The sequence below is a fragment of the Mytilus californianus genome, unplaced genomic scaffold (genome assembly GCF_021869535.1).
Source record: "Mytilus californianus isolate M0D057914Y unplaced genomic scaffold, xbMytCali1.0.p SCAF_8, whole genome shotgun sequence".
Classification (NCBI taxonomy): Eukaryota; Metazoa; Mollusca; class Bivalvia; order Mytilida; family Mytilidae; genus Mytilus; species Mytilus californianus.
Window position 1 is genome coordinate 36,774,997 of NW_026262734.1, and position 66,570 is coordinate 36,841,566.

At 32.9% G+C, this 66,570-nt stretch overlaps 1 protein-coding gene and 2 long non-coding RNA genes across 3 annotated transcripts; 1 reads left to right on the plus strand and 2 right to left on the minus strand.

Moving 5' to 3' along the window:
- Positions 1-18,990: 18,990 nt before the first annotated feature.
- Positions 18,991-23,279, minus strand: LOC127710838 (uncharacterized). The gene is made up of 3 exons (XR_007986353.1): positions 23,213-23,279; positions 22,816-22,974; positions 18,991-22,533 (listed from the first exon to the last, which is right to left on the minus strand). It is a non-coding gene; the product is annotated as an uncharacterized LOC127710838 (long non-coding RNA).
- On the plus strand, positions 21,074-36,302 carry LOC127710837 (uncharacterized). The gene is made up of 7 exons (XR_007986352.1): positions 21,074-21,185; positions 22,748-25,094; positions 25,720-26,062; positions 30,601-30,695; positions 32,814-32,974; positions 34,913-35,033; positions 35,984-36,302. It is a non-coding gene; the product is annotated as an uncharacterized LOC127710837 (long non-coding RNA).
- LOC127710836 (uncharacterized) lies at positions 26,053-29,482 on the minus strand. The gene is made up of 2 exons (XM_052216796.1): positions 26,836-29,482; positions 26,053-26,440 (listed from the first exon to the last, which is right to left on the minus strand). Exon 1 carries the CDS (start codon positions 29,312-29,314, stop codon positions 27,785-27,787), a length of 1,530 nt encoding a protein of 509 aa, XP_052072756.1. The 5' UTR covers positions 29,315-29,482; the 3' UTR covers positions 26,053-26,440; positions 26,836-27,784.
- Positions 36,303-66,570: the final 30,268 nt, after the last annotated feature.

Below are 66,570 nucleotides of genomic sequence, written 5' to 3' on the forward strand. Positions count from 1 at the left end.
GACCATATTCAGAATGTCTTGAATTTGTCCAGTAAATTTCATACAAATTTAATATAAATGAGAATTTGTCAAGAAAAATTAAGACACAAGTCATACTTTTGGAGAATGTCAAGTAATTGATCATGCAAATTAAGACAAAAATTGGTCTTTTCAGACTTTTGGACTTTTGTAGTGATTGTTATGGGAATATTATCTATAGAGCTAGAAATGGCCTTCAATCATTTCATTTTTTTCTTTTTAATATTTATCTCTTTGTGAAAGGTTTCCACTTGTTTAAAAGTCATTGCATGTTGTGTCTTGCGGAGATTTAATATGTGTGTGTTCAATTAAGAATTGAATGCTTCTTTTTTGTAAATATATTGAAAGTAGAAGCGATAAATTAAGTATATTGTGTGTGAAGCACGAATGCGCTTGATACTAATATGTGCACATGATTAACGTTTTTACAACCTTATAGAATTACAAAATTCAATACTAATAATAACTCATGAAAGATACCAGGTTTATAATTGACTCTTTAGATGCGTTTTGTCTACCTAATACCCATCAGTGGCATTCGAATCAAATTACATTTATATTCTACAACCATTAGCTTACTATTTATTTCCAGTCTTTCTTTTGTTTTCCTGATCATTGCAGTGACGTCTTGGAAGCAAGTGCAGTCATAAAACCAATTTTATTTGCTAATTATTTGAAAATTAAGCTAAATAAAATAATTTAAGACAGCAGAGAAGATAATTCTGTTTTAATTGTTTATTACTAAGACTTAAATAAAGAGTGATCTATTTATACTGTAAATTTATGATGTCTCTAGTCTGGTCAAAGGGTCAGAATGTCCTACTTAATCAAACAATAAATTGTTGAAATTAGATAACAAGTTTTCACGTGCAGAGAAATTTCACCTATGACCAGTGCATGATTGGATTACATCTTTCTTATTGTTAAATGATCTTGCGGGGTCAGCACGGGTTCACGTTTAAGTGCGTTGTGGTCACTTCCTTTTATCATCAGCATTTGATGTGTTAACTTGTGATTCTTATCAAACAATTTGTTAAAAATTCCCACCCACATACCTCCCTTAATGTTATCTTTTGAAGTAGATATGTATATATGTTTATTTGTGGGGCAGATTTTTCTCCCCACCTTAGCTATTCTTTGTCATTTATTCAATTGATATGATATTAGTTGATGTAATTTCGTATTAATTATGTATTATTATTTCATATCAAATATGAACTTTTATGTCAAATGTTTTATTTGCAAAATGTATTTTTTGCATTTCATGATTTTGAATAAATGACCTTTTTTCGTCAGTTTAGTTTTTATATCATATAGCAAATCAAGCTCAGACACTGGTCTGTGTATACGTAGTATGTTTATGGTATCTAGCAGTCTGTCTTAAATAACAAATAATTATTATACTTTTTGCAAGCCTCGCGATTGTTGTCAGCAAATGTAAAGTATAGATTCTTATGAAACATTCATGCAGTTAAATTATTTACAGTTGGCATAACTGTTAGAAAGTTGTTTACCCTTTTGTCTTTGTTATAAGTCTGTAGATTCTATGTATATATTTCTTCGACGCTTTAAAATAATATACTTAAATATCTTAAGGCAGATATTTTGAAGACAACTTTAATGTTTATATCCACAAAATTGTCGAACATATAAATTATATGAGTTTTCAAACAGTATCAACATCACATTTAAACTAATTTAGTATATTTATGTTTTATATTGATATTAAAAAATAAGACATGTTTTTCAAAGTTCGTGAAAGACATTAGGTAAACGCCTTAAGACTGATTTTAGTATTATTATATAGGCTATATTTTGATATTAAAACAAACATGCTAATACAAACTAAAGATATGAGGAAAAACACAACAATAGAATAGAAGACAATTGTAAAGTTATGAGATATCAATACACATGTACATGTATGGTAAAAGTTACAACAAAATATGACTTATTGTGTAAAGATAGCATGTTATTGTTATTTTTTTTATTCAATGATTTGATGGAGAATTAATTGTTATATTAATTGTTGTTATAAATTTAACGATTTTCTTTGGCTCTGGCAGATTAAAAGAAATCATTCGACTTGAATTTCAGAAAATGCAGGTTGATACTGTGTATCTTGCCAATTTTTTTTTTCCCTTTCTTTTGTAAAAAATAGGCATATCATAATATGAAGAAATTCATCTTCTACGTCGCTTTTAAAAAAGGCCACATTTTTTATTATACTTGTCCCTCGTCGAAAAGCAATCCAGTTCACATCCCGCCATCAAAGATAAGAGGTGCTAAATTAATTGAAATGATCGGGGGCAAGTTATCACCAAGTCAACAGCAGTTTAATAAAGTGACCGAATTATATTCGCTGTAATCTTAGTTTGGTTTCCGAATACTTGTAACAATGATAGAAATTTAGAAGTAAGAATCAAATGTTTGACACTATGGGTGAAATATTTTGATTTAACAAGAAATTCAATTTTATTAATTTGCCTGTAGAGACCAAAAACAGTGAGATTATGCAAGAGTGTGTAAGGTATGATAGCAAATGTTTTATGTATGTTCAGGACGAGAACATATTGATTTGAGTTCATATCAGTAGGCTTTATGCGTTCAAAACATATATTTACGTAGCCCTCATACACATTTATAAGGTTTGCATCAAACAATTGCAGCTGTATAAAATTATATATATTATAAAGAGCTACATTTACATTTTTATTAGCAATCCATTGTGTAATTTGTTATTCTTTTTATATAACGCCTACATACTAAACAATTTGAAAAATAACCTGAGCAAATATAAATTATTGGTTCTTTACATGAAACTCATTGTTTCAAATTAATCTGTAGATGAAGTTGTATAAATACGATAAAAGTTCTTTTGGAAAATCATACCTTGTTGTAAAAAGCAATAAAACGAATCTTACTGTTAAACAATAAAACTGGCTCTTTTGAATAATATTGTTATTCGGATATAGATGTTTCTAAAATGCAGTATTTGTTTAAACTAAGAACCTTATATATTTTTCTGATTTTATCTGCAAAGCAAGATACAAGTAATGCTAAATTTTATACGACTGGACATTTTGATACAAAACTAGACGAGGAACAAAATACATACACATCTACCATTAGAAACAATGATTGCGAAGATGTAACAACACCTAGAACGTTGAAAGATGATAAGAGGGAACTTGCCAATAATTCTAGTCATATCGAAATAGAAAGGACTATAACTAAACAATCCAATACCTCTGATTTTAAAGGTGTAGATATAAGTAGTGAAATTAACACTGAAACTAGTTTGAGTGAAAACAAAATTATTCTCAAAACTGTTTCTCCTGTAAGTACTTCATCACAAGTCAGACAGTTCCGTCAGATATCTAATACTGTATTAACAAATAACACGAGTACGTCTCCTATAACATCACTAGATCATCAGATATCTAATACTGTGATAAAAGATGACATTATTACGTCTACTGTAATATCAACGGATCGTCAGATATCAATAACTGTGATAACTGGTGACATGATAACGTCTACTCAAACATCATTGGATCGTCAGATATCTGATACTGTTCTAACAGATGACATCAAAACGTCTACTCACACATCATCAGATGGTCATATATCTGATACTGTACTAACGGAGGACACGAATACGTCTACTCACATGTCAACAAATCGCCATACATTTAATACTATGTCTGCAGAAACATCATCAATTAGTCAGATATATAATACTGTGCTAACAGATGAAAAGAGAACGTCTACTCAAAGATTATCTGATTGTCAGATATTCAATACTGTTCTAGCAGATGGCACGAGTACGTCTTCTCTAATATCACCAGATCGTCAGATATCTAATACTGTTCTAACAGATGACATGCGTACGTCTACTTACACATCAACACATCATCATGTTGGCAGATATATGATACTGTTCTAACAGATGACTTGAGTACGTCTTCTCTAATATCACCAAATCGTCAGATATCTAATACTGCTCTAACAGATGACATGAGTACGTCTTCTCTAATATCACCAGATCGTCAGATATCTGATACTGTTCTAACAGATGACATGAGTACGTCTACTAACACATCACCATATTGGCAGATATTTAATACAGTTCTAACAGATGACTTGAGTACGTCTTCTCTAATATCAACAGATCGTCAGATAGCAAATACTGTTCTTACAGATGACATGAGTATGTCTACTAACACATTACCATATTGGCAGATATATAATACTGTTCTCGCGGATGACTTGAGTACGGAATTTCTGAAATCATCACATCTTCCAACTAAGGAATCTTATTTCGATATAACTCAAACAGATAGAATAGAAAATCTGAATCCAGCTCCGACAGAAATGATATATACTACAAAGTTGGATCTACGTTCAAAGGATGCGTGTTACTCATATGGTACATTTAATTACGTTTCAACAAGGAAGTTTAAATACTGCGACTGTGATGATCAATGTCACTTGAATAACAATTGTTGTGTAGATGCATTACACCTGCAAATAAAGTCAAACCACTCAATTGAATGTCATTTTATAACAAACACTCGAAGTTTTCTTGGCGCGTTGATGATTATTAGTTGTGCATTAACAAACATTACGGAAGCCTATGTCCGTTGTTTGAACGATGATATCGCAACAGGATGTCCTATGGTGTTTGGGAACAAGTCAATGGTGTGTAGGAATACATTTTGTGCTCTGTGTTATGGTATCGGTACGTTCAGATACTTTACCCTCAAAATAAGTTCAAAACTGCTGCTTTCAACAAACGAATTGATCAACAATACACAGGACAAAAGACTTTCTTTACTATTAGAGTCGGGCATTTATGAATTCGTACCTGCCACCAAAGATATGATACTGCTTATAAGATATTCCCGAATTTGAATCTACAAAAAATGGTATTGATAATTGTAAAAGTTACCCTTTTAATCCTCTTTTTTTCAATTTCTATGTACAAAATCTACAGAAATCAGTTTTGTGCTCCTATGGAAAGCGGCGGTAACAATGCTTGCATGGGTCCACAGTTGGATGATGCTCTTGGCGTCGATATTGACGATTTTCATTCAATGTATCCATTATCAGTGACATTTCAATATCATACAATTAATGAACAGGATGAATTACCATGTAAGAAATTGGTTAGTTTAAACAATAATATTTCTCCACGTCCCTTTTTTCATACAACATTTTAAGAAAAAAAAATGAGATAAGGAACCAAGAGGGCATTCGAAACCATAATTTAAAAAGAGACCATGGCAAATTTAAAAACGAAAAAAGCAAACAGTCAACCAATCACCACACAGAAAAATATACAAAAGAGCAATATGAATTCCAACAAAACCCGGAACCCAGAAGATAAACCATGGCGTTTTTTAAGGATCAGTATTTCCTGCTTTACCAGTGAAACCTGTCATGATACTCCTAAATATAATTAAAGGCATCGTGAAATACCGAAATTGATAACAAGTAATTTTATAGCCTTTAATCATCACTTATTTCTTCAATTAGTCATCGGTACATTTACATTTCATATGTTTACTGAAGGGAAAGCTTTTGAAATTAAAACAGGGCTTTCTTGAGTAAAGATAAGACCCTGTAGAAACAACATGAAAATTGAAAAACAAAACAAAAAGCGAGAAAATACACGGAAATCTTAAGCAAAAGAAAAACGAATTAAACCAAAAGCAGAGACTTTCCTAACGGGAAAGCAGTACCATCTCTTCAAGTGACATCCGTCAACCGACAGTCCGTTTTGTTGAATGTTGCTTCACGGACATGGAAAGTTCACAGTAGGAAAATTGAAATGAAGCAGACTTAACTGTTAGTATTCTTTATGTTAAGTTTATGTGTTTAGAGTAATCACCCAACTCTTAATAATTTAGTGAGACGACATGACCTTACAGCTGTAAGAATAATGCTAGATTCTTTTCGTTCTTCTTGAAAAGTATCCTTATAAAAAAAGAGTAAAAAAGTCAGCAAGAGTAAAATAACAGTTTTTTTCAAATAATACGGACTGTTTACAAAACAAATAAGTTGTCAACAAGATAATCATGAATATTGATGATGTCAGTTTCAACGACCTTTTTGTTTGATTAAGATTTGTTTATCAATTTTGTATTTCATAGTAATGTCATATTTATGATAATTTTACAAGAACAGGATTACCATCAAAACAAAAACTTCGCCATTATGGTTTTGAGATGTATGTGAAGTTAGCAGCCGGTTCGTTATTCGATATTCGATATTCAATATCCAACCGGCTGCTAGCAGTCGGTTGGAGTATGTATAATGAATTACCACCGGACAGTTAAGAAAAAACAGTCAATTACTAGTATTCACCAAAATATTTGGTCGCGTTGATAAATCGTTTAATCGTTACAAGGATACAAATTATACGTTCGCTTATAAGATATTGAAGATTAGCTTACTCTCCTAAACAAATATATCATTTTTGATACATAATAAAAATGTTCAATTTGTAAAAGAAACTGTTTTAATTTTTCAATTTCAGTAATACTTGAATAATGAAAATTAAAATTCCCTTTTCCGTTAAGTTTCTCTGAAAAGTCTTTTTTATTCCTTTTGTATCCTTTATGGTCATAGTTCCTCAAGTATTGATACTTCTTGGCTTTCACATTTTTAGATTTTTGCATTCCTTGTGAAGGTAAATCCAGAAAAGCGCTTTGGGGTCACCATATTTATTTCTTTTGATCAAGGTTCGAAGTTATTAGTTTCATTCGATATTCCAACCATCTTAAAATTATAACTTAAATAAAGGCAACAGTAGTATACCACTGTTCGAAACTCATAAATCGATAGAGATAAAAACAAATCCGGGTTTCAAACTAAAACTGAGGGAAACGCATCAAATATAAGAGGAGAACAACGACACAACAAAAACACAACATTAAAATGTAACACACACAGAAACGAACTATAATATAAAAATGGCCATTTTCCTGACTTGGTACAGGACATTTTAAGAAAAAAATAGTGGGTTGAACCTGATTTTGTGGCATGCCAAACCTCCCGCTTTTATGGCAACGTCAAACACAACACCAAAACGACAACATCACATGAAAGGACCACAATACAAATAAATGGGAGAACATATAGGACAAAGAAACACACGAATAATAGCTAACAAAAGGTACTAGGCTTAAAATTCAATACGCCAGACGTGCGTCTCGTCCACACAAGACCAACTAGTGACGCTCAGATGAAAAAAGTTTGAAAGCCAAAACAAGTACAAAGCTGAAGATCATCGAGGACCAAAACTTCCAAAAACTTGCGCCTAACACGGCCAGGTTTTTCTGCCTGGGACAAGAACATCCTTATTATTTAGAATAATTTATAATTTTGCAAACAGTAAATTTTATAAAATGACTATATAATAGATATACATGATAAAACCGAAGTGGGGACTAACTACAGAATAAAAACGGATACATTACATAAAACAACTTAATCAAACACATAAAAATACACAGCCGAGTTAGCCAAAGCCTCAACGCAAAAAGTGACGTCACATTTGAAATTCTAAAAAAAAACACACAAAGTGACGTCACATTTGAATTTGTAAAAATATTTCCCAAAAATAAGATAGGATTAGGATTGATTCAAGATTAGATTTATAATACTGACATTACATTTATTAATAACAATGAAAATTACAATACTTATTAATATCAAATTGTGGTAGTAATTAGATAATTAATTGTATTATCTAGCTATGTCGGTGTTTCTTCTGAATCAAACTGTAAACCAAATATATCGTATAAATTTAACACATATCGGTTCTGTTTGGTTTCCATATGATGTGGCTAAGTTTGTTTTATTGGCTAAAATCAGATATGAAATTGGTAACATAACCCGGACTGGAGAAAATGTTGAATATGGAAGATTTTGGATAAGTTAACAGTACTAGTATTCAAGACCCGATCAACAGTTACTGCTAGTAGATAATTATCATATAGATAATATAAAATTAGCATTTTTAACTTTTTAACTTTAGACTGTTATTGAAAAATTTAATATTAATACATGTATTATAAATTATCTATGTATTAATTTTATGTATCACAATGCTTGGTGTTTTTTCAGATAAAATTAAAATAATAAAAAAAAACAGTTACTGCTTCATGGTGACATAATTCATGATACTGTGAAGCACTCCGTACATTTTTTGGAAGGTTGTACAGTTTAATTATTAGTGCTTCGGTACTGACATGAATCATAACATAACTATTTTTCCACTTATCCGTTGATAAAAAGTAAGGTTCCAAATGTTCCAAATGCTTCAACTATAATTCAATTTAGGCGGATTTGACTTTTCAATTCATGTCCCTTTTGGTCATATAGCTTCTCAAATCTTTATACATTCTTGGCTTTCACAAATGTAATTATTAAAGGAAGTAGATTCACTCCATATTGCTAATCACGTTTGTTCTATTTCAGTCTACCTATGTTTATCTAAAGACATTCTTTCTTCTAACTCACATTTTAATTGGTTTTCATGACATTCCCACTTTTATTCATCTTAGTGTGTGTAATCTTGTATTTTCAGTTACTTTTTCTTTCTTGTTTACGAATTCATTCATAAGGTACCAATTGTAAGATGGCAATTTTTTACGTGGAATATTTATCTATTGTTACAATAAATGTTACTTAGAATATGCTCTTCGTCCACATTTAAAAATAACTGAAATATGTGCACCATAAATATTCGTAAAAACTGTCTTTCAATGATCATGCCATTTTCATATGTATATGTTCAAAAAATGAATATATATTGCAAGATAATGCACTACAAAAAACAATTATTTGATTTGAAAATTCTGCATCATCTTAAAAAAGAGACAGAATATACCAATGGGATAATCAAAACTCATAAGTCAGGGAGAGATCGACAAAATGAAGGCAAAAACGAAAAACACATCAAAAGGGCAAATACCAGTCTTCAAAACACTGCATAAAAACATAAGACTGAGCAACACAAACCCAATCAAAAACAGTGGTGAACTCAGGTGTTCTGGAAGGGAAAGCATATCCTGCTCCACATACCGGTATGTGACTAGGTACTACAACCACTTCTGATACTAAATTTTGTATTTAATATTTATTGTTTGAAACAGAATCGGTATTTACAAATTTTATGACAATAAGAAACATAGTAAAATACTAGTTGAATACTAGAGGCATACACACACTCGCTTATCTCCATATGTTAGCTTGTATTAAGTAGTCAATCTGTGTAACCAGGACTTGTGAAAGTTTCAAATACAAATGTATTATTTAGAACATAAGGTATAGAAGGGAATAACACAGATATTGAAAAAAAATATAATTATAACAAATCATAGTACAGAACACAGATAATAAAAGCAACATAAAACCCTGTAAAAACATAACCGAGACCAGGTGCTATCAAAAGGTAAACAATCCCTACTACATCTAGTTTTAAAAATGTGTCCGATGACCCCGCCTGTCAACCAAGATGACCGATATGGCTAAAAATAGAACATAGGGGTAAAATGCAATTGTTCTCCATTATTTTGAAAACTGTTATAAAAAGAGAAAATCTGACAGGGGGCAGAAATGTTCAGAATGTTTGGCTCTACCAATTGTCTGTTTAAGTCAAAACTGTCGGGGACTTCTTATAGGAGATATTGCCCTTAAATGACAATTTTTTCTCATTTGTGCCTATGATCTTGCAAACTTTAATAGATACAGAGAAATTTTAACTGTTTAAATGATCCACATGGTTGAAATCGTCATTTGACTCCTAAATAGAGTTATTGCCCTTTGATGAGAATTTTTACCAAGTTTTTACGTTTTTGTCTTATATCTTAAAAATTATAATAGATAGATAGAAACTTAAATTAGAAAAAAATGATCAGTAAGACAAGACTTACATTTAAGACAATACGGCAGTTTTTTTAACCAGTTGATTCTTCATATGACAGACAATAAATTGAAAGAATTGCAATATTGTAAAACATTGCATGCTGAAATTCAATGTACGAAAAAAAAACATAGTTAATTTTGAATGCATCATCTAAGTTTATAACCCAAACAGCAAGACGATTATTAAAAATAGAAAATGCACGACCAAACATATGACTTGCACAAGCAAACTACATTAAATGACGAAAAATGTTTGTTCAGAAACCAATAATAGCTCAGATCATCACCTTGCAAATACAACAAAAATAGTATTATACGGACGTCAATATATGACATTCACACTACAACTTATCGTTTTTATAACATGAAAAACATTTTTGATTTTAGATGGGCATGACATGCGACACTACAGCTATGGAAACTTACAAAGGATACACGATTAGAGTTAATTTAACATTGGGTTCTACTGCTTTAGTAGATGATCAGCTATTTCATCAAATAAGTCTGTCTTTAGTATCATAATGGTCACTTCATATACAACATGAAATAGATGTTATTTCGTTGATAACATAAAAGCCACGTTACAGAAACATCACTTTCCAAGGGTTTAACGTTCTCTATCTTGTGACCTTAAAGATTGAATCTAAACAGTCTTATTTATTGGATAAACCGGTGATGTATGAACAAGAAATAAACAAATTACAATGGTCAATAAGAATTACGGACATGATTACAGAGATCGCAATCAATATTTTTCGGTATGATCAATCTTTGCAGGATGTGATGGAATTTTATATTTATAAACTGCATAACGTGGAATTATTGGTGAATGATCTACTGACTTACAATACATCAATTAGCCTTGGAGAGAATTTGTGCAACAACATTCGAGTTGATGGTATATTAAACAATACTGATCTTTTGATTAGCCATGTTAGATGTGCTAATTACTCAAATAGTCCTCTAGCCTTTGTTAGTCTTGTATTATTTTTAATTTTAGTTTCTTGTGTACAATTTGGAGTTTAGTATGGCGTTCATTATCACTGAACTAGTATATATATTTGTTTAGGGGCCAGCTGAAGGACGCCTCCGGGTGTGGGAATTTCTCGCTGCATTGAAGACCTGTTGGTGACCTTCTGCTGTTGTCTGTTCTATGGTCGGGTTGTTGTCTCTTTGACACATTCCCTATTTCCATTCTCAATTTTACTTATCATTTTAGCAACATTCGCACTATTGTAACATACGGCTGTACATCAATTTCAATACTAGCTCTCTGCATTCTAATTATTTTCAACAAACGAACAAGGTAAGCAACTTCCATTACTGGTTCAAACATGGAAAATATTTCCGTGAGTTTATTACCAGTGAATGTATTATTTATTGCTGGTATAGGGGCTAATGATTATAAAATAATATGCTATATCATAGGGGTACTAATGCATTATGTATGGCTTGCTGTCTTTTCTTTCATGTCTATAGCTATAGGTAAGTATTGAGATAATTAGTAAGTAACACGGGATGTAAGTGACAACAAAGAAAAAAAAGAAGACCCCTTACATTTCTCGGTTTATGTCTACCACTTTCTTTTGTCTTTTCCGGTGTGTTATTAGATCAGTTACAGGTCACACATGTCGCGCCGAAGTATGGTGGAAATGTTTGCTTTCCTACATCATATTTGTCAAATATGATTTTATTCTCAGGTCCTATTCGTTTGTCAATTTTCATAAATTTTGTACAACTCGTTGTTATAATCATATTTGTTTCGAGGCAAAAGCAAAAGGCAAGCACTATACGAAAAACTCAGTCTTTCAAACAAGTACATGTGTACATACGTCTTGGAATTATAACCGGTTTTTTATGGATCACGGGAATACTTGGAGGACTTCTTCAATCAGAGGTTCCTACTGATATATTTGTTACTGTTTGTAGTTTACAAGGCCTATTCATTGCGCTAGCTAATCTGACCACAAGGAATGTGTGTAACAATATAAGGACGAGAACCCAGCTTGCATATGAATTATCTTCTATATTCTCAATTATAAAATATTTTCCCACGTTATATAGATACATAGATTTTTTAGTTGATGGTTGTAGCTTTTACATGTAAGATATCACAGACATTTTCATAATAAAAATCTTTATGCACAATTGATGTTCCTAAATACTTAAGGCAAGGGTAGTTTCAAATCGATGTTGAAATCTCGTAAATTAATCAAAACAAGACAAATCAAGGAAAAAATACAAAAACTGAGGGATCTTTTGTTTTTATCTCTATCGATTTATGAGTTTCGAACAGCGGTATACTACTAATGCCTTTATTTATTGAACTCCAAAAGGACGAAACCAGCTGCGTATCTGTGTCACTGTTTGTGGTTTACAATACCTATTGATTGTGTGCATTGTTCATAACAAGAAATGCATGTAAAGATATAAAGGTAAGTTCTGAGCGTGTCTAAGAATTATATTTTTGATTTTACATGAGTAAATGATGTCCTCCGTTATTTTGTTAGATATTCTCAGATATGACCAGTAAATAAAACAGATGGTTGCATAACTTTTATGATATATAGCGCAGGCAATTTCAAGATAAAGTTCAGAATGACATGAACAAATGAGGTTCTTGAATATCACAGAATCTGTACAAAAAAAGTTATACGTATAAAAAATGTAAAGTCCTTTTGTAAACGACTATACGATATGGGTTTTTCTCATTGTTGAAGGCCGTACGGTTGCCTATAATTGCTTACATCCACTACATTTGAACTTTGTGGATAGTAGTCCCGTTGGCAATCATACCACATCTCCTTTTTTGTATTAAGAAAAGCGATGACAACACAAGTTATTAAAACAAACAATATAAAATGAGGCATATATAAGATGCAGATCACATGTTTGCAATTGTAATTCCAAATATTCTGATCAAAGCAAAGACGTTTGTCTTTTTCTTATAGCGTATACAGTATACTTAACGTAACGAGAAGAACCGGGCTTGCCTAAGAATTACATTCTAAATAATGTATTCTAAATCATTAAGTATTGTTATACTTTACATGGTTTCATGCATGCAGATTTCAAGTTGATATCCAAAATTATTTAATCGAGAAAAGATTATATTCCCGAGCGTCGCTAAAAGAGAGACAAATAACTATTTTTTTATAATAACTTTTGGCGAAGCCATTATTGTATTCTTCAATTGAACTAAACATAAGGCTATATTATTTTTGCTGCATATTTTCTTACAAAGTCTGTATGTGTAGAGGAAAACAAATCACTTTATAAATCTCCGGCGTTCAACGCGCTTTTTTTTGGAAAGCCAAGGCTGTATAAATACAAGTAATCATGTATGTAGAAACCGCAGGAGCTATATGACCAAACGGCAACTAAAAGCATTGATAAATTTATCTAAGGTGGAGTGATGTTAGTTTCTAAATAGTTTTCTAATTTATCAACGGGAGATTTTTAAAATATTATATTAAAATCATTTCAGTACCGAAGCACTGATAAATCATCTGATGACATACAGTCCACTAGCGGGGAATGCTTTATATATCTATAATATGAATTAAACCGAATCCTGTTGCCGTATCTATTTTAGACATGAACTATCATGTACTCGTATTTCTGCGACGTTCAAAACCGCACCAAAATCGGATAATATATCATTAAAATGAACTTTTTGAGGAAATTTGTTTTATTTTTATGTCATTGCGTTAATCGAACATTTATGAATACCAGCCAGTCAATATGGCGGCTACCTCCTTAGTTACAACATAACAACTGTGGAGTTGACAGAAATTAGACGCAAATGAAAATAAAATGTTAAAAAAAAATTGTAAATTTTTGGGTAAATATTTAAAAGGATTAAACTCATTTTTCTAGAGGATATTGATGTGTAAACTGGGCCGCTGACTCTCAAACTTCACATAAAAGTCCTGCGCACTTTTATTTAGTTTGTGAGTTAATTGGTCCATTTTACACACAAATAACCCTTAGAAAAAAATGTGTTGACAGTAATCCTATAATAAATAGTTTAATGTCATATGTTTATGCTTTTTCCAATTAAGTTCGTTCGATCAATAATTGATCAGTTGTTTCATGTGTCTATAGGCGTCGCAATTTTTTATACCGTTTGCTTCCAATTGAAAATAACACTTAATGAATTTCGTTTATCCGAATTACAAACCTTGTGTGTTATTCCACAACTCCTTGGGATCGGCTTACCAGAACTCGACTAATAAATAATTCTTACACGGGTTCTTTCACGGGAAATTAAAACTGTAAACCAGTTATTTTACTTTTTAATCTACGTAATCATTCAGTGTTTTCCGTACCAATTATTGATATAGACATTGTTATTCATATCTATACTCATTTTATAGAGACAAAGACATCGCATGTCTTGCGTTAAAGACTAAAACATATGCTATTTTTTTCATGGCATTTTTTATCAAACAATATTTGTCATAACAAAAGTGATTTACATTATATCTATACTACTAAAATAACGAGGTCCAATATGTTAGCCGGCATGACGTAAACACGACCAATCAAATAATTCAACTGTATATAAAACTGATATAGGACAATGGAGGTGATTAAAAATTACACAAGGCCTTTTGAATTCACTAGAAAAATAGGATTTTATTTTTACCCTGTAAAACACACCTGTACCGAGGTGTAATTAAACCTTATTAAGGTGCTTCTTTTTTGCCATGTTTGCTCCTTGTTTGTTAAGGAGTACAATTATGACTGTGGTGTAATATTGACGTTGTTGAAATCGAATACCATTTTGTTTAAGTTTGTCCTGCAAACACATTCACAATTTTACCGAACCACTGCATTTCCTGGTCAATGATTTATAAACTAGACCAACTGTTAAAACTGCATATAAAACTCTTACTACAAAACTAAAACAATGTAATTAGTTGAAGACAGCATTGAAAACAAGACACGACATCGTAAATGTAGTTACGCATTGCTTAAAATTTGTGTGAATAATTCTTTAGTGATTGGCATATCTACAAATACTTAAATGGGTTTGGTCCGTTAGAATTTTTCTCTGGTTTGATACTTTGATAAACGATGTTGTCGACACTTCTTTCGTAGCGTATGTAAACACTGTGATCTATAATTCATGTGCTATACACATGTGATCCTGGGGTTCCAAGAAAATTGAAACAGTGAGAGAGAAAAAAAACACAACAGAACTGTTATTCCTTGGTTTGCTTTTAAACCAAAATGGGAAATTTGAAATAACAAAAAAGAAATTAGCAGAACAATGACAGAAAGCACTTTATGCTCTATATAGAAAGATTAGGAATATATCTATTCCAGTAGATATACAGATTAAGCTATTTGATTCTTTGATTGATCCTATACTTTTATACGGGAGCGAAATTTGGGGATATGAAAAATTAGACATATTGGAAACGGTGCACTTGCAATTTTTAAAGAAGGTGCTCTCTGTCCAAAGATCAACGCCAAACTTCATGGTGTACGGCGAAACAGGTAGATATCCACTAGACATACATGTAAAACTAAGTATACTTAATTTTTGGATAAAACTACTTTCGAATGATTCTAAACTGTCTAGTATTATGTATAAGTTACTGTATGAAATGAATTGTTCAGGAAATATGCAATCAAAATGGTAAATACATATGAAATTCATACTGAATGATGTTGGCTTATCGTTTGTATGGGATAGCCAAGAAATTGTTAGTAAAAATAATATAAGTATTATGTAAAACAAATCTTACAAGACTAATTTGTACAAAAATGGCACAGTATGGCTGAAAGTGCTTCGAGAGGGGAACTTTATTTATCATTTAAAAGGGATTTCTGTCTTGAAGGCTACTTGATGAAACTAAATAAACAACGCAGAGTACACTTGAGTAAACTGCGATGTTCAAATCTGAAATTCCCTATAGAAGCCGGTAGATGGTTAAATATTCCTCGTGAGGACAGAATATGCACATTATGTGACATGGGGGTGATTGGAAATGAATTTCATTATCTGCTAGTATGTTGTAACCCTAATATTGAAAGAATTAGAAAAATACATATACCACGATATTATTTTTTGAACCCAACAGAGGACAAGCTATTTGGTTTGCTATACTATTGTAATATAAAAGTGCTCAATAATGTCGCATTGTTTTTGCAAAAAATCATGAAGTATTTTTGATAAAAGAAACTGTTTAGTACTTACCTAATTTAAGTTGTGTGTTATAATCCAATTAATCATATGATATATATATATATATATGTCACGATATGTGTATTTGTTTGGGTCGTTTAAATCACGTGTCAAACAAACGTATGTGACGGTGTGTTTGATGGCTTATATTAAATTGACCTGTATATATGTTTATTTCAATTTTGTTCTGTTATTATACCACTTCTGTCAAGCTGTATATTATGTATATCTGCCTCTTGTAACAGTGTAAACTGTCAGAGTGTACAATAAAATCTTGAAAATCCTAGTGTATAATGCATTATAGAGCTTAGACAAATGCATAAAATTATAATAAAATAAAATTATACGATTTTGAAAATGAATAAAGTGGCCTGGTATGAACTGAAAATAAATGACTTTGCACAAGACAGGGTTAAAATGAATACTCTGCAACATGAAATGCAGGAAAGTTGAGGATACAAATGCAAAACAACTTTTATTTCACGCATGAAAGTTGGCACACACATGCACTGTGTCTTATTGCTTTATTCAGAGTAAAAAATCACTAAAATACTTTTCGCTTTCGTTATATGATATATTTAATATATAAACTATATTATAAGTACTATTTCAACCACCAACAAAGAGTGTAATAATTTAAATTTTCATTTTAAAGATTCCCGCACATTACGGTATATGGGGTACCCTGTAAAAACACGAAATTTAGAAAATCGTGACCACGGGAACTTACGACGACAATCATAATTGTAAAATATAATGATTTTCCTATAATTTACCCAAAAAATATCAGTGTGTTATTCCGTTAACTTAAACTCGTTAACTAGAGGACTTGTTGGACACTGGGCACCATACTAATTACATCTATACTACTTAAATAACGAGGTCCAATATGTTAGCCGGTATGACGTAAACACGACGAATTACATAATTCAACTTTATATATAACTGATATAGGGCATTGGTTTTGATTGAAAATTACACCATTCCAGGCCCTTTTGTTTTCCACAATTAATTACCGGGTCACTTGAGACCCGGTCTAATTAGTCATACGCTTCACGTCACAATGGGGTAAATCTGTTAATTGATTCTCATTGGTAAATATTTGTTTATTCCGTATGAAGTAAAGGCTTTCTTAAAGTCCGATTGGGTAATATTGGGGTACATCTATTATATGTGAGTGTATCCGTAAGATAGGCCAGAAAGAAATCATGATAGTAGGTTATGAAAATGACAGTGAAGTATTCATTCAAGTAGATAGTGAAGTGTTGGATCGATATTTTAATGCCGCAAGGTCAAACGCAAAAGTGATTCAAACTAATTGAGTTTTGATCTGTCTTTATTATTCAATTGTGATCAATTGTGTTTCCATCAAATATAAAAAATATTATTTTAACTTTCGTATTCATAATTAACTTGGTGATTTGTATTAGATCAGTTCCTGAGTTACAAAGCATCAATAACATTACAGTTCTCACTCATGCATATCGTTATACAGGATAATAATATTACACGCTTATATATAAATAGCCGAAGCATTAGCGATTCTGTTATGTATAAAATGCACACGTAATGATTTAACTAAGTTACGCTATATCAACAAACATACTGTCGTGAGTGTGCAGAGTCACTAACAAATGTTACGTTCATAAAAACATATATAAAAAGGATCTCGTATGCTTCTGTATGTAGTTAACAAAAATTAAAACAAAAACTGAAGATAAGTATCTATTAACTGACATAATTCAAAAGTATAAAAAAAAATATGTGAAAACAGGTACCTTCAAATGACTTATTTTCAATTAATTTTAATGTTCATTTATCCGGGTATGGCGGAGAAGTGGGTTGATGTAAACATGTGTCGAATTCCTTATCACGCCAACGTCCATCACGGTACAGCTGTCTTCAAAGGCTATTCTAATTTTGGCGCAGGAAGGCATCGTGTAGTCCGAATAATCAAGACGTCTTGAATGACTATTCTAATTTTTGCGCAGGAAGGCATCACAGCAAAACAAATGAAATAACCTTTCAAGACGTTTTAATTATTCAGACAAGGTTCAGTGAAATTGTGATGACAAAACGTTCTACTTCTAAGGTCAACTTCCGAAAGGGAAATAATGAGACTTCATACGTTTAATACAGGTAACTTTTTTGGAAGGGGTATTTTATACACATAAGCGTCGGTAAAGTTTCGTTTTGAAAGCAAGTATACATGTATGTAAAAATATTTAAAGCGTTGCCAGATTTATTTGTGTAAATAAAAGGAGATGTAGGGTATCATGAATAAGACAGCAACCAAATTAACGCAAAAACCCAAACAAGGTCAACACTAGGGTTTCTTCAATGGATACATATGTCTTTACAATATTTCAAGCAGTAGTAGTAGAATAGGGATAAGAAAACAGTAGAGCAGGTAGAGCAGCTTATGTAAATATTGTGCTAGTGATGGTGGAATGTTTGTGTCCACGTGTCATACTTTTGACCAAGGTAGAGCAACATTGGTTGGTAACCAGGTTATGTTTGTCGTCCATTTTGTTTCCACGTTGCAAGGTAGAGCAACATTGGTCGGTAACCAGGGGTATGTTTGTCGTCCATTTTTGTTTCCACGTTGCTGACTTTTTCAAGGTAGAGCAACATTGGTTGGTAACCAGGGTACGTTTGAGATGACGTCCATGTTGTCCACGTTGTAGAATTTTGTGTTGTTTTTTGCTTGTCTAAATTGTTATTTGCTTGGAGTTAGTCAATATGTGAGAGAGATGGTTGTTGGCAAGGGGTGGCATTCATTTTCTTTCCACAACACACAAACTACAGAAACTTGAGAGGAGATAAAACAAAGATTGAAGAAAATAAATTATTTTTATTATCAAAAACTTATATACATTATGTATACATCACATTTTGTGTAGATCACCATTATTGCAAAAACTGATTGAGTATTTTTAGCATAAAAAATAAATATTACAATATATGTATAGTATATAAAAACTTGTATTAAAACCGATATTTGAGCATACAACCCTGAGTTTGTTTCTAATATATATAAAATTTTATAAAGCTTCTAAAACAAATGTTTTTTTTTTAAACAAGAATGGATTTCTAAAAAGAGACATGTAAAAGATTACATATAGTAATATGATTAACTAGATGATTCTAGTTTTTAAAAATGACTACAATATAAAAAGTAACTTGATGGAATGTGATAGAAGATAAATTATGTTATAAAATAAAAATATAACCCACATGGTTTCCACGTTTAAAATGAAAACACGCATGAAGCAAAAATTAAAAGATGGAATGTTGCACTAAAGTAACAAAATATAGATAAAATATATACAGGTATCATGGTTTGATTAACAACCGTAAATGTTTATTTTTTCAATGTAAGAATACACAGCACCAAAACTTTAGTAAAAATGTAGTGTACTACTCTCTTTATAAAACTTGTCTTTATAGGGGAATCTGGCGGAATGCATAGCACCATAAAACAGTTAGCACCAAAACTATAGTATAAGCACTACTTTTTTTTTATAAAACTTGTCTTTATAGAGTATATTTTCCTCTCTTAAACTATCATTGTAAATGAATATATTAAATATATATAACAGCATGTTATCAGGAGTACAACTATCATGATTTGAAATATGAACTTTAATGATTATCACAATTATTTAGCACCAACTTTAAAACAATTAACATTTAATAAATTATCACAACTATATTGCTTAATAACAAGAAAAACAAAGACTATATACATGTTTTATATTACAGTATAAACATTTCATATACTACTAAGGTCTATTTAATGTTCCCCATCAACCTCTTTAGCATTTTTGATATTTTTACATTATTTTTAAGACCAAATAAACGTTATCTTTTAATCTGATAGATCATATCAGATAATTCCTCTGATGTAAAGCTTCATAAATATTTTGATTTTCTTCCTTTAGAAGTTATCATACTGTATAATTACTAAATATTTTTAATTACAATCAAGCCTCAAGCTAAATAACTGTTGATAGATAAACATGTATAACAATCTTTAAATGTAGAGTATAGGAAATTGTCTTAATTGCAATCAAGTTTCAAAACTAATTAACTGTTAATGGAGAACATCAGACAGATAAACATATATTACTTCTAATTTGAGTTAAACTTCTTCTTAACATAACAAAACAGACTTGTGTAAACATATATACAAAACTTCTAGATATGTATAATATAAACAACACCCTTTAAAGTAACATCATTTCAAAAATCTGACTTATTCCCTATTTTCATCATAAAAATAAATTTAAAGAGAGAAATTAAGCGAAAAATGTATCAATTTATCCATAATTTATAATCATGTCAAACACAGGATGTTGAGTCTTTCTTATGTATGGAAAATTATCACTCTCCTTTGTTAAAACCTTCAATAATAAAAAAAAAAAGCCCCCCTCAATAAACTTCTTAAGATAATATAGCATAGAAATGCTAATATCTCCTTTGTTATCACAATGGATGCTTAGTCATATATAAATTAATCCTAAAATGGCATCTCAGTTAAGTCTAAATGAATTAAATTTATCAACCCAACTTTATTTAATGAATCTTATCATAACCAAGAGAGAAGAATAAGTCCTTTAATATTTAGGAAAAATGTTATACTTTCATTCTATTTAGAAAACTTTATGATGGATCATCGTGCTTCAATCAGTAACTTTCTTTCTCAATTGACTAATTTTGTATCTCAACATATACCAGTAGTGGGGAGTCATTTTTTCCCATGTTATAAGTGTTCAATACAACCTGAGTTGTTTGAAGAAATAAAGAATTGGTATTGTCAGCAACCCATCAACACATTCAGTAGCATGCAATTTAATGTTTCTGCACTATATCATGCTTTGTTGCATGAAAGCAGGGAAACTAGGATAGGATGTCTCATACGAATGAGCGAGACATTTTTGGGAGAACTGATGCAGCAGTGCAATACAGCTAATAGTGTGCAAAGCCGAGACATGCTGCAGATAGGATTAGATATCTTAAAGGACAGGTAAGAAATACTTTAAACATTTTTGTATATGAAGTTACTTAATGAAGCAATATGATTCATAAAGCTAGTCTTACAATGGTATTATTCATAGTTTTATAATTAAGGTGGTATCTAACACCTTACCTAAAATAAATTTGGTTTGTTGAGTTTTCATAAAATTTTAACAAAGTATTTATTTTGAACCTTTGATAAAAATTTCAAAATATTTGAACCAACCATTTCTTTATAAAAATTACACTGGGTATATAACAGTTTAACAAACACTAATTTCAACCATTGAGAAGCTTATTACAATGCCCTTAAATACATATCATAATTAACATTTAGCTGATTTTACAGAGTTATCCCCCTGTAGTGTTAGGTACATCTTAATTACACAAATTATATAGAAGTTTGGTTTGAAAACAAACAAAAAAAAAACATAATACACAAATTAATCACAAATTAAGCCTGTTGGGTGGTATGGACTGTCTGGTGCTTCTTCTTAAAATGAGTGGAGGTGCTGGTAAGGGTAGGATGACTTCCTGGTGTACTGCAGGTGGTATAGGTTGGACTGCTGCTTGGTGTGGTGGTTGATGTTGAGGAGGGTTAATAAGCTGTCTTACAGGGGGGATGAAGTTTCTAATAGCTGGTATTGCATTTAACAAAAGTCTATGGATACGGTTTAAAACCACTAATACACTAATCATGGTAAAGATTAGAACTTGAAATTGCTCTACAAGAAGAAAATAAAAAAAAAAATACAAATTTTATAAATTGTCACTACTTAAATTGTACCAGGCTTTATTATAGAGTTCATCTTCAGAGTTTGAAATATTTTGAGAATGTCTTTTCCTCCAAACAATAAATCCACCTATTAGAAAGAATATCACTGTAAGTAAAAAAAAAAAGAGTTAAAAGCAGTGATATTGAAAAAAAAGAGTTAAAAGCAGTGATATTGAAATTACAATTTAAATTAATAATTATTTCTTTTATCCTAATAGTCCTTATATTTAGGGGCAGTAGGAATCTCCTGTAGAGGAAGACAATGCTCAATTAACCCTCCCCTACTATTCCTCAAACATTTCTTCCCCAAACAAATGAGAGCTATCACCAGAAGTACTACAAGAAAAGAAATAATTTAACTAGTTATGGTATCCATTTCAACATATAAAGAATCATCGTTCTTAACTGGAATGTAGTCTGATTGATAGTAATACTTTTTTAATAAGAACACCAAAATTAAGACAATTAAAAGAAACAAAATTACTCCAAGAAAAATTATATAAACTTTTAAGCTACCTGTTAAAGTGGTGACGGTTGCTACTATCCACGGTGTTGTTGAGTTCGTCTCATTTTCTGTAGTAGTCTAAAATAAAAAATTAAATAATAAACTACATGTACACAAATAAAATAACATAACCTAATCCACACCCTACTACATGTTACAATCAATACACATTTAGCTTTAGCTGAATTTAAAGCATGAGAAATTTATAAGTATAAATGTCTAAAATAGTGAAAATAAGTACTTTCAAAATTGTTTACGTTAATTTTAACAGCAGTGTTTTCATGTTTTTTAGAATACATCACCACAATGCAATGGTTATGTTAAGTAGGGATTCTCTTTGCCCTATAGGTGAAAACCCACCTGTTGATGGTCAGGGAGAGTGCTGGACATTTGGCTGTGCTCGTACACTGCTGATGTTGGAGCGCTTTGAGACCATTCTGTTGAGGAGTCAGGAGAACCCCCCTCCGTATGAGGAGAGGTCTCAACCACACCAGTAGAGGAAACAAGGTCTTCCAGTGACTGTAAACAAAAACAATAATATTTATAGACAGTTATCAAATTTAATATTTATAGTTTTTAACACAAATCTGTTTAATAGAAATACAATTAAAATTATGCTAACAAATATTTCTTTTCTTATATTGTTATACTTTCAAAAGAAAATAAAGGGAATTTGTCTTTCATAAAGTAGGTGTCAATTTTTTGTAAACAATAAAAATGGCGGATGTTGAAAACAAGTTACGTAATAGCATCTTACACAAACTTTATCCGCAATCTGCACTTCCGTGCTAGGGGTTGCTACAATGGCCTGGCAACAATTGTCTATGGTGCATGTTTTGATGGCTACTTTTTCTAACTGCTGGCCAAAAGTCATTAATGTACTGGAACCCGCCAGTCTGTCCAGGGTAATCTTCTTCACTGAAGTCGGCCCATTGAAAATGTAGCTGCCTTCCCCCTCATACAGGCACTGCAGCTCCACTACCTCGTAGCTTTCATCAACCACACTTCTGCATTTCCTTATATTAAGGTCATGCACTTGGCCATTACATACAACAATACTCAACAACAACAAACACTTAGCGGGCACCATTTTTTGATTTTTCAGTTTTTTCTCTGTGAATCGTTTGCGCATGTGCACATAATCAACAGTTTAATTAAAAATAAAAAGGCGGGAGATTATGATTGTGTCAACAAAAAAAAAATAAAAAGAACAATACGAAAAAGAATAAATATGAAAGAATTGAGATGTTGCTATATGATCTTCAACAATAGCATAACTCGAAAAAAAAGGAGGGAACGGAAACATATAATAAGAAAATATTAGGTACGAGACAATGGCACTCAAAAAAAAATTTCAGAAAAAAAATCGAACGTTTTGGGGTTTTTTTTACAATGTAGCTGCTTTAGATAAAGATTTTAAGTTAAGAAACCCAAAAATAAAGCAGATGAAATATTATCACAGTATAGTTTCTAGAGATTCATCAACACGTTGTTTTGTTGTTAAGCGCATTTTTGTTTGCGCACCACATAAACAATTTGGTATAGAGTTGTTATGCGAAACCTAAGAATGGGGTGGTTATCCCTCCATTAGTCCCACCCCATACTTCAAAGTGTAATATTATTGGTTTAGATAATATTAGCTAGAAAAATGAAATAAATATAGTAGTGCGTATTTTTCGTTTACAAGTCAGTACTTCTAACCTTTGTCTAGAAATCTATTTACGATTAAGTGTTATAATGGCAGCCGAAAATGTTCAATTTAGTCAAATTATTACTTCCACTGGTAGAACGGAATACAAAACTCAATTCGGGAGAGGGAAAGTGCTTACCTATAAAAAGTCCGCTAGAGGACTCTTTTATTTAGACTTGGCTGCGTCAAATGGATCAATGAAGCTGAATTTAGGGCTAGACGAGCTGGATGATCTGTTTACACTGAGGGGGCACCTAGAGTCCCTAACTGCATACTTTCCACAGGTAAGACTATTTTCTTTCTTTTTGTTTTTACACGAGGTTCACATGTAGGAGTTTTCTTTAAAAACCAAGGAAAATTAAAGATTATACCCTTTGAGGTGTTTTTTTTTCTCTGTTTGTATGCGCTTACCGTAAACAACAGGAAGGTTTTAAGTATTGTCTATTACCGTTTATCTTTCTGTTTATCTATCTACCTCGCTTTTGTTAGGGGAGATATCGGTGTTCACATTTGCCTTTTATTTTAACTAATTTAATGCAACAATTGAATAACATAAAACGAAGATGTGGTATGATTGTTAATAAGATAACTCTTCACAAGAGACCAAATGATACAGAAATTGTCAACTTTTGGTCACCTTGCGACCATCAACAATAAGCAAAACCCATACCTCATAGTCAGCTATAAATAGCTTCAAAATGATGAATGTAAAACAAACATCCGAGGGGAGAAAAAAGATAACAACCTAATTTATGTACAAAATAATGAACGAAAAACAATATGCACACCACCAACACCTCTCGCAAGTATAAAACTTTCTTCATAACATTTGAGTTTGAGTTTTATTTTATTTTTCATGTTTTAGCCGCTCTCCCAGCCACAGGAGCAGGTTGTACTTAAAGAAAATGTAGCGCCGGTTTATGCACCGCCACCACCACCAACACCTTCCGTAAGTATACATTTATTAATGTAGAGTTTAAATATGTTCAAGAATCATGATTGATTGTTGGTTGCTTAACGTCCAGTGGCAAATATTTCATACATGTTCAGGGTGAGAACAAGTTAACAATACATACAATAGGTAAGTCTTGCAATAGAGGGTGGGTTTTTTTTCTTCTTCTCAAGAATCACCATGTATTCTGAACTTGTTCTCACCCTGAACATGTATGAAATATTTGCCACTGGACGTTAAGCAACCACCACCAACACCTTCCGTAAGTATACATTTATTAATGTAGAGTTTAAATATGTTCAAGAATCATGATTGATTGTTGGTTGGTTAACGTCCAGTGGCAAATATTTCATACATGCTCAGGGTGAGAACAAGTTAACAATACATACAATAGGTAAGTCTTGCAATAGAGGGTGGGTTTTTTTTTTGTTCTTCTCAAGAATCACCATGTATTCTTAACTTGATACACTTAAATGCGAACAAAGCAATACTTGTTTTTTAAGTATAGAATTGAACTTGCAAACAACCTTTTGTCCTTAAAAAAAAAAAAGATAAGCAACACTGAAAGTATTTCATTTCTCTCTGGTTTATTTATTTAAATATTTCATTTTTATTATTGCAGGCACCTCTAACAATAATATATGAAAACGAGACGTCAACTACCACTCCACTTCAAACTATAACAGACCCGATGTGGAGCAAAGGAAATATGATTCCGGTGAGGATGGCCGCAAAGAGACCGATACGTGAAGAATTAAACCCACAGTGGTCTGGGAAGAATACAAAATATGAACAGATTTCCCCTGTGCAAAACAATTTATATGATCTCTCTGAGGAGGAAATGGGAGCCTTTTTCCAATCGATGTGATGATGCTCAATGTGGTGTGACTTTCATTCAATGTGGTGTTTATAGGAATAACATTTATAAATTTCATTACGGACATATATGCAAACAGACTGACACGGTTAGTTTTTTTTTTAAATATTTAATAAATACTATCACTAATATGTGTCTATCTTATAATGTCCATAGGCATAGCTTTCAATTGGGTTCTTCCAGTAACGTTTATCATCAAAACTACACAGTCCTTTTTTCACAACGGTATCCATGAAAAGTTCATGATTTTTACTTCTAATGCACGTCATTGAATTGGTGGTCGTAGTTTCTTCATTCAAACATGTCTTATACATTTCATGTCGGAGAGTCTGTTTTATTTCAGTTTTTGAAATGCCTTTCGCCACTTTTTTTTCCTTTTCGCATGTGATACCTTCTGTAGAGGTCTGGTTATACAAAAGGCTGTACATTTTAGGTCTCAAGCCAACGAATTCTTTTAAAGGAACACCTGAAAAGATTTTTTGAGGCACATGAGAAAGACAATATTTAATAATAATTTAACAGAAAATTCAAAGAAAAAAGGAAAATTTAAAAGAAAATTCAAAAGAAAAAGGAAAATTTAACAGAAAATTCACATGAAAAAGGAAAATTTAACATAAATTTCACAAGAAAAAGGAAAATTTAACAGAAAATTCTAAAGAAAAAGGAAAATTTTACAGAAAATTCTAAAGAAAAAGGAAAATTTTACAGAAAATTCAAAAGAAAAAGGAAAATTTTACAGAAAATTCAAAAGAAAAAGGAAAATTTTACAGAAAATTCACAAGAAAAAGGAAAATTTGAAAGAAAATTTATGTTAAACTTTAGAGAGAGAGAAAAATAAAATGTTTGTTTGAAAGAACTCACCACCAAGCTCATCTTTAAATTTCCCAACGACTTTCTTATATTTGCTGGAAAAGAGATGTTTCGTTTTGTTGAATGAGCCGTAGTTGGAGGTATCGAATAGGTCTTTGATAGGTTTCATGTCTTCATATACATCATCAGTCAGAATCTCATAACACAACGAATCTAAAATGAATTCAGAAATGTTAGCACAATACCAAAGAGGAATCTCTTCCTTTATTCTACTTATACAAAGGAGAAAACAATGAGAAATATTAGAAATTTAAAGAAACAATGGCTTTTATTTTAACAAACAAACAAACAAAAAAATATCATACCTGTATCTGTAAACAGCAAGTTGATCTTGTCACCGTACTGTGGCTTCATCACCTTGTAATGGAATTCATACATCAGTCTCTTTGAAAGGTCTAAAATAGCTTGTCCGGCATAGATGGGTTTATTGAGAGTTAGGTTGATCTGTTGGTTGTGTACTCCAACGAGGTCTTCATTGAAAATTTGGCAGCATAGAAACGACGGCTGAGCTACTAACTTTTTTAGTTTTTCTTCCGAGGCTGAATTGATTAGTCTTAGATTCATCCTAGCACGCAAATTTTCCATACATTTACCAAAAACACTGAAAAAGTAGGAATACTTTTAGATAAGTACTAGAAGCTGACACAAAAACCACAAAACATAATTAAATCAATGTGGGTAATGCGACAATGAGACAACAAGCAAACTCGAGATCTTGACAACACTTTAAAATCTTACACATTTAAAAATAACATAGATATAGGAAGATGTGGTGTGAGAGCCAATGAGACAACTCTCCATTCAAATAACAATTTAAAAAAAAAAGTAAACCATAATAGGCTAATGTACGGCCTTCAACACGGAGCCTTGGCTCACACCGAACAACAAGCTATAAAGAGCCCCAAAAGTGTAAAACCATTCAAACGAGAAAACCAACGGTCTAATCTATATAAAAAAAAAAAAAACGAGAAACATACCTATTACACATCAGTTTGAAAAAGTCCTTCTCAAAGTCGTTGTTTGCCTGTTTTCTCATGTTGGTGTTGAATTCTATGTAGGTTTTAAGCCATGCCTTTTGTTGAAATCCTAATACTCTATGTATTTTAGTTATTTTCATTCCAAGTTCTGTATAAAGTTGTAAATTTTGATAATGCACCACATAGTTTGTCTTTTTCTTCAGAGTTGGAATTAATTTTCGGGTTTTAATCCTAGGTTTCACTTTTTCCACACCATTTGCATTCTTCACAGAATTTAACTTTCCCCATAAATCAGTACTGTATTTCGATAGATCTTTGTCTTCAATGAGTAGATGTTCGGGTGCCAGAGGATAATCGTTATGTTTGTTGTGGAGATGTTCAGGATATTCTATGTCTACTTCTAAAATGTAGCCTTCTTTTGCGTCTGACTCGACTTTCTGTAACTCAAAATGACTAATTTCATCTTCATTTAAAAAATGGAAAAAACCAGAAGGCAATGGTTGAGACATTGCCCAACCGTACAAATTGTTAGCATCTAGATACATGATGTGTTTTTTCACATCTGATTCATTAAAGTCGTCAACATATTGATGATTAGCTCGACTGTATTTTTTGGTAACCATACTGACCCCACCTCGTGTTCCAAGCTCTATCATGTTGTACATGAGGGGATCAGTTATTAAATCCAGGCAGACACCGCTCATTTTCAATGCTGCTTGCCATGCTAAACCTGGACTCGTGAAAAAGTGACTAGCATCCAACTTGTAATATTCAAGAGTCATGTCACGGAATCGTTCGAAAACATCTGCTAAGAGTAGCGTATCTGTTAATACATACAAATTGTGAAAATCCCCTAAGGTTTTCATATTGAACGTGTTCCAGACCTTTTGAGCGTGTTCATACTTTTCATCAGAAATAGCTTCTTTGGTTAAGGAATTATAAAAAGCTGCTTTTGAAGGGAGAGCTGTCTCTTCAAATCTTTCAGAACAATTCACATAATCATAACAGTATTCGTTTTTCTGTAGCAAAAGTTTAGCGTGTTCGTCATTGGGGAAAGCTTTTCGAAATTGTTTGAAATTTTTAAAGCCGTCTGCCGCTAAATTAGCAATTAACGTCTCCAAAGAGCTACTCATGCACTGGTATGTGTCTAAAAACCTCAGTTGTCCAACAGAAAAGGACACATATTTCTCCATATTGTTTGGTATACATGTTAATTTTTTGTCCTTGAATTTACCAGCTTCCGACAGCAAAAGGTGTGCATCAAAGTTCCGCAAATTATGAAAATAGACCGGAATGAAATTTGGATTTTTCAACATCAAGTTGCATCTCTGACAGGCTGCCCCTCTGTAATTGCTATACTTTGGTGATTCGTTATCTTCGTTTATACCTAAATGGTCGTGGTCACGAACTTTGATTATTTTGCCTGAAAATGGTTGATTGCATACATAACAGTTTGTAGCATTTTGAAATTGCGTTTCGGTTTCCACACTCATAATTAACTCCTCATAAATGTTCCTCAATATATCATCTATGTATTCTTCCTCTGTAAATATATTTTCAAAAAAGTGTTCGACTGCGTTCTCTCCTCTGTATACAACGGCTGGCTTGGAATATCTATCATTTGAACTGACCACAACGTAGGAGTAACCACATGGAACAAATTTTGTTTTTTGTGTTGTTGACGATTGATTTGGGTCTGGTTGACAAGTATCCATCTTTTTTGCAAAGCATTCAAAGTCTGCATAGATGACAAAAGGAACACGCATTTGTTTATGAAAGTCTCTAAATTCTAAAATGGCTTCTCCTTCTTTTGGATAAGTCACTTTTTGAAAATCAAACTTATTACAATATAGTCTGTGTTCATTTAATAAGTCTTGTCTTATGAATCCGTGAAGACATCTTCTACAGTAAAACCGTTTGGTGTGAAATTTAGTCATTGATCCAAGGAAACGATCTAACTTTTTGATCCAACAGTAGTGAGTTTCCCCGTTCTGTGATAAATACAATAAATCGATCTCCCTATCTACATTTTCTAACTTTGTTAAATATAGTGGGAACACTTCTTCGCTTTCAAAGCCAAAAACATTGATTGAAATATTGTTTTGTTTCTCAAATTTCTCCATTTTTGTTAAAGACACAGGATATTCAATATCGTTCATGTTCAATTCATTTTCGTGTGCCGTATAATGTGACTTCCGATATGGATTATATTCCATCGGATGTAGGGCTGCCAGTACAGACCATAGGAAACACTTTTGGTCATCATTTCTAATGTTGATAATTCCACCAGTGGCCTTAATTTTGTATGGTAATTCCATATAATTTGAACCAGCTATGGGTGAGTATGGTAAAGTATGTACTTCGAGGCATATAACTTTATTCAATATCCAGTTAGATCCCTTGTTGATAAATTCTTCCATTACTCTGTTAATCGTTTGGAAAGCTTCATTTAAATTATGATCATTACTCTCATTCTGAAGAGATATGTAACTTTTGCTGCGGAAATGTGGGTGTGCCTTTTCTTGTTGTCCATCATCAATATCTCGAACCATCTTCACTCGAGCATTTACATACCATTTGACATTTTTTTGTTTCTTTTGCTGAGATACTATTATTTCTTCAACATCAGTTTTCGTATTAGCCAAAAAACGTAATAAATCATATTTTTCATCACCAATAGGCATAAGGTCTACACGATTCACTGATTTGTTAATGGCGCTTTTCTTAAAACGAAACCGTTTACGTTTTATCTGACTGACAACTGGCTCCTCCGTTTTAGGCATTCTACCTCCTGTTTGGTTTAACGGATGATGGTTGGCAACATGGGTGAATAAAGAATCAACATCATCAAAGGAGACATCACAGTGTCTACATGTAAGTTGCTTAGATAATTGTTTATCTCGTTTGTTTATTGTGCGCTGTCCAGAACACTTATTACCATGTTTGACTAAATTATGTTTTTGCGTAAACGATTTCCCACACGCTAAACACTGAATTCTGTTAAAATGTGAATTCATATGTCTGTTCAAATTTCTGTTGTATTTGAAAGTTTTATCACAAATATCACAATTTAACTTTGGTCTTTTGACATCAACATTTTCAGCACATGATTTCTTACGTTTGAGTTTATTCTCAACCTCTATGGCTGCCTTCACCAACATACCATCATCAGATTCGTTAAAATGTAAATCATTGGTATGAACACCGCGGTGAGCCATGCTTTTCACTTTACACAAAATGATAACAGCTACCTAATTTCCTCAATTTAAATACACGTGACGATGTCACATGACATCTAAATTCGAAACGATAACCATTTCATCTTTGGTTTTTGTTTACTTTTCTCTTGCAGCATTGTTTTAAGGGACATAGCGATATATGGTTTACTTTCCTCGTGTTGTGTAATTTTTCTCTTTTTGTTTGACTTCTTCAATTTTTCAGGTTGAAAGTCCTCTACTAACTGTTTACTTTCCAAGTCATCGATATTTTCTGGTTTATCTTTCGGCTGATCTTGATCTCGATTTTCTCTTTTTTCCGGCAATGTCTCTGGATTTTTTAATTGTTCATACCTCAGTTTAGGAATCAGAATCAGTTCGCGAGACATAACGGAGATATGTCTTTAGGAAAATAGGAAGCAGTCCTCTTATTTTTAATAAATATAATTTTCTCTGTTTATATGCTGCTCCTTTGGAAACAATTTTACGTATGAGCTTCTTTTTCTTGGTCAGCAAAGTTTTATCAACACTTGAAATGGGGCAAACTCCTTGCATCACATTGTATATTATTTCAACCAACCATTCCAACTGTTCCTTGCTTAGTGATTTAATCGCTTGAGAAATTTGTTTTGCAGTAGCATTCAAAAGAAAATGTGCTAAATAGTCCTTCATTCTGCAGAGTGATATACGATAGGTGTCTGTCCAACTCCACGATCTGTTGTCAACTGATATGTTTTGTCTGTATGTGGATTTAAATCAATAATTAATGGGCGATAGGCTACAGATGTCGCCTTCTTGTATGCATCTAAAAAGTATTTAGACTGTCTGGGAAAAATCTGCCTACCAAGAGTTTGAATTTGTAACTGATCTCTATAATTCCGAAATAAAACAAAGTAATGGCAATTGAGGGAGGCTGTTCTCATGGCTTTACCTTTACAATACAAGTTATGTAGAATCTGAATCAAAGTGATTGAATTATGGTGAATTCCTACAGTTAAGAGATGAACCAGTTCTTTACTATCTGCAGATTCCACCATCAGGTCATCTAAAACAAGAACCTTATGCCCTTGTAAAGTCCCCCATTCTGATAAAACATCCATATGGGGGAAACCTTGAAAAAATTCAATGTTTGGTATTGCTGATTTCATTTCATCGAAAACTGACTGCCAAATACTGTAACAGTAAAATATCTTCGACGGTGGTACTTGAAACATACCATCTGCATTTTCAAGAAGGTTTTTGGTATACATTGTTTTTCCTGAATTTGACGGACCAACAATGAATATTGATGTTGGACTCTGAAATTTGAGCAAACTTTCCTTCTCCCACCAGTCAACCATACTGTTCAAGTGAAATAATAAAAATAGCTGAGAGACAAACTGTTTTATATGTAAAAAAAAGAGAGGCAACAACAACACCAACAATAACATATAAGCATTAATTTTTTATTTTGATACAAGATTGATTCACAACATTACACACATTGTTCACACAGCAATGAAACCGATTGTCTATAAAACTGTACACAAAATTGTCATTCAATTGATAGTCTTCTGAAAACACATCTGTTATCTGTTGCATGGTAAATCCTCTCACACGACACATTAAATAAAACAAACAATATTGTCCACACACAACTGTGTCATCACCTTGTAGTCTTTTCTCGTTTGATTGTATGTATGCATAATTCCGCATGAATTTGTTAAAATAAACAGTGAGTTCTTTTTCTGAATACCCAAAAGAGTCAAATACTTCAAGACTGTTCTTTCTATTACAGAAAAATGCTACCCAATGTCTTCCTGGTAAGCCTGCGACATCTGTATTGGCTATCACACCCATTCCTGGTAGTAGGTGAACTTGAGACAGTTCATCAGATGAGAATACACCAAGAACAGATCGTTGTAAGTCAACGTCTGAAACAATGGCACACTTGAGCTGGTAAGTATTCATTCTAAAATGATGTTTCTTTCTAAATTTATTTCAAAATAAGCTGGAAACTCTGCATACACAACACACGTGGACGCTTTCGGCAGTGGTGCATTGAAATTGACTTCTAGAGAACAAGTTCCTTGTTTCACTAAGTTTAAGTACTGTCCCTCGTCGCTGAAATTTGGTTCTATTTCAAAACAATATAAAGCATTTCCTCCTGCTATATCATTTCTACTCAACTGATTTCCACTGTCTCTCATCCACTTGTTAGTCACTTCAAACATACTATTAAAAGCAGGTAGTATAGTTCGACTCGTGGCTCCATAGTTTAACTGCATAATATTCCCACCTACAGGAACTTGGTTCAGTTTGAGCGTTATTTGACTAAGGTTGAAATGTTGAAAGTTGAATGGATTTAACGTATATGAACCACTAGAACTAGCGGACTCTGTAAAAGCTATAACGCAACGAGTCGGTCGGAGCCCGTTGAACAAATTATTGTAATTGAAACTAAGACTCCCAGCAGGTATAGAAATAAGGCGCACTTCTGTTCTGGTATAGGGATATCTAGCATTTGTTGTTTGTAGTTTCTGCGCATGTGCCATAATGACAGCAGGGTTTAAACGTATTTTGCACACTTTTAACACTATGTCATCGATGATGACTTGAAAATTTGGATCTTTTTCACTTGTCATCAAAGCAAACTCAGGTCTTGAACGGTAAAGTTTAACATTAATAGCTACTTGATTCAGCATGTATCTGTCCAGACTACATAAATCATGAAATAACGGACCTTCTAAATCACACACTTGACTTTGAGTAAAATACTGTGCGCGATCGAATAAGGAAGAATTGCCACCATTTTCTACATCACTATCATCAAAATGTCCTGGTTGATCTTTTTTCCATAACTGGCTAGTCAGCTGAGATTTTTTTGCTTCAGATCCAAAAGATAAAAGAGTTTGTATCATTGCCTTGTATGGATAATGTGTGGTAGTTGATGTCACCAACTTATTTTGTAATGTTATATCAATCTGTGAGAACATAGAATGTAGAAAATTGTTAACTGGACCAACATACTCAGTAGGTTTTAGACTGTCTCCATTGATATGTTTTATTCTCGCTTTTACATATAATTTTGTTTTTCTCAAATCTATATACTCCAGTGAATTTTGGGCTGCAATGTTAAATTCTACTGGCGCAGTTCCAGTTAGCTGTGCTGTTGACCTATGCTCATCATAATACACTGAATCAATCGCTGTCTGTGTTGGTGGTAATGAAAACAGATCCAAACCACTTGGCTGAGCTTCTTGGAACCCATCTAACGATAAAGCAGCCATTTACTTGAATATGTCTTTGAAGGTTTTCACAGAGCTTTGCAGTTTTTTCTTGTTGGTTTTTTTCTTCGTATGTCTCTTCTTGTTTGATGCTTTGGTTGTCTTTCTTGACTTTTTGTGCTTAGTCAACTTTTTGGTGGTTTTACTGGGCTTTTTGGAGGTCTCGTTCGTTCGACGTCTTTTGGAAGAATTGGCATCATAACTAGATGGCTTTCTTTTTAATGTCTTTTTCTCTCTTTCAACCATGTCCTTGGCCATTTCATCCGTTTGATGGACGGGGGAGACAAGTTGAATTTTTACTTTCTCACCAGAAGGGGTTTTGGTTGGTATGCCGATTGGTGTAATGGATGACCTTGAGGTTCCAGTTAGAGACCCACCTCCGATTTGTTTTTGACCTTTGTTAGTATTGTGATGACCTTTTCTGTCTAGCTTCTCATAATAATTAATCCAGCTTCCTACATTTGGCACATACATCTTGTTCATTTTTAAAAGAATGGAAACGATTTGAAGTGTAGTGTTACCGTTGCAGGAATATCTAAAAATGAAGCTAGATTGTTGTCACCATCAGTTATATAGATATCAATATTATAGAGGTCATTTATTTTTACAGGAACATAATGCGGAACTTCGAAAATGTTTGACCAGTTTCCCATAGAGGCTGCACTTAACCTTCGAAGAAGTGGCTTTTGTTCTCCATCGACAATAGATTCACCACAAATATTAGAATACAGGTAAATGGATTCTGATTTAGATATGCTACTTGAAATGTCTGCTTCAACTAAGGCAACTCTCCAATTTCCATTCAAAAACACAGGTGAATTCAGTTGAGAAGAAAAAGTATATGCTTTGTTGTTTGGAAAATAGTTCAGAGATTTTTCACTATTGAATGTTATGTAGATGCTCATCTTCAGGAGTCATTTGGATCTGTGATATCCTCTTCATTCAACCACTGATTATATTTATTTGGCCACCCTTCAAACTTAACTAACCACTGAACCCGTCCATTTCTCTTACGTTTTCGAATTTTTTTTTCTACATACCACATAACATCTTCATCCTTGTTCACTTTAACCATCTCTGATTCATAAAATAATCCTTTTATGGAAGTTCCATCATACTCCTTTATTCTATAAACCGGTATAGCCTGCATTCGAAATCTTTGGCTAACTTTAAAAATTTCTCTTGTGAAATGTTCATCATATGAACGGTCAAATAGCATAGAAATGTAAGAAATACGAACGAAGTCATTAGCCTTAAAGTGGTATGATCGAGGCTTTTTTGATGTTATTTTCTTTGGTTTTAAATACATATATGCCCATATATCTGCTTCGTTTGTTTTGCTGACGTCTTTTGGTTGGATATTGTTCAAGCTTCTATGTGGAGTAGAATTGTATACTTTAACAATATCTTGAAGTACATCCAAGTACCTATGATTTCTCCTCTCTGTGAAGTATCGATACATCATATTTTTCACAGTCTTGATAACTCTTTCAGCGTAGTTAGCCTTTGTTTCTGAATTCTGTGTGGTGAAATATTGTATACCTTCATTTTTCAGATATGATTTCATTATGTTGTTGTTAAATTCTTTTCCTTTATCAGTTCGAATCTTTTTACATTTTCTGTTACCAGCTAAAATTTTCTTCATTGCCTCGACTACAACTTTTGCTGATTTATTTTTCAGAACCTGAATCCACAGATACTTTGAAAAGATATCCACGACGACTAATAGGTATCGAAACTGACCGTTTTCACTTGCAATGTTTGACATATCAGCGAGGTCCATGTCCCACTGATCATCAATTCCAGATACAATTACACGTGCACGACGAAAAGAATGACGGAGTTCCTTTCTTAAAGTGTAACTGTCTTGACTTCGTAATAGTCTTTTTATCCTGGATCGTCCAACATTAGTGATTCCTTTGGATTTTAATATTCTGTATATTTTTTCGGGACCTACATGTGTGTTTTTATATGTGTTTGATATTAAATCATTTATTCTATCTTGTGTGTTCATCTTGGATTTTTTTTCATTCTATGAAAGGTAAGACCTGTTCCCTTTGTATTTAAGGCTGATAGTCTTGGTTTGGTATCTCTACTGAAGTAAAGTTTTGAAAGCGAGAAGGAATTTAAATTTTACTGACACTTTCTTCAATTGAGATACCTAACCAATATGCACTTTGTGAAAATATAATAAAGAGACAAAAAACAAAATACAAGTAACTAACTTTTATTGAAATATCATTAGAAACAGTTCAAGCATCTCATTGTTCGTCTAGTAAATGCAACAGAGGCTTAATCAGGAGTGGTATTAATTTGTGATACACTAACAGTACTCGTCTTTTCCTGCTTACACTAATTCTCCCACTGGCTAAAAACTTAATAGTGTTCCGAAACTCTCGAAGTTTTCGTCTATGTACTATACTAATCATAAGTGTTGCATGATAAATTTTATATGCAATGTGTGAAATGGTTCGAATTTGATCATCGGAACTCTCCTCAATCAATTCTTTTCTTCTTCGGGGTCTATCATAGTAAAGTTCTTTCAGGAAGGTTGAGTTTTCAAAAATACGTCTGTTCATGATGAGTGTTTCACATCAAATGATAACCAATGTTAATGATCGGTGTGTTTTAAATTAATTTAATTCGTTTGTGAATCTTTCTTCCAACAACACCAATCGTTTGCACCAGTGTGACACATTTTTGGTACTTGGTTTATGTAGAATGCACCAATCCTTTAATGTAGATAAAACGTCATTTTTATAGTCATCTGGTACATCCATGAGCTTCACTTGATTGAACATCTTCCTAACCATGTCCTTCTCCGCTATCTGTTTATAAGCAATATCGAAATAAGTTTCTAAATGTTCCATTTTTGTCCACATTAAACAAGTGTGTTGAATCTGACTCGGGTGGTTTACTTCACACCCATAACAATGTTCTTTCACAATATCCGGTAAACAGTCTAAGACCATCCTAGCATACAAATATTTAAGTGTGTGATGCATAAGTTTCTCGGCTTTTTCAAATGTTGCATCCATAGTGTCTTCTCTCTACAACAATCAATCTGTAAATGAACGGAATTCGAGGATCTTCTTATAGTGTATCTCAGTCATTACGTAACATTCTTATTTCATAAGTATGTTGGACAAGGTTTTACTAGATACCATCTTTGCAAACAAACAATTTGGATCCCATTTTATATGTTCTGTTTCGATATCGTCTTCTTTAGTCCACTTTTTTAGAGTAATGTCACAATAAAAACATGTCACTCTATCTCCTATATCGGTGTAAAAAAAACCATTATGAGCTAGATCTTCTGGCTTTTGTTTAATCTGTTCCGGCCAATTTGTATATGTTTGCATTCTATTTGTGAAATACATCATATTCAGATGGGCTGGTTTGAAACGGAGGATGTCTGAAAAGTAACATCCCGAGTCTGTTTCTAAATCCATGATTAATCAGTAAAGACTAACATTTACTTATATACCACCACCACCTGAAGTCTCTACAATTTGTATAATTAAATCGTACTTCCAGTCTTCAACCTTTAATTCAACAATGTCATAAAGCTGCTTTAATTCTATGAATCTACTCAAACCATACTTAAATAATAAGATATATATCTGCCCCTTTTTTGTTGATAACAAAACCTGGTAATGTAACCTCAGAATTTTCATTTTAAAATTATTACCAACATATATCGTCAAAAATAAATATAGTAACGTAAAAAAAAAATGGATGCCGCTCACTTAAATAACAATTTAGACAAGCAAGGCAACCCAAAATTCTACAACGTGGAAACAAAAATGGACGACAAACGTACCCTGGTTACCAACCAATGTTGCTCTACCTTGAAAAAGTCAGCAACGTGGAAACAAAAATGGACGACAAACATACCCCTGGTTACCGACCAATGTTGCTCTACCTTGCAACGTGGAAACAAAATGGACGACAAACATAACCTGGTTACCAACCAATGTTGCTCTACCTTGGTCAAAAGTATCACACGTGGACACAAACATTCCACCATCACTAGCACAATATTTACATAAGCTGCTCTACCTGCTCTACTGTTTTCTTATCCCTATTCTACTACTACTTCAAGCTCTAAATGACAAAGACTTTCAAATATACAGTCCGCCAAAAGTTAAGCACCACCTATCTTTGTTGCATCGAAATTTTGTTCATTTAAAAAAAACAGTTAATCCTCGAAAAAGAGAAAATATTCATGCAGCAATTTTGCTAGCATATGCCATAAACAAACCATAAACTTAAGTTTGGTCACTGATGCAGGTTCTATGCATTTGAATTTTGCATTCATAGAAATAGTGAAAATTACACAAATCAGAAACGGAATTTAAGTTTTACTTTGATTTTATATTTTTACAACAATTAATCAACCAAAATCATTAAAAGTCTCTACAAATAATCTTTGGTATATTCGGCAAATTTAATGTCAATATTTAAGTCAATAGGATGTGTAACCACCTCTCTTCCGGTACAGTTCCACAACACGGCGTCTCATACTCTGTACAAGCCTTCTGAACTTTAGTTGAGCAAATTTATTCCATTCATCAACAATTGCCCCTCTTAAATCGCCAAGATTTTGCAAAGGTGGATCTCTGCGATTGAGATTTTTTCCAATGGCATCCCAGACATGTTCGATAGTGTTCAGGTCTGGAGACATGGAAGGCCAAAAGATAGTGTCAATGGCTTCTTGATCTTTGTAATCGGTTACAATCCTTGCCCTGTGTGGTCTAGCGTTGTCGTCCATGTACGAGGGTCTTGACGCAAGTTGGGGATTCTCAAAATGAGGGACTACAATGTTTCTAAGCACCAAATCCCTGTATGTCTGTCTGTTCATGTTACCCTGCTAAATATGCATATCTAGCTTACAACAGTATGAGAAGAAACCCCATACTGTAACACCACCATCAACGATTGCTGTCGTTGGGCAATTGTTGTTTTGGTGATAGGCAGTTTTATTTCCCCGCCAAACTCGTATTCTGCCGTCTATTGCTCGTAACAGAAACCAACTCTCATCTGACCAATGAATATTTTGCCAGGTTCTCATGTTCCATCGTTGATGGTCATTAGCCCTTTGAAACCTGATTATACGGTGCCTGGCTGTTAGGACACGTCTTTTGACAACACGACGTGCTCTTAGGTAGCCTCTATGAAGTCGACGGACCAATGTTCGAACACTAACACGACCACCTGGAGGCCAGTGGTGTCTAAGCTATGGGGCAGGAGTAAATGGGTTGGCTTTAGCACGACCAATAAGTAGTCTGTCATCACGATAGGTAATTAAACGGGGTCTTCCTGGCCTTAGTCTATCATTTACAGTTCCTGTGTCAATATGACGTTGTAAAAATCTGACAATGACGGTGCGATTAACATTGAAATGGTTACCAATGCTCCTAGTGCTCCTACCGGCATTTGACATGTCAATTGCTTGTCAACGTTCAGTCACAGATAATTTACCGCTTGCCATATTTCACAGTGACTTGGTGAAGGTCAAATTTCACCTGTACGCGGGACAGTAGGAAGATGATTTAAAGGCATCGAAAAAGTGTATTTGTAAAAGTGCAGATGACAATTAATAAAAGGTTGCTTGGCGGGTATATCGGAGTTTAATTTTTTTGGTCGTAATGAATTTTCCTAGTGTATGCGATAGGCAATTCATAAAACCAAACATAAATGTTTTTTTCGCAATAGTTAAAAAAATATTGACAGATATATTTAGGTGGTGCTTAACTTTTGGCGGACTGTATATATGCAATCAACACAAAGTCCCTTAAATAGCAAAATTAAATTCACAAATTAAGATGACCTTAATGCAATGAACAGGGAACGAACTCCGTTTACTAACAACTGAGAAAACAATAATCACAGCTTCATGTACATGTTTGTAGTATAATGTTCTGACAACAAATGGTATATAGTTGAACTTTGATCGATGCATGTGAATAGTGCTGGCAAATGTTCAAAACCACAGCTTTAGTAAATATTTTTTCAACGGTCCAGAAAATTAACCAGTCAGATATTCATAACATAAAAATAAGAATATATGGTATGATTACTTATGAGGTAACTATCCACCAGAAACAAAATGACATAGATGTTAGCATTCATACGTCACTACAGCATTTAACAATGAGAAATACCCATACTGCATTACAAGCTACAAAAGAATCCGACATGACAAATGTAAAAACGGTCAAACGACATAACCAACGGTATGTCATTATTTATGTACAAACCAATTATCAACGAAAAGCAGGTGTAATTCCCGGCAACAAACGACAACCATTGAAATTCAGTCTCATGATTTTGGTACAGGCACACAGCGACCTTGAGGGGGGGGGGGGGGGGGGGGGGTAACCATGTTTGCGGATGCCTAACCCATCACTAACCTAGGACAGTGGTGGTAAACCGCAACATATATCAATAAAAGTGCTGTTCCTTTGCTTTTTGTGTTCTTGCTGTGCATGTACTGATTTTGTGTCCTGGATGGATACCCCATATCCGTTCTTTTCTATTATGTAAGAAATAATAGTAAAAACCAGTTGAAAAGGGGTTGGGTTGACTCATCAGATTGATTCAAAGCTAAGATAACAACTAACAAGAAGACCAATATACTCCATACTTTAAGACCTATCCTAGAATATGCTTCTCCAGTATCGGACCCGCACCAAATCACCATCACACCAGATATCGAGCAAGTACAGAGACGAACAGCTCGCTTTGTCTATAGCTTCTATCAGAAAAAATCTCCAGGATGTGTAACTAAATTACTGGACCAACTTCAGTGGGAATCTAGAACAGAAGATGGAAACAGAGTCTTGTGCTGTGTTATAATCCAAACATCAGTTTGTTTAATGACGTTCGGGACTCCCTCTAGCTGGACGTCTACGACTATAGTATAGATGAAATTAAAAAAGGCAGCAGTGAGCAATTTGAATTATATCATATATGCCTGAAAACCCAAGATACTTGCAACACAGCGAGGTCCACAATGATGGTCGCATGTGGGGTACTCATACATGTTGATTTATTCTTTGGAGTCGTTGTACACCCCAGGCGGATCCAAAAGGGAGGGGGGCTGCGGGCCGCCCCTCCCTTTGGTTGATTATATAGCCCCCCCCCCCCCCTTTATGAAAAGTTCTGGATCCGCCACTGTACACAGATTGTTAATTGATATATCAACAGCACTGAGAACTGCATTTGATATAGATAAATCCAATTCTAATTTGTTCACATTACATGTACAATGTATCAGGTCTTACAATAAGTATATTTCGTCGTGATGATAATTACTATTTGCTTTGATTCACATGCTGGAGATGATAAGGTTTCCCATTTTCAGATGATGCTGCTATTTTGCTAACATTTTCAAATCTGAATGAGCTGATACTATATGTATAATCATCAATATACAATGCCGCAACAATGGTGCTGAGTTTAACCTATCAGCTGTATTTGTATAAGTATTTGTAATATGTGATATTGGCAGATCGAACTGACTATGTAAAGGCTCTAGTTTATGACTTGGATGCGTTAACAATGATGGTGGTCGATAAAGATATCCAGGATGTTAATCCAAAACCAAACCGGTATTTTAGGTATATATATTAGAATTCATCTTCCTGAACATAGTACCCATATATAATAACCATACACCTAATCGCTTTATGGAATTCTGTCCCAGCTGACCTGAGAATCTGTCCTGCTTCAACCATTGACATCATACAACAATCACTTTTCCATTGTGACGTCAGATATTTTGTATTATGACGTCAAAATTTTGTGAACCTTTGTGATGGCCAGTAATTGCAGACAAATAGCAATGAGTAGGATTCAAAGCAATCTTTAATAAATCAACTCTAATGAAATATTCTTATATACATAGATGATCACATGACATCATGAACATAGAGTTGCTTTACTAGTGCCGAAAATAAATTTTTCAAATGCATCTATTGAAATTAAATTATTGCATGCCTTTCATAAGTTCTGCTTTGGACATAACTGAATATCAATGCCGAATATAATGGAAGCATACATTAAGGTAAATTTCTTTATTTTTCACATACATTAGCATCTGACAGCATTGAATGATATGATATGAATCAGCAGATTTATCCTTGTTTTAGAAGTTCAAGAAGAAGTTATATATTTTACTTAGTTGGGTGGATAACATAACATTTATCTTGTCATTATAATATAAAAAAAGAAGATGTGGTATGATTGCCAATGAGACAACTCTCCAAAAAAGACCAAAATGACACAGAAATAAACAACTATAGGTCACCTTGTGGCCTTCAACAATGAGCAAAGCCTATACTGCATACATTTTAGTCAGCTATGAATGGCCCCGAAATGACAACGTAAAACAATTCAAACAAAACCAATGGCATAATCTATGTTTGCTCAGCATTCATCATGAAAACGATCACATTACAAATTATTTTAGGAAAGCACTGTGTAAGCAGACATTTCAGGAAGCAACAAGTCTGTAGGCTGACTGTATATTATCTGAACAAGTTCATTTCTTGTCAACTTCATATATATATATAATCATTTCAAACATTTTAATAGATGTCATCCAAATTTGGTCTATTTCTTTTAGCTTAATATTCTTGCTTTTTCAAAGTCATGTTCATTTATTTTTCCCAGAAATATGCGGTTACAATTGGTACCGTTTATGTTATTAAAATACTACATTGGCCTTTCCTCTATTCCACTTTTTTTCACCCCATTACAATTTATGTACAGAGCAATATTCAGAATGGATGAAAATGCAAAGCAAGAAAACAATTTTCAACATAATAAGCTAAAAACCGGCAAGCTTTTTGGAAAAGCTATAATTGTATTACCAATAATTAACAAGTTCTGGATCGAATCCGATACCGATACCAATAGGATAGTATGTCACATGTAATTTCCGGTTGTAGTTAGAACACCAGGACGGTTCAAACAAAGATTTTGAAAGCAAAGAAAACTGTGCGCCTTATAATCAGCATGACTTTATCAGAGGACAATATAAATACTAAAAATCCAGGCTAAAAATAAGGCTTAGGTAATTTAATTCAGTCACGGACCCGCGGGTGTGTTCTAGTACTGCATTATAATTGCCTGTTTAGTTGTAGACAGAAAAAAATTGATCATCATCACTGAAGTGTCTACTTCTTTTTCAGTTGCTGGAATAAGTGAAATATCCGAGAGCGATCGGAGGTGAAGTGAACTAATTCCATAGAACAGATTGAATGTAAATCAAACAAATTATCTCATGAATAATATTGTGTATCATTCATCATTTTGACGTCAAGCATTTGCATGGTAGAAAACTTTCTGTCCTACATTTTTCTTTGACCATTTTTTGCGTTTTGTTCTTTCGTGTGCTTTAGCACCCTTATACATGTGTGCATCCAAACATCTTAAAATTGTAGTGTACATCTCAACGGAAAAATATTTTATCTCTTTCATTTTATTGTGGCAACCTTAAAAAAAGTTTGTTTGTAAACTGACATTCTTGTATAAAATGTCTCATTTTATACATTTTTTTAAAATTTACCAATCAAAAAGGGTCATTTAAATGACAAATTGAGAACTACTATGTATCATGACCGTTATTGCTTGTGTCTATAGCCAGATTGAGGCATAACTTGTAACAAGACATTTATTATTATAATGTTTTATTCAGACTAGTTTTGATTATTGAATAGACGTGATACGATTGCCAATGAGACAGATATTCACAAGAGGCCAAATGACGTTGATGTTAGGCAACTATGTGTCACCGTATGGCCTTCATCAATGAGCAAACCGATAATATATAGTAAGCTGAAAAGAGCCCCGAAATGGCAAAATGTAAAACAGTAAAAAAGGGAAAAGCCAACGACCCAATTAATGTACAAATCAATAAACGAAAGCAAATATGATGGACAACGACCAACGACAACCATTGAATTAGAAGCTCCTGGCTTGGGACAGGCGAATACAAAAGGGATTAAACATGTTAGCGAGCGCCCAACCTTCACCTTTACTCGGAACAATGGTGTAATAACGCTATATAAGACCAACTTTTAAATTCGACTCATTAGATCGACACAAAATCATGTCGGGGCCTTTTATAGCAGACTTTACATTCTGTGTTTTTCTCACTTTTAAAGACTACTGTTACACATAGTTTAAATCCGCTTCATTTTGACTATGTTGGATAGTTGTCTCATTGGAAATCATACCTTATAGCCTTACATTCATTATAAGCACAAAAATACTTAACAAAAACACCAAAGACATAAAGAAGCCATCTAAGAATAATATACTCGCAGTAACTGAAAACCAGTTTAAAATCAAGTACAACTAACAGATAAATCTTGTTTCCCAGACTAAAATCCCTCATTACTTATACAATGTATTTAGTTTAAAGACTCATTAACCATTTGTAAATAGTCTGAAAAACATGACCTTGTGTTATACATAAAAGCGTATGATGGGGCCAAAGAAACATTGCCGTCCAAACAATTTCGTCCATTTGTCTTAAATCTTTGCATAGAGTTTCCCGTGTGAAAAATGAAAAATCTTAAACTAGAAAAGGCCAATTATAGCTGTTTATATTAGATTTGATTAAAGAAAGTTCCTTTGGATAAATTTCGACAGTATTTTTTAAAGAATGTTTGATTATCTAACGTAAACCTTATCATTAAGGTAACGGTACTAAGTCAATTAAATTGAATTTAGAGAGGTCATTACTGAGTTTGGCCATACATTGTGATTATCACACTACCATCTGTGTATGTGCGGGTTTTGTTTAAACATGATGCCTAGTTTATGGCAAGCCGTTTTACTATTTATTCTAACTTCAAGATATCTAATAAACTTTATAAAACATCTCGTATAGTTTATAAGTTATCTTATATAGTTTATAAGATATCACATATAATTTTCTTTATAAGATATCTTATAAATTATATAAGGTATCTTCAAAACTATATGAGATATCTTATATACTATATGAGATATCTTATATACTATACGAGATATCTTATATATTATATATATTATAAAAACTAGATTATATAAGATATCTTATATATTATATAAGATATCTCATATAGTTTATGTGATATCTTATATAGTTCATAAGATATCTTATAAAGTTTATAAGATATCTTATATAGTTTATAAGATATCTCATATAATTTATAACATTTCTTATATAATTTACTTTATACTTTATAAGATATCTTATATATGATATGAGATATCTTATATATTATATACGATATTTTATATATTATATAAGATATTTTATATGAGATATCTCGAAGTTCGAATAAATAGTTAAACGGCTTGCCATACTTAGTCTAGTTCTTTATTTCAATGAATGGAAGGCTATATAGAATGTACTCAATTGGTAAGCAACCCAATAATGACAGAACTAAAAAAAATATCTAGAGATCGTGAAAGTACGATAGTTGTTAAGAAATTTTAAAAAAAACGAAGTCGAAGGAGGACGGATCAAAAAGAAAGAAAAAAAGACGAATTGATAAGAAAAGGGTAGAAGAAAAGATTGCCACTGATCAATCATTAACACCAAATTTCGTAATGGACAAAATCATTAATATACATTTCATTATAGAAAAGGACAGCTGTTGGTGATGTTTCTGACACGAGACAAACATAATTATATGTCGTCATTATCTTGTTTCAAAGATTTCTTAAACTTTAAACTTCCAACTTCAATGATTTAAAACAATTTTATTTGAAAAGTACATTTACATTGTATTTACATTGTATACATCAAATGCAATCACTGCTACGATAGAAGTACAAGTTTATCTGTCAAAAGATAATATTTACAATGTACATACAAATTTTAAAACACAAGATAACTTACATGGTAGTAAATACAATTGACATTATCAACAACAGTTTAAGTTATTAATTAGTGTGATATAAGAATACTAAAACTATCATTATAATATGCACATTTTTCATGCAATAGTGTTCATTAATTGTTTTATTTATTATTTTTGTATGTGGTTCGGTGAAATGGATGCCTTAAAATAAATTACAAATCCCTATTAAGTGTAGACTACAGATGTTATTTTGAATTTTAATGCATTTTTAAATTCTCCATCCGATAGCAAAATCCTTGGTTAATAGTTTTATTCTGTGGGATGTATAAATATGCAGCCACGTCCGGTCATAAGGGGCGTTTAATCCGATGCCTTGCTCTATGCACGTTAAAGATTCCTGGCAACAACCCTCTCCGGGACCCATTGATGATCTATAGCGTTTACCAATGACAATCCAAATTCCAATGGCAATAAACGAAAAACGGCGAAAACACAAACAACAGTAAACAAAACACAATATAGAAAACTAAAGAATGAGCAAACCAAACTCCATCAAAAACCAGGTGTGCTCTCAGGTGCTCCGGAAGGGTAAGCAGATCCTGCTTTACATGAGAAGGTATAATAAGGACACCCTTTGGCTCATTAAATTCGGAAACCAAAAGGTATCATTAATCTTCCAAAGAACATCTTCCTGATGTTCATAAGACATAAGTCTGTCAGACATCAGTCACTGTGTATATTTTTGAATTTTGTTTTGTATATTTGCATTAGGACTCTAATTTCCTGATTTTTTTTGTAAAACTGCATACACTGCTTAAATAGCAGTTCTTTAATTCATATTTAGATATGGTCAACAGCTTCACCGAAAAAGATATATTTTGCTACAAGATGTATTTTAAACAGTTGTCAATGTGTGTAACATAGCTTTTTAGTAAGGCTATTGCTCATATCTTTTTGGCTAAAACTATAGATAAAAAGGTCAATTTAGCTCAAATACTTCAATTTCAACATATTTTGACATCTAAGTCGACATTTCTGCACTTAAATGTCCCGCTTATACATGTATTAACTCATATAATATATCAATGAAATCAAAATAATTTTGAAAGGTTTGAGTAATTTTTCTAATTTTGCAATTTAAGGGTCCAAATAATGGCTATTTTCATACCTCCTTCTTTGTTCTAGCACTAATTATGCATGAAATATTGACCACTTGGCGTTAAGAAACCAACAATCATTCAACTAACAAAACCTGATTTAAGTCAACAATAATTTACTCGATACTGGTTAAAGAAGGTTTGAAAAGGGAAAAAGATATATAAATATAAAAAAAAAAAATCAATATGTCAAATAAAGAAGAAAAATGCAGTGGCCTAAACAAAATGGTAGACAGATGCATTTATCAAAATACTAAGGACTTTCTATCACAGGAATAGATACTCAATGCTCTTCAACTTCGTACTTTATTTGAACTGTTTTACTTTTTGTATTCGAGCGTCATTGATAAGTCTTTTGTAGACGAAATGCGCGTCTGGCGTACAAAATGTTAATCCTGGTATCATTGATGACTTTATTTATGCACAACAGTTCACAAAACACTGAACATAATACCAAGGGCTACGGATCCCAGGCCCTGTACAAACCGGAAAACTCAGATGTTCAAGGAAGGTTAACCGTGCTGTTCCTTTAGTAACACGTTGATGATTAGTAAAACTAGGTCATATCATTTACTTTTAGTACTTAACTTGGTTTCTTGTGACGTTTCTTTGCTATCACTTCTCGTCATTCTTATTTTATTACACACAACCCTGGTAGTGAGATTGGCCACAACAATGAACAGACCTTGTAAACTGCAAGTAATGACACATATATTTTTAAAAACTTCTGACTCAAAAATTCTACCCATTAATCCCATGACCCATAGAGTACCAGTAATAAGTGCAAGTCGTGTGTAGATATGTATTTGTTTGTACGATTGTGTTTTCCGTAGTGTACTGGCATTTTTCTTTTGCTTAGAGACGAATATAATGATTGAAATGATAGTCAAGAAATTGAAGATAATACTAAATAGGATAGGACCAGAGAAAAATATCAAATTTGCTAAAAACGATGTAGGAAAGCAAGAGATTCCACCATATTTCGGAGCAAAGTTTGGAACCTGAACATAATTTAATAAAATGCAAGGTACGACAAAGCAGAGTGGAATAGTTAATCCAAGACATGTAAAGAGTCTTCTAGTTTTCTTTTCTTCCCTGTCTCTTCCGACATTATTCATTAACTGTCTCAGTTTGTATCCTACATATCCGATAGCTATTGAAATAAAAGAAAAACCGGCTAGCCACACATAATGCATAGCAATCCCCATGAAAAAGCATACCTTTTCATACTTGTTCGTCCCAATACCAATAACAACTAAAATACTCGATAAGAGTATACTAACAGAAATGTTTTCTGTGTTAGACCCTGCAACAGACTTTGTTAACCCCAATCGTATGTTCACAACAATTAAAGAAATTAAGGAAACAATTGAAATAGAAGTGCAGATGTACGTTAGAATTATTTGAAGTTCTCCCCAATAAAGAGAACGGTTGATGTCTATTACACATTTGAAATGTATAAGTAAGAGGTCCGTAATGTTAAATACTCCTGTAACTTCAATGTTGCCACAAAAATATTCTCCATTATTCATTAATGCGTCTGGTGTGTGCATTTCTTTGACATATGCATTTATATCGTTTTCATTGATAAAATTGCTCTGCAAAAAAGGCTTTGTCATATTCTGCTTAGTATGGTTATACTCGTACTTGAAAACTTTAATTGAATTACCTGAAACCAGATTTGTAATATGTATTGACCACTTGAATGTGTTTAATTGTTGGTTATAATTCATTAATTTTTGCAAAAACAAAACCTCTTTAAATCTAATAACTAAAGACATGTGATAAAGAACGATAACCTCCCCGAAAGTGACATTTTTGTACACAGGAATAAACGTTACTAAAGAAACAACATCTATTTTGTTTTGCGCATATAGTGACCATACTAACGACAAACTACACTGATATAGAATTTGATCATCAATCGGAGCAGAGGATGCCAAGGTCAAATTAACTGTAGCTGTGTACCCTTCGTATGTTTCTGTTGCCAAAGTATCACAAGTCAGGTCCGTCTGAAAACAAAATGTTTTTATTTAATTAGAACGGACAATTATTGTATTGACAATGCCAATATATATTATATTCAATTCTAAAAGTCTCATGTTTGACAATGGCAATATGATACAAAAGCATGTCCTGAATTTGTACTTTATTTATATAGTTTACTTATAATAGCTTCATGTCTTATAGTTGATGACGTCATTCGAATTTTTTTTTCTGTTATTCTTTGATGGAGTACACTATTATTCATTGATCGAAGAATACAGATTTTGCGTGCAATTTGGTGGGTGAAGGTTAACCTCAAATTCATGAAATTAGAATTCTCTCTAAGCTGGCATGCCGAATTTGTTAAAACCACGAAATCAAGCATCCTCTAAATAAAACTTGTACTGAATCCATGACAATAGGTTCCAAAGAAAATAAATGAGTCCATATTAATTATTAAAATTTCAATACAAGGAATAACTACTGCATATAACCTTTTATGCTATTTTTAAAGGGGCATTAGCTGTCAAATTCATGTTCACCGATTTGACTCAAATTCTCATATTTGATTTATAACCTACTAAAATGTATATGCAAATTACAATAAGTCTGAAGTAAACAGTTAACAATGCATGTATTCGATAATATATATCATCATTTCGTGTGAATCTTAATCTAGACACCATCTAATTAACCATCGAGATGACCTCCGAAGACTGCCAACGGTCACTTATTTTGACAAAATTGAACCAAATTGGCTGCTAAAAGCGAATTATTATTTCATTATTTCACTTTTATTAATGATTGAACAAAAAAAAAAAATCACATATTCTAATTTTTTTCATATCTCGTAGCTAATGCCCCTTTAACTTAACGAATGGTTATTATATTTATCATACATTTTAGTTAAAGTTTACTGCTTTAAAGGAATGAAATATCACCAGTTACCATAGAAGTGGGACTAACAATTTCTATTTATTTAGAGTTGAAGTGTTCTGGAACTTACCAGTTCAGTGCACAAATTGTCCTCTTCTCCGTTGTCATAATAAAACGTTACTTTCAATGGGTATGTTGAATTAAAATCGTTAGAAAATGGAAATTCATTTGAATCCAATTCTGGTCCAAAACAACGATTGTCAGTAAATTCTGGCGGGACACAAAATTGATTTCTGTAAACTTCAAGCTGTGACGATGATATAACAGGATTAAAACTGTAGTTTTTACATTCATATGTACTGTTTTCAGTTGATTTGAGTTCGGGAATATTTAAGCAATATCGGAGTTGCGTATCTTCGGTGTCAGATATGAACAAATATTTACCAAGCGCCAAAAGTACAGAAAGCCTTTCCTTCTGGGTAATTTTGCTAAAGTTGTTTATTGGCGGCAACACATTAGCCTTAATTTCAAGAGAAAAGTATTTAAACGTCTGAACACCATTGCATACAGCACAAAACTTATTTCTATATATTATTGAATTTTCGCCAATCACAAATGGACCTCCTGTTAAAATATCATCATTTAAACAACGAAAATTTAATTCTGTTATGTTGAATAACGGCGGGCAACGCGATATCGCCAATGCACCAAGACGAACAGATTTATTGTTAGTAAAAGAATGGCATTCAGTTAAGAGGTTTCGTTCTGGTTGGTTTTGTTTGGCATCCACACAGCAATTGTTGTACAAATGACATTTCTCATCACAGTTGCAGTACTTAAATTTCTTTGTTGATACAAAGTGACAGGTTCCATATGTGTAACAAGCGTCTTCTTTCGTTAAGTTCCACTGTTGATTTGCTTCTTCTGTGGCTGTTGTGGTGTATTCTGCTTCTATTGTAGACAAAACATTTTGGTTCACCTCAATGTTAGTATTATCAAGTAGGGATTCGTCGGTTATCAAATTTGATAAAATTCGATCATATGAACTTTGGTTACCTGTTTCCTCAGTATGGAATTGTCTGAATTGAGGTAAAGTACTATCAGGTGACTCTGAATCTAGTGTTGTAGGGGTGTCTTCATCTAAACTTATATGAGTGTTTGTTTTATTGGTCGTCCTAATCATTGTGGATTCACTCACATTATTTTTGTGAATAGGCTGTTTAATTTGAGTTGTTGATGATTTGATAAACTTAGTTCCATGTTCCGTATCGTTGTTGATAATATTTACTCTTGTAGAAGATGAAAAATCCTTACTTTCACGTATATTTTCCAAGGAAGTCGTATGTTCTGTCTGATCCAGTGTATTATCATGCTGTCCAGATATCAGAACTTTCGCAGCCTTTGTGTCTTGCTTTGTAGACAATATCAGAAGAATATAAAATGTTTTTAATTGAAAGAAACATAACATTGTTGAAATATTTTGTCTTTGTTTCAGTTTTGTGCGAATTCCTGATTTACTTGACAGTGTTCATTTTAGATTGTCTATTTCAGAATTATTTATTGTATTAATTATAATACCAGAACTAATCACGTGGTCATTTCGCCCTAGGTATTGATTGGTTGCAGTAATTGATACTTGATATCATTTCGTTAAGACAAGGACAAAGGTGTGTCTTTGCTTTATTTTTTACCTGATGTATATAACTTTTTGTCCGTAAACTCAATATGCATTGGATAAAAAGCAATGAGTCTGTTGAACGGGGTAGTTTGATAAAACCGAATTTCAATGAATAAAGGTACACGTGTTAAGGTCATTGCATCATCATCCCTCTACAGTTTCATAAGTTGTTGTTTATTAAAGCCCATTTTTAAGCCTATCAAAAAGAAAAATGACATTCTCAGTGTTCTATCGCAACAGAATTCCTGAACACTTTTTTTTTCCATAACACCTGTTTAAAGATGTGAGGGTTGCTGCTTGTAAGTAAAATAATGTACCAAGGGTTCCTAGTGGTAAAGTTGAAGTCTTGGATTCAACAGAAATACAATTACTTTTTAATTAAAACAATAACAAATCTGAAATCTTCTCAACTCGTGTAATTACCTATAATTACTACTAAACATTTGTCTGTCAACAGTATTTTTGGATACAACTCCTTTTGTTGTTTACCTTTTGACATTGCCTGTAGCATATTATGAATTTAACTGTTTTAAAATATCAAGAATTCTTCAACGAGCTAACAATTACGTGTACACGGAACACGTGTTTAGTGCGGTCAACTGACATTTAAGTTTGAGATCTTTGGTGCATTCATACATTTATTAATAAATTGAGATGTGGGGTATAGGTCAATCTGGCAGCTCAGGTATTTGAAAAAATGTTTCCTAAACTTTGACTGTTCGGAAATATTTATTGACAATAATTTCTCTGTCAGAAATTGATATAAAGACATGATAAAGACATCTGCCATTGCTAATATTAACTGATATAACTTAATTTGTTGTTTGATGTCTTGGTCTATAATAGCTCATTTCGGGGTTTTTTTGTGGATCCGTTAAAATTTATAATGAATTTTCAAATACTGAAAATGTTAAAGGCAAATTTAAGAGTTTTCATTCAGCAGTATTGTTCGCGTAGATATGAAATATAAACATAAGCATGAGTTTTATACAAGATCCATCAGAAGATGCAACTATAAAAATTCAAACAAAAAAATGTAAAATAAATGGTACTTGTAATTCAATATTCGAAACACGCAAACAGCATATCTTTAAAAAAGAGAAAGGGGGAATCGAAATGCACATTTCCAATAAAAAAACAGATTTTTCAGTGTTAATATTTTTGCTGGATTCTGATATAATGTTTTAACAGGGAAGTCCATTATTTGTCTTTTAGTATTTTTTTTTTTGGCATGGAATTGTCAATTTGTTTTTAACTTATGATTAAAATATTCTTATGGTATCTTCGGCTTCTCGTTTATATGATCAAAGATACAAAGATCTTTTGAAGATATGGATTTGACGTTTAAAGTAATCGACTCAATTAATCTAATCAAGTCTGGCGGAGTAGGTTCTGCACCTACTAATAGCATGCTATGATAAGGTTTTAATAATTGCAATGACCAACCACGAACAAAACAGAATGCAGTGAAAATAGCTACAATGTATATATTTTCTAACGTCGACTGAGTCCCTTTGAATCAGTATTGTTGCTATGTACAAACTATTCGCACGAAGGATATTTTACGCGCATTTGACGGTATTGCCAAATAAATGATCATAATCTTGTTGCAAAATGTCCACAGTAACAGTAGTGGTAGCAGTTTTCGACCTTTCGAAATGTTTTCTTAAACGATGCCTGGCAGAAGCAACCATTTTTTAAGATCGACATCAGAATCACACATGGAATGTTAGACAACATTGTGTCGTCATGTGTCATCCTTATCTCAATCCCGAGAGGGTTCAAATGATCTCTACAATACATCTTAAGATACCAGTATAGATAACAGTCGTCTGTTATTTTACCTTGTTTGTCCTATTCCCGACACTATTACAGTATTCAACAATAATTCGAATTTGCATGGCGAAGTGTATCCTGTCATCGCGTCCGGTCTCGCTCCTTTAGGTGTTCATGCAATTCCCCTCGTTTTTGTTTGTAAACTTGGTTTGTCTCTTTTTATTAGAGTTACGAGATTTGAGCATCAGTAAACTGTCTTCCTATTTAACATGTAAGTAAGCGGGTATAGGGATTAAAAGAAGATTCTGAGGAATGTAAGACAACAAGACGCTTATAAAGCCTATTTGGGGAGACAGTGGTGCATGTCTGGTACAATATTAAAGCCAATAACTTATGATTAATTCCACCTTATTAATGGTATGTTGCTAATTAGCACAGTGGTTTCAGAATAAAAACTAAATATGGAAAATGTAAAACGTTGACGGTCATATGAAGTAGAATGACAAAAACGAAGGATGGAGGACAAATGAACGAAAAGCCGTCCTGTTGAGTGTCATAATGTAAACTGATCAAATCTAATATGAAACAATAATTCGAATCAATTAAAAGACTAAAGTCATTGGCCGTTAGCTTACTCGTTTGAACTGTGTTTAATTTGTCATTACGGGGTCTTTTATAGCTAACTATGCGGTATGGGTTTTGCTCGTTATAGAAGGCCATACGGTGACCTTAATTTGTTAAATTCTACGTCCTTTAGTCTCTGGTGGAGTGCCGTCTCATGGCGATCTTACCACATCTTCTTATTTTGATATATAATACAAAATAACAAGGCTTATAGATTTCATAATCTCTATATACAAATGAGAAAACCTTACGAGGGAAAAAAATGTCTGAAAGACATATAATTCATTCATACCGGAAACTTAATGATATGCTGTATTAAAACGAAGTCATATATAGTAAACGCAGGTAGTAAACTAGAGACGTAAGCTACATAAAGGTAGGCTTTAAGTCATTATTGCTTCGTGGGAAATTTGTCAGTGACAATTTAGACATTTCTCAAATAAAAGTATACCGAGCAGTTGCATTACATGTCACATACAATAGCAACCCATGAATGAACTAACACATTATTAGTGTATGGTCTTACTACTTGTTTTATTTACCTTATTTGTTTTGTTGGTCACTTCATTTGCGGGGTAGCGTTTGTTTATTTTGAAGGAAAAACAATACTGGTAAATTTTAAACATTAATTTAAATTTAAACGTTGTTTACATGTAATTTATATTATTTTGCAAGAATCATGTTTAACCTTTTGCACCATTTAATTTTCAGAAGTCAGGCTATTGTGCGGTTCTAAACTTAAAATAATATGAATTAAACCGGTATGCATTGCTGTGGCTTTTCATTGTGCAACTACTGTAACCAGTGACAGTATGAAACCAATGAATATTTATGCAGTTCGTTTGATGCGATGTAAATAAAAGCAAATGCTCAGAATGTGACACTTGTACGCGATATTTTTCCAAAATGTTTATTTTGGGTTCTATCAAAATAAATATATAATTCCGAGTACTTTTATATTTTCTGACAAAACGAACTAAAGATTTCTTGTTTTAAGACCGATTCTTATTTGTCAAGAATATTTGTGAAAATTACTCGAGTAAATCAATTCTACACTGTCTCTGTATCGTTCTGCCTTATGGCAAATTTCGCCGTGTGCCACACCATTAATAATATCATTTCAATCGTGTTAAGCGAAAAGCAACAAGCAGTTACTGTAAGAACATGTACTTCTTATAGATCATGTTTTGTTTTCCTTTTGACAGGCCAAACACTCAACAGACAAATCATGTGGACGATATTATCGTTAGAAAAATAAAAAAAAATAATAACGTCTTCCCCGTCTGTTTACATTGGAAGATGGGAATTCCGATTAATCTTTATTTAACCAACGTTTTACGGTAAAACCACCGCAAATGTTCTGGTCAGTCGTGGTGAACTTGAAATTGGTGTTATATAACTACTGGAGTATAGACGTTCTAAGGAACGTGTTAGATTCTTTCATTCTGACATTTATGGATGCTAGTATTCGGACAATTTCTAATGAAAGCATCTTGACCATTTTGGATGGCAGAATCCCAAATATCACTTGAAAATTACAAATGGGATGGTGTTATCCAATCAAAAAGATAACGAATATAAAAATAAAAAGATGTGGTTTGATTGCCAATGAGGGAACTCTCCACCAGAGACAAAATGACATAGAAGTTAACAACTATAGGTTATCGTATGGCCGCCAACAATGAGCAAAACCCATACCATATAGTTAGCCATAAAAGGCCTCGAAATAACAAATGTAAAACAATTCAAACGAGAAAACTAACGGCCTGATTAATGCACAAAACAATGAACGAAAAACAAATATGATATACAGCAACAAACGACAATAAATAAATTACAGGCTCCTGGCTTCAACAGGCACATACATAATGTGGCGGTGTTAAACATGTTTGCGGGCGCCCAACCCTCCCCTTACCTAGGAAATAAGTGTAACAGCACTATCTTTAGGCGTTTCCAGTATTTCAGTTGCATTTAGATGCCACAGTGCTCTGCATTTGAAAATTAAGCATCCAGGACAACTATTTATTCTAAAAATAGAAATTAACATGGCCAAGCAGATTTAAATAGATGCCACATATAACTTAACAGAAATGTAATTTGAAACAAATATGTAACACCAATTTTATGATGTTCAGCAAAATTTACACAACAAAAGAGCTATTTATATGTTATTTAAAAGATTTATTTAAATAACCGTTCGCAAGAATCCAGAATTTTTGTTGATTATTCATAAGGCTGTGTTCGAAAAGGAACCGTTTGATTTGATAAAGTAAAACGTTCTTCAGTTTAAAGTATACAAACATATAAATAAACTCACTTTGTAATGTTTTTGTTAATTTCCTACCGTGCGAGGACTGTATAGCCAGTCAAGGTCGTTAAAAACTCCCATCATCATCATTAATTTCCATAAATGACAACACTCACAGATATGCCCATACTATTGTTATATTGCTTTATACACACGTTTGATGTATGTTTACATCTGTAATTATGTTTCGTTTTATTTTCCATTAGTTTCGTATTTTCTTGATAGACTATCGCTCCATAGGCTTACATGCAAAACAGCTGATCTCTTTTTTTACATTTTTTTGATATCATGTATGTAGTAAAAGTGAAATTGTGATTTAATAGGGGAAATTGCATCATGCCATGAAGAATAAAAAGTTCTGAAATCTGAAGTCGAAACCATTTTGTTCTTTCTGTTTGCTGTTTATACTAGTCCGCACCACTTCCAGCAAACACTCATGCCTTGGTCTCCCAAAAATGATGCAAAATTTTATTTACATATAGCTAGATGTTTCAATTCAGCATAAACTTTTATTCAACAGTAAATATTGAGTCCAGAAAATAAATCTTAAAATATGCCATATTATATTTCAATCCGTGTTTTGACATGCACCGGAAACACCTGAAACCATGCAACGGAAACATTGGAAACCATGCACTGGAAACACAGGAAACCAGTATTGGATCGTATTGAATAAAAACCCGCAATATCATGATTAACCAAATTTAGATTAGTATTTTCATTTTTTGTTTGTTCATTTCTATTAATTTCTACTTAATTATGTTTATTAAGGTGATGTGTTCTTGCTCCTATTCATGCGAACATACAATAACAGTAGTGCTGCCCCTCTATTCTTATTTTCTACATAACAATAGAGAGACATCCCGTTTAAACTAGTTATTGTAAAATCGTTCAAACATTAAATAGTTAAAAAAATGGAAATAATTAAGAAATTTTGAATTAAAAAAAAACAAATTTATACACCAAAATAATCAAAAGATAAAGAAAGAAAAAAAAAGTAGTCAAGGCCGTAAGATGACCTATAGTTGTTCACTTCTATATCATTTGGTCTCTGGTGGAGAGTTGTCTCGTTGGCATTTATACCACATCTTCTTATTTTTGTATGTCACAGTAAACATGTGTTTGCCAAAATTTTAACTTGTGAGTAAAATTCGCTTTATTTCATTAATCATGTAACAATGATGCATATGATTTCACATGTTAAATAAGTCCAATTTCATTTTAAGAAACTCTTAATGTTTGTAAACCCTGAAGGTTCATATCTTGTGCAACTAATAGTAAAGAATTAAGTGTTGAACGTACCCAGACCACCATATGGGATTTTATCTAAAGCTGCTAAGACATTAACGACAATACCACCTGTATTTCTTCAGTGCCTTACATCACTTTTAGATATTTTATATAAATATAGTTACATTCGTACGGTTGGTAATGCTACACCATGTACACGTTTGATTGAAGCAGGGATTTAACACAGAACATGTCATTTAAGGAAACTGAACTTAACTGTACAGTTTATCTTTTGTTTTAGCCATGGTGTATACTGTTTATTTTGTTGTTTCTGTTTGTAATAGACTTTTTACTTGTATAGCCCATGTGGATCTTTTCTCTCGTTTTAGATAAAAATGAGAATATAATATAAAAGAGCTTCTTAGATGCATGTTTTTTATTAGTTGTTATTGGCTTTGAACTAGCTGTCAGTACCTGCGAGTACTCTCAGATCTGTACTTAGTGTCTTTTTGTTGTGGGGATGTATAAGTACCCTGCCACGTCCGCTCTGTGTTTTTGTTAGATGTATTTCTGCTTTGCATCCCTCTGATGAGTTCAACTGATTTTTATAGTTTGTTCTTATGTTGTACTGTTACACCACTGTCCCAGGTAAGGGGGAGGGTTTGGCGCCAGCAAACTAGTCTAACCCCGCCACATTCTGTATGTGCCTGTAATTCAGTGGTTGTCGTTTGTTGCTGTATATCATGTTTGTTTTTCGTTCATTATTTTGTACATAAATCAGGCCGTTAGTTTTCTCTTTTGAATTGTTTTACATTTGTCATTTCGGGGTCTTTTATAGCTGACTATGCGGTATGGGATTTACGCATTGTTGAAGGTCGTTTGGTGACCTATGTATCATTTAGTCTCTTGTGGAGAGTTGCCTCATTGGCAATCATACCACATCTTCTTATTTTTATATTGTTGTTAATTTTAGGTCACTCATCATTTAAAAGAACATTTCTGTTCAATATAATCAATAGTGCCCCCGAGATCGGATACGTGAAAAAAAATAAAATGTTAACTTCAGAAGGAATATTTTTTTTTGTCACCTAAAATCACATTCAACTAATTAAACACTATTAAATGTTTGCTCAATAGAACACCAAGGTTTCTTATTGTGATAATATACTTGACATATGTCATATTAATATACTTCTGTTCATGTCAAAATGCCAGATTTTGATTGGTTATATGAGGGAGATAATATACTCTATCCCATGGCAAATACACAATTACCCTTCCTGGAGACGCTAGATCAAGTGTACGCTTTCTAGAATACGGATGGTTGTTATGTACAAGACGTCATAGTTTATTAATTCGAATTTGAAATTTAATATAGTAATAAAAAAAAACATTCAGTATACTAAATTAAATAACACATATCTGAGAGAGTGATAGAGCAGATTGTTACACCTCGAAAAGACATTGTCAACCTTGGCTTTGCCTCAGTTGACAATGTTTTCTCGGAGTAACAATCTGCTCTATCACCCTTTCATATATGTGTTATTAAATTTTATATAATGATACATGGAAAAAACAATTTACAAATTTTCCTTATAGTAGAATTGAATATTGCCATATCATGCATCAGAGACAACAGTAATTTACCGACGTTCTTAATTACAAAATATGATACAATTTACATGTTCATGATATGATTGCCTCTCACCTGTACTGTGGATTTCGATTAAATTGTAACGATACTTCGTGAACAATATCGAGTAATGTTTCTATGCTAATATCATTTACTTATTTAGATAGTAAAGATGAGAGGAAATATCCTCTACATTGATATCATAATTGTAATTCAGACAGTATAGGTGATTGGCAGCCATATCAAAAACATGTATTTTTACAATCTCCGGCGCCGAGTTCATATCCGTTCCGTTCTATACTACGTAACACTAGCACTCAATATGAGTGAAGTATTGCGAACGGATATAAACTCTGTGCCGGAGATTGGTATTTTTATATCATTTTTTTTCTAATTAAGACTGTAAAACTATACACCTTAATTAATATAGCAAATGAAAGGAACACTATTTTCTGTAAACAAAATACGTTGAATAATTAACAGTTAATATTTTGTTTTGTATCTATCAAATTTTAATAAACACTAGGGAAAAAGAAAAAAAGGTCAATCACCCAAACGCCTGTGGTTTCACTTACCAACGTAAAAGGGTGACAGGATAAATGCGCCTTAAATTGACTCTAGCAAACTTCTAGACAAGGTAACAGGTACACCAAGATTTAGATATTTTGTCAAAGATAAAGGATTTCATTTAGTAACTTGTGCCAATCATGGTTCGGAGAACGAACTGTGTCTTCCTGCGTTAGAATTTATTAAAAATTAACGATATGGTCTAAATTCTCAGATGGTCCGGCCCGTTAATAACCCAACGAGTATATACCCAAATCATCTTTATCCTTGGTTGTTATAAGACTCGTTGTTGCTAGGTTGCTCTCTTCGAGGTCCGCGCTATAGGTATATAAGAACACCGATACATTGTGCGAGTTTGTTCATTTGTATTTGGCTATGGACGAGTAAAGCATCGTGAATTTATATACAACTTAAAGATCTTTCAGAAGAATTTAGATGCTGAGAAGTAAGTTCATAAACCACTAGGATTAAGTTGAAAGCTTGTGGTTTGAAGCAAGCAATTTAGAAGTCTTTACGATAGTTGCAAGCTACCGGGTTGTTCCAAAACTGTAATTTCCCACGAGAATGGTCGTAGTCCCTCGAACAGGTAGCTTGTGATTGTCTGCATGGTGACTTCGGTGTTTCAGAGACCTGGTGTCTCGGAGACTAGGCGTCTCAGGAACTTGTGGTTTGAAAGTTTGATGCTCGGTTTATATAGACTAAGTTTCTAAAGGTTATTGTTAAACAAATTCGTTTGGATCTAGGAGTTAGTTAAAGAATTAAGGATAAATTGAAGTTATTATAGTTTTTAGACTTTTTGATACAAAAATAATTAGGTCTTTCCACTTTTCTGTGGAAAGACCTATGGTATTTGTTCTGATTATTATTTTTTTCTTCCGCCAAATTTTGTTCTCGCGTAAAATTTTTGTTTCGCAATATGTCGCTAAGATATTTCTTATATAGTATCATACAGTTTATGCGCTTTTTATTTTCACCCATTCTAAGCCGAACAATTTTCTTTGTAAGATTTATCTCCCTATTCACTGTTTATCAAGTGTGTGCATCTCCTAGAAATAAAAAAAGATATCGACAAAATTCTTTTTCTAAATTGTTCGTTACATCCTCAGGAATTTTTGGCTAAATTGGATCGAAGCGATCCAATGACATCTTTTAGGAGTTATCTACGTTTACCAAATAAATTTGTCGTTATGTTTTTGTAACACATAAACCGTAAGCCGTACAAAAAGAAATTGACCAAAATGTTAGTCGCGACATGATATAACTGGAAAGTTTTTGTCGAAATGGTACGCGTCATTGATTTAGGGGTTCCATGCCACTGAAACGGTAAAATGAACACAATTGACTAAGTATAGCTTCAAACTTTGCAGCTATCATGATGTATACATGCATCTTATCTCAATTTATCATCCTCGACCCTCCATCGCCCCCCTTTCTTATTTTTTTTTTTTTTTTTTGGGAAGAATCCCATTTCGCCTTGAAGTTCTGTCCCGAACATTTTACTGTAAAAATGCAATCCCTCTTCTGTACAAACTTCTGAAATAGAAATCCATCCGTGCAAAAATCTGCTCCAGTTCATGTATTTTCTGAAATTAATCGATAAACGTTTTGTTAAAATACTATAACAACAGCATTATTAGACAATAGTTTCCCTGTAAAATGAATGAAGAAAATATATTCCGTTAGACACGTGCGAACCGCTAGATTGAGAAATCAAAATCAATGACGTAGAAATGGCTCCCAAGTTCGTAGATATTACTGAAATCCTACAATCAAATTTCTAAACATGCATTAAAATACAAATCTGTGCTCCCGTAAACATGTGTACGTAAAATGCATGCATGATCCGACATCAATGACCTGTAAATAATAAAACCAATAGTGATCGTGTTTGTCCGATCAATACACATGTGCTCTGTTCAACGGTCTCCCCTGAAAAGAAATTATCTCCAGACATATATATTTGAGCATCACGTGACTTCACATACACCACCGCGCGCGCGGACCTAAAATTAGAATAAAACATTTCATATCCAAATATAGAAAGAGAAACTTTCGAGACAAAATGTTACTCAGTTTTTTCCTACAAGTTCAAACAAAATGCACACACAACACATAAAAGAAACCATGGAGTACGAATTCCAGTAGAAAATAGAGAAATTAAAAAAAAAAAAGAAGATGTAAGGATTTTGATTCATAAGGAATTCCTATGGCTGTCCGTTTGGGAGTGCGGGATGTCTAAGTACGCAGCCACGTCGTCGGTCAGAATATGGACGTTAAGTCCGAGGCCTCGCATAGAGAGAGTGCCATGCAATCTTTCAATCAATTAATCAATCAATCAATCAATCAATCAATCAATCAATCAACCAATCAAACAACCAACCAACCAACCAACTAATCAATCAATATGTTTAATAAAGGGTCCAAGATCGCATTTGTTTCTTTTTCGCTTGTTCCAAGAGACCCTATCCCATGTGTTTAACTAGTATATCAGCCAACCAACCAATCAATCAATCAATCAATAAAAAAAAATCGATTAATCAAGTTTCGCAGGGGAAAGACCGTTTAACAATTGTTTTTAAAACAATTGATTTATATTTGTATCTAATTGTGTTGCTTCTTTGTAGTTAAGATTCAAAGTTAACAGGTTGGTCTCGTAGTTTATAGTAAAACTTCTAATTTGTAGTTGGGTTCAGGGTTAATTAAAAGATTGATATTAAAGCATCTCAGATTCAGTGAAAACGGATACGAACAGATAGTTCACATATAAGCCAAACACGTTACACTCGTATGGTTCAAATACTCTTATTGCCCGGAACATATACATTTTAAGTATTTACTTTGTTTAATAATATTTAAAACAGATTTCGAACTTTCGACATTAAAGATACAGTACTTATATATCGTACCTGTCAGACATACTATAGGTTACAATTACGCAATTATTTGTTAACATTTTACTGGCATCTTTACTGGTTCTCAGAATAAAATCGTGTGCGACTCCTGATTGGTTGACACATGATTGGAATTGCTTTTAGTTGAAAGCTTATCCATTAAGATTCAAAATTTAGAAACAAATATATATATACATATTTAACAAAGTGCAGAAAAAGGTATACAATGTTTTTACTAAGGAGCCATTAAAAAATTTCATTTTTCCAATCAAGTGCAGAAATTATACACTGTTTTCAACAGCATTTTAGGTGAACTTTTTCCGCAAGCCCAAATACTTTTTTTCCTTGTAATACAACGCTTGCACATCCAGTAACAGGAACTGAGAACCATTTTTTCTAGTTTGTTTATTTTTTAAGAAATAAAATATGAAACACTACTGCTACCCTATGGAAAAGGCATTACAAATAATTATGCTCTTGTAAACCTTAATGTAATGCATTTGAATTAGTAAAAATTGACCTTAGATGGAATTTGCTATTATTTTAGGTCCCGTTTTGTCAAATAGCTTCTCAAGGGTTTCGGTACTTATATGTCCTTGGCTTTTGATGAAGGGAAATCAAGAAAAGCGCTTCTGTCACAAACATATATATAAAGAGTTGGTAATGGTCAATGGGACAATATTCAAATTGGATTATCTCCCCTTAACCAGTAAAATTACAACAGAGAAATAACTCAAATGCATTACAACTTACAAGTAATGTCCGATACGTAAGTTATATAGTATGGTTAAAAAGAATTACAACGGATAAAAGTTAATACACAGAACACACCATCAACCGACTCCTCCGAGAAAATAGGGCATATAAGCATAGATAAATAGCCTAGCTTAGTGCAATCAAACAATGTTACAGGTAACAAGAGCGCAATTAATGTATTTTCCATAGGATACCAGTGGTGTTCCGTATTTTATTTCTTGAAGAATACTCAAACATGGCTAGCAGTTCCTTTTACTAAAAATATCGGCGCTGGATAACAGCAAACACATTATATTATAGTCATGCGGCAAAAGTTGACTTCAAATGCAGATGAAAAAACGTCTATTTTTTTTCGCTCAATTTTTTAATGGTCATTTGTACATAAATGGGATATATTTGTTTCACTTTGTAAAATATGAACTTAATTTTCTGGATGTTTAAAACCTAAATGGAACATAGGCACTTGGGGACAGGATTTTTTTTTTAGCCCTCCCGCTTTTTTCCAAAATCAGTTATTTTTTTGTTTTCTATTAATATCAATTATTTTCGAGTTTTTTTTTGTACTACATGGACATAAATATACTAGAAATAACTTGTATTTGCTATTTTCTATCTATTCCAAGTTTAATATCCACAGCGGTCACTGATATATTTTATCAGTCAAGTTACCAAAACGCCGACCACTAGCATGTACAAGGACATATAAGACTGCACATAGTTAAAACCCACCCCTACTGAAAATTGGTAATTTTCAGTCTTTTTTTCGATTTTAATACGACCTTGAGAGGTGAACATTGACCAAACTGTGTTTCTTTGTCTTATAGTTACAGCAGTCCATCCATACTGACTGGAAGTAAATGTGACTTGAGTGTCTTGCTGGGTAATTATTATTGGCAAGCCAGTCCGTTTTTATAGATTTCTGACAAAACGGTGACCTAGATTTTACAGACCAGATATCTTTTGGCCATATTATACCTCCTTGTGTTCCTGTACCACCTATGCATGTATTTATGATAATAGTTAATACCTACAGCCCATACCAGTAACGTAGTGGCTATCAAAAGACTCCAACCCCACCTGATTTTGGCTACTTTTCACGTTTTTCCGATTTGAACTCTTTTATAAAAAGGCCATTAAAGTTGCCATATTTTCATAAACACACATCTGAGAAGATTTTATGGAACATGAATTGCATGCTTGAAGTCTGTCAAGACAGTTCCGCTGGGGCAGTTCTAAAAAAGTATGGAGGGTCATACAGGCCATCAAAGAATGGTGGTCGCCATCACGACTACAGGCGGGATTGGGGCGAAGGGGTTAAACGTATTTTATCAAAATCGTCAAATTTGACTTCTGTAGGGTTGTGGGGGCGTTTTGGGTGTAAAACTGACCAAAACACTCGTTTAAGGTTGAAAATCGGAAAAAAATATTTTTAGTTTAAACGTATTTTATCAAAATCGTCAAATTTGACTTCTGTTGGGTTTTGGGGGTGCTTTGGGGTGTAAAACTGACCAAAACACTCTTTTGAGGTTCAAAATCGGAAATACAATATTTTTAGTTTAAGGATTATCAAATTTCTTGCTTGGCAAACTCTAATGTAAAACAATTCAAACGAGAAAACCAATGACCTGATTTATTGTACAAAACAATATTAAACGAAAAACAAATATATGACATATATACAGTAACAAACGACAACCACTGAATTACAGGGGTCTGACCTCGGACGGGTACATACGTACATAATGTGGTGTGATTAAACATGTTACATTGTAGCAGATGTACATTTATATGTATGATTTTGCATTCTGGCAATTAATCTTGTAAGTCTTACTCTGTTCAGTAAAAATAGCCTAAAATCATATTAAACATTATTTTGTTCTAATTTTTTTTTTTTTGTAAACATGTCTAATTTGTTTCAAAGTAAGTTAATAGGGCTACCACTAACCAAAACCAGACATCCACGTCTCAGTCCTAGTGTTATTTTAGGTGCATGAAAAGGCACAATAAAGAGTTTATTTTTATATTATTTTTCTTTGATGGTGTAATTATACATTGTACTTGACCCTAAATATGTCAAACATTACTTTTACAGCGCTGGAATCTTATGTTCTCCTTTATCCAATAATAATTACATTACATGTATGTTTCATTAGAATCCGTAATTTTTATTGGCTGATTACAATCCAATATCATATTTTATTTCCGTATAAAATACAACAGCTATGACTGCACCTGCTATCCGTGACAATGTTAAAATAATGCATTGAACTTACGAAAAGCTTGATATAACTCTTAATTTTTCATGGTTGTAGCATAACGATGTAATTATAAGAATTGAATGCTTTTATGATTTTATAGGGTTATAAAAGTGTTGATCGTGCGCATATTTTTGATATGATTCTCGGAAGCGTTTCATACAAAATGTGCTTCGGTAAATCCTTTTTACACCCCAATAAAATTATAAAAAAAAGCATTCAATTTTCAGAATAAAAGTTTCGTAAACAATCACTGTTTATTCGATAATAAAATCTTATAGATAACCTTCCAGACATTTTCGAATGGTCAAAGTTTAAATAGTTTTACGCATTCTCATCATTAAAATGCCTTCATTTTTCTAAGGAAAGACTATATATATATAAGTCTTACCTAAATTTTGTACTACCCATCTTCATCATTTGTATTGGGTCTAATCATGGAGGTATTATATTCCTTTTCATTTTACTTCGATGGTCTAATTGAAAAGAATATATTTACTTTGTTATCCAACTAGGACACATGGGTAACAATCGTTATGAAATAAGAAGATGTGGTGTGTTTGCCAATGTGACAATTATCCATCAAAGGAAGTCGATGTTAGCAAATATACGTCACCGTGTGGCCTTCAAACATGAGCAAATTAGTTGGGATGATGTATGTCAT

What these genes read in the sequence shown, in the direction of transcription:
- LOC127710836 (XM_052216796.1), bottom strand. Translation starts at nt 29,314, where the DNA reads ATGAGTGTGGAAACCGAAACGCAATTTCAAAATGCTACAAACTGTTAT.